The sequence below is a fragment of the Coptis chinensis genome, chromosome 3 (assembly GCF_015680905.1).
Source record: "Coptis chinensis isolate HL-2020 chromosome 3, ASM1568090v1, whole genome shotgun sequence".
NCBI classification, from domain to species: Eukaryota; Viridiplantae; Streptophyta; class Magnoliopsida; order Ranunculales; family Ranunculaceae; genus Coptis; species Coptis chinensis.
Window position 1 is genome coordinate 109,491,019 of NC_141458.1, and position 72,089 is coordinate 109,563,107.

A 72,089-nucleotide genomic window follows, 5' to 3' on the forward strand; every position below is an offset into this window, starting at 1 on the left:
GTTTTAGCGAATGGTCTTTTAAAGTCGATTCGAGACTTCCTAGATTACTATGTTTATTTTTATTTTTTTATTTTTTTTTTTTATTTTATTTTTAGAAGGAAAAACGATAAGCAATAAAGACATAATTCACACCATAGAGAAACATGACTCAAAAATCCGAGAAAAACATGCAAGAGTGGAAAACGAACTATGTGAACCGTGGACTTAGGATCCGGTACTTACACCACACACTCCATAGGGAGGGCCGGTTACCTTAATGGTGCACTCACCAATATATTAAAGTGAAAGGAAGTGCACCAAACCACGAAAATTGAGTCGTTTATAGTCGGATACTTTCGAGACTTTATCTAAAACATATGTATGAACATGAAGTTGATCATATATCAACAACCTAAATAGTTGTGGATCATTCCATAAATAAATATCACAGAAAACATATCCAAACACAATGAAACACCAATTTTCCCTATGACTCACCCTAGTGAAATGAAAGCGAAGTCGGATTACCCTTTATGTAACCTATCATGCACCTTATTTTTCATTTTGAATGAGTGGGTATTCTAGTAAATAAGTGTGGAAAAGTGAATGGTTGTGGAGAATATGGTAGATATGGATAAGTTCTAGAAAGAGCGGCTTGTACCTGATGAGGATGTGGTTTTAGCACCTAACTTCATTCATTGTGTGTGTAGGGACTTGTCTCAATTCTCGAAAATTAAGGTGTCAAATAGTTTGTCCTTACGAAGTATCATTTTCTAGGAGGATTTAAAAATTATGAAACCTGGGAGAAACAAAAGGATCGAGTGCAAACTTCGAGATTCCTTTGAAAGGGTGGAAGGAGGGATTCGAGGTGGATGTTGTGCAAGTTAGTTCTTGATAGGGTGAATTGTCACCTACTCGAAAAACTCATCGAATTCCTCATCTAGATTGGTCATATCCACATTACTATGGTAGTCCTCTACATCTTTGAGAAAATCCTCTATCCGCTTCCTCATCAATAATATGTGTATCGACTAGTGTAGGAATGAAAATGTTGGAGTCGACTTTCCAAAGGAAAGGATTTTGGGCATATGACTATCGGGGAGCGTGTTGTTGAAATAATCTCGAACAAAGCTCTCGATCATGCTAACCTCTCCATCCATAGGCGAATCGGATGGCTTGTGTCCTTGTTTTAAAACATTGACTTCAACAACAAGATGGCCAAAAGACATGGACATTGAACCATCCACGGCAATTAATGAAGCGTTGGCGGTTGCCGGAAAAAGGCGCCCTAAAATGATCGGAATGAGTCGTTAGCGACTTACATATCGAGGACTACAAAATCAGCCGGATAGTAGAAATCCACGAACTTTTACCCGGCCGTTTTTTTCGACTACACCCTTAGGATACTTAATAGACCGATCGGCTAATTGCAACGTCATTTTAGTGGGTTGCATCTTGTCTAGAACCTATTTGTCTATACAAATAAAATGGGAGTAAGTTAACACTAGCCCCGTGTCTAATAACGGTGATCGTCGTATAGGAATCTCTAAGGTGCATTGTCTGATGGGGCGACCGGGGGTCCTTGTACTTAACAATTCCATTATTTTCATATAAGGTTGGGAATTGTTACGTTAAAAAAGGTCTTTTGGTATATTTGTCTTCGCCTAGTAGTACCACAATTCCTTAAGAAACTTAGCATGATGTGGTAGCTTTTTAATAGCTTCGAGGAAGGGAAGGTTTATAGTTAGATTCTTGAAAACGTCCACTAATCTCCTGCGTAATTTGTATCCCTAGTTAACATGGCTAATTTTTGTGGAAGCGGTGGTTTTACATCTATATTTAGCTATGGTATCACCGGATGTTTAACCGTGGCTTTTACGTTTCTTAGGTTGTGTTGTGGCGGTACCTCTACGGTGGTAGGCTCTTTGAGTTTCTATTTGGGTATCTAGTAAAATAGTAGGTGTAGGGGACTCTTGGTGGGGGTAACTATAGGCATAGTTACCTTGTTATCAACCACTTCTGCCGAGCGGAGTGGTGATGGCATTTATCTCCCCTACATTTTCAAATTCATTACTAGTATTATCCGTTACCTCAAAAGTTGTGTTTGTTGTTTTAGGATTAGGTATTGCGTGACTTGGCAACACACCTTTGGTTTGGGCTTTATCTTGAGCCAATTTGTTGGGTTAAATTATTAGCAGTTGTAGAAGGCTGTTGGTTAGATTGAGCCATAGTTTGGAAAAGTTTTGGCTCACTTGTATGAAAGTGTCAAAGGCGATCGGTTGTGTGGGTGTAGTAGTCCGCGGGTGGTGTGTATTGGAACTATTTCCGTGAATTATTTATAGGTGGATTCGATAATTATTATTGGCCAGGAGCGATACCTCTATTAGCATTATAATTATTATAATTACCTTGACCTTGTGCTTGACCTTGTCGAGGTTGCACTTGGTTGTTATAATTATTAAAATTACCACGACCACATCCTTGTCGTAGTGGAGCTTGGTTAAAAGGCCGCTATCGTTGGCCTAACATATTGATTATTGTACCCTTGAGGTGTGACTTGTTGGTTATTTCTCCAACCGAAGTTGGGATTTTGTCTCCAAGGGCGTTAGGTTCACTATTAATGGAAGAAGCCTGTTCATAGGCTATAGGACGATGGGAGTCGGGATGCTTTCGGGACTCAATGAAAACTACATGGGTTTGAATTTACATTCATGGCGGGGATAGGCTTTTGTTGTCAGAAATGGCCTCTACCTTTTTAGTGAGTGATTCGATTAGAGTTTTAAGCTCGAATCGTGTTTAATTTCAAACATACCCGTGACCTTAACTGTATTAGAAGAACTAGCGGAGAGGAGATATCATCACTACCCCCCATTATTATTTAAGCTTAGTTTGGTCTTCTAAAATTTATAAAGCCTCAGAGGCTCCTTTGCTTAAGAAACTACCCCATTCATTATGTCAAGGACTTCTTTATGGTGGTGTTGAAGTCCTTTGAAAAAAGCCGCGAACTAACGTGTCTTTTTTTAAGTTATGGTGTGGACACTCTATAAAGCGGATCGGTGAAAGCGATTCCAAGCCTCGAAAATGATTCATGAGGATTTTGCGAAAGAAATGAATCTTGGAAAGCATCTCATCCGTCTTTAGGGGTGGGTAAAAATGTTCCATAAACAATTTGAACAAGTTTAGCCCACGAGTCCACAAATTAAGGAGCAGGCGGAGTTAACCAAAGGCGCCTTATCGACTAAGGTGAAAGGGAATACCACTTAATTTAATTTGTTCCATTACCAACCGTAGGATGGTGGAATGTTGTTAAGACTTGTTCAATCCTACTGCGTGTCTGCCGATAAGGTTTTCATGGTCTAAACCATGAAAAGCGGGTAACAAATTAAAAATATTTGGAGGGATTCTGAATCCCATTTGGAGTCTGCTAGAGCGATGCAAGATTTGGGGCTATCGCTCGAGGCTTTGTAGAAGTCCGAGAGAGAAGTCTCTCTTTCTTCCCCATTATATCGGGTGGTGTGTGTAAAATAGTAGCTAGAGGTGTAGTGTGTGGTATACTAGATAGATTTGTTTGTTGGTGTTGTTGTGTATTTCGTTAGGTGTTTTGTTCTACGGACCTTAATCTCATGCAAGACTAAGTCGAGCTTAACTAAACATGCAACACTCCAAACAATTACGATATACTAGTATAAAACCTCTAACGAGGGAGATCGAGGTTTGGAAGGAAGGAATACGATTGCGTCCTTGCTTAGCTTATAAATAAGCGTCTTGTTTACGCTTGTTCGGTGTATATAGCGAGGTTAGAACAATTGAAAAATATGAAAGATCAAAGTTGAATCAAAGCTGTCCGAAATCCGAAAAATTTAACCGGAGGCTTCGCCAGATAGAAGGCCTTCGGCTCAGAAGTATTTTCAATTCTGACGGTTTTTAGTGAATTCGCTCGGTAGTCGATAACATAGGGTCGATAACATAGAGGAATTCGGCTCGAGGAAGGAGCCAGCCTTCGATTAATAAATTTTGCTCGAATTTTTCAACTCTAAAATGGACACCATAGTATGATTCAAACAAGGGTGGGTGGGTGAAATGGGACTTTAAAAGCGATTACTAACACTATGAAAACAATACGAAAGTGAAACTAAGATGGCGGTATGCATTTGATAAGAGTGAAATGAATAGTTTACCTCACGAAAATGAGCGATGAATTCAAAACGTAAAGTAAACTAAACTATCTTTTTGTTAGATCGTTTATCAAAGTTTTCTTCTACTCTCAATCCTATGATATATAGTGGAGTAGGTGATTAGTTCCACTCTTAGTCCTTCCAGATGCTTGTTTTCTAGTCTCAATACTCTACTTAAAGTCAATGAGAGCTTTCACGAAGGGGCAACTAAACTATGGTGCAACTACCCACAAGAAGATCAACTAGTCGATTATCGACAACTATGGGAATGCTACGTTGATTCGATGTTAAGGAGTTAGAGGGGATTGATTCCACCTTAACTTCAACTTAATCCACTAGCGGCAGTCGTCAAATAATCGAATTGAATTGCTACTCAGCTTGAGAACAATCGGTTCTTCCTAATCCCTAATTACACATGGCATTTCTACCAATTAATAACTAGCATGTGAACAATTAAACCCATTCTCATGGTGAACTAATTATTTACGGCGTGGAATAGAAATTACGGCGACTCTACGATAAACGGAATCAAGCTTTCATCAAGGCTTCTCAACCCCCTAAATGGAGGTTTAGCCTTGAATCATTCCGCAATCATTTCCATTTAAATTAAAACTACACATAATAATAAGCATTAAAATTTACTAATTTAAACAATAATGAAATCTAAATTAATGACTAAAATGAAATAAGAACAAGAATTGAAATTAGATCTAGAAATGGAAATGACAAAATCGAAATTGATAAAAAATACTACTTTATTGATCTAATCAAATGAAGAACAAGATCCAAAGGTTTAATCTAATAAAGGATTTGAAACTAATTAAATAAAACAATTAAATCTAGATCTAGAAGCTATTTTAATGGCTACTTTCTATTCTAAGCTATCTACCTAACCTAACTGCCATTGGACCGCCATTAACACCGAGTCAAGCTTTTGTTTTATACATCCGGATCAAAATCGTGCATGGGCTTGGAGCCATGTTTTGGGCGGAAGAATCGACCCCAAAACCCAGTCTTCGATCAAAAAGGCCTCTTCAGCTGCAGTTGGCTTCCACAGACTTTTCGTCCCACTTTTGCTCCTCTGATTGGGTCAAGGCTTGGACCATTGCAAAAGCTCTTTCCGAAATTCGGTTTTTTGACATAAGGTAGGCCTCAATCCAAGGTCCGAGTCCAAAGATATGGCATTCGGAAGTTCTGGCGACTTTTGCTCCTTTATCTCGCTAAAGTGGCACATTTCTGCACATAATGGACTTTGAAGCTGAAATGCGTAAAACACATAATCGGTATTAACTCTTACTTATTGTTCACATAATTGGTCTAACAGTATGATTATTAAGGGGTTAAAACTACGGTTTGGGCTCTTATCAATACATACATAAAAAAAAAAAAGATTTCTCAAAAAGTTATATCATCCCCGGCTAAAGAAGTAACCACTCGAAGGCTTCATAGCAAAGAACCAACCCAAACCTGGATTCTTATCCAAGGCCTTCGTGTCTATCTCACTAGAAATTGTCGGACCGACTTGGGTTTGAGTTCATCATGTCGCAGAGGGCCCCAAGCTTCCCATTCTTTGTTAAGCGCGCCTTCACCAATGTCGGATCATCAATTGCATCACGATCCTCCAAATACGCGATAGTGTTCTCATTGGTGGAGAACCTTCTAGCAATCTCTATAACTCCAAAGACTCCTCTTAGGAAGACCGGATAATGCACATATGAACCTTTCAAGGTATCTCCTTTGTCGGCCCGAAATGAGAGAAACCGGTGTCGAAAAAGTAATTTGTTTTTCGCTTTATTCATTTACCGGGAACTTAAACATTACTAGGGATGGCATATAAATCAATCGGGAACGGAGAAACTTTACGAACAAATGGAAGCATCGTGACCTGCACTTTTCACACTAATACCAAAGATTGTATTTTGTTAAACTACCCAACTTGGTCTCGTAAAGTAGACTCCAATCCAAATGCAAAGTTAGGTGCGCTGGGTGACTGAAAAAATCTACAACCGGGACCGGTTCAAATTAGCATTTGTAGTCAAAGTTGAATGCATGTTCATGGAAGTATTGCACCTCCAAATGCAAATGATAAGAAGAAACGCTTATTCCAGGTTATAGCGACATTCTCGAAATACAATAAAAGAGTCTTGCATTTAACATGACGGATATTCTACCTTCTTCTTTGTCATATTGTGGAAACTTAACCAGAAAAATAGCCTTGGTAGATGGCACAATCTCATGGAAAGTGACGGTTCTAAAATGATCAAAGGTGACTCATTTGTATGTTGTTCCACTTGTGATGATTGCTCTTGCCAAACAAACGAGAAATTGCGATTGGCGTTCTTCGACCCCGAGGTTGCCGGTTCGATTGGATTTGTTGTGTTTAGGATTTCTTTGGTTCTATGGTTGAGGAAGAAGATGAGAAGCGAGTGTGATCTTATACACCCTGGTCGTTGTTTTGTTTAGTTAGTTGGGCTTGGGCGATTTCTTTTAGTTTGTGTTTACTCCTCGAGGTACTTTTAGGCAATAGAACAAATATGGATGATTTCTCGAATCCGGCCGATCTGGAGTGGGGGACTTTTGTGATGATTCAAAATTTGGGGGTAAACACAAAAGTATGTCATAAAATGGGGGGTTTTTACGAATAAACCCTATATAATATTCAAGATGACCTTCCCAATACTAATATATCACCAAAACAAAATAAAATGCAATTCTAATCAACTAGCCGCTAACGGTAAAAAAAGATCCGAATATTAAATCTTTGATCAAATATATTTTCACAAGAAAAAAAAAAATGTTAGCAAGTATTCGGATGAGCCAAATAAGTGATCGATTTTTCATAAGCAACTCAAAGAACTCAAGCATTATTAATCTTATCTACTTTTTCGAGTACTTCGTTCTTACAAAAAATGTAAACTCCATGAGCCAAGCGAACAAACTCAATCACTATCACTCAATACCACTCCCATCTCATCCTCTTGTCTCCCCGAAAAGTCCGATTTGAGATATTCCGGTATATAGTATAAACTTAACGAAAATGGGCTTATTTCAATCGAAATTTGGAATGAATGTAAAGGCGACTTATGGCAATCGAACTAGTGATGGAATATCCACCGTGTCGGTTCCTTATGAGAAGAGAAAGTCGCATAAATTAAAATTTTAGAAGAAAAACACCATGATAGGGCTATTTTAGAAGAAGAAAAACACAATGATAGGGCTGTACAAAATTACAAATAGATAGCACCCGCTACATAAAGTAACTTAGTGACATCTTCTTCCTTGATCCACCTTCTCCATATAACTCTTTTTTTTTTTTTTTTTACCATCTCATTGAAAATGACTCGAATCAGGAAAAGCTCCATAGACAACCATCCCCTTAAAAGAAAGCCCCTTCTCATAAGTTTCCACGTTTGAACAAATTATAAGTCACCATTTTCTTCATAATTCTTTATTTCCTTTTGACCAAGTACTTGAGTATCTGTATATGATATTTGTTATATTCGCATGCCCCCAAGTTGATGCTGGCTGGTCAACTAACAAATGTAACTATTGGATCCGAATATCATCTTACCCCCAAGTACTGCTAGTCCTCAGGGATACTTAGCTCTTTCCTTGCTTAGGTTGCCCCCAAGTATTAATTAGGACAACCATTCATGCCCTTTTCATTTTTCGAACTGGTCCAGGACGTACTTTCGCATTTTTCATGTTTTGGAGGGGCCCAAACGCCGCATCCATGACTTGCATCATTTTCATGTTTCGGAGGGGCCCAAACGCCGCATCTAGGACTTGCATCATTTTCATGTTTCGGAGGGCCCAAATGCCACGTCCAGGACTTGCAACCTTTTCATGTTCCGGACGGGCCCAAATGCTGCGTCCAAGACTTGCGCCCCTTTTCATGTTTCGGACTGGCCCAAATGCCGCGTCCAGGACTTGCGACCTTCTCATGTTTGAGGGCCCAAACGCCAAGGCCCAGACTTGCGCCCCTTTTCATGTTTCGGATTGGCCCAAATGCCGCATCCAGGACTTGCGACCTTCTCATGTTTCGGAGGGCCCAAACGCCGCGTCCCGGTCTTGCAACCTTTTCATGTTTCATATTTCCATCACTGATATTTTGATATGCGCACAATAAAATTTCTTTTACCAAATTTATAACAAGCAAAGAAAGCTATAACCTTTTAACAAGAAAATAAGATCGAGGCCATACTTAATCACATAAAATTTATTAGTAGTCTAACATTTCATAACTTATCCACATTCATATACCTGTAGTTGTTTCCAGACCAATTCAAATCATATTTATAGCTAGCTTATTGTCATCACTTTGAATGTATGGTTCAACTGTTGCTTGTAAATGAAACTCATTTTAGTAGGGAACCTTTCTTTGTAATGAAGTGGTTACACGTCCTTCCCAAACAACAAAATTAGTACCAATGCAATCTTAATCCCTCTAAATAATCATAGTGCACAACCTATATAATCCGGCTATGGGTCGGTTTTGTAATCCGGTTATGATTTGGGTCCGTGGGTGTACTAGATTCTAAAAAGTAAAAACAGAAATTGGAGCAACTCAAATGTTGAATGGGCTCACTGAGTCCACTCATCATCTTCCCCAAATGAAAGTTAACACTGTATCACATTATTATAAATGAGATAGTGTGTGGTGATCACAAAACCCTTAATCAGTGAATAAAACTTCAAAATTACCCAACAACAAAATAAACACTGTCACCATCGAATCACCAGAAAATAATGGGTTTAAGAAACCCTTGATTTCGCCATTACAAATCAACTACAATGAGCAACTAATGAAAGAGTTATGGAGAAAGAGAACTACGAGCCATTAACTTACAGTGGCAACGTGACCTCTCTTCATTGTAGTCCGATAGAATATATGGTTCCAAGAGAAATCCAAGGTAGTAACGGGGAGTAACGAAACTCGCGACCGAAACACCTTGTCAATCCCAATCTCATAGATCTGATTTATGCCTCTTATATAACCATTAGTTCATCTTTGAACACTAATCTTTTCTAATAATAGACCAGCAGCTCCATCTTCAGTAGCCGCCACGTAATGGATGCCATTTTGGACGTGCCTCTGTCAAAGCAGCTTGTTGCTGGAAAGTTAATTGTTTGTTGGCCATAAACTTCGGATTTGGAGAGCAGTTGTTTGTTTATATTTTGTGTGGAAAAATGGTGGTAGGACAACGGATCTGTTTCACTTGTTTGCGTTTCACCAAGTAAGTGCTTCTTCCACTGATGGGTTAGAGAACAAAACGATGCGGTAGTGAACAATATATATATATATATATATATATATATATATATATATATATATATATATATATATTTATTTATTTATTTATTTATTTATTTATTTATTTTTATTTTTTTCCTACAGGCGGCGCTATTGTTACGACCTAAAAAGTCCATCTCTCCTTTTTTTCTCCCCCTCTTTCTTCACTCCTCTTCTTCTTTTTATCCTACTGACTTATGGGCCTAAATAAGGCTATAACATAAACTGTATAGAGTGTAAAGTTTACATTACAAATATTAAAAAACTCTTTTCAATGGGAGTGGTATACCGTAGATAATAGAGTATTAGTTGATAAATGAGGTAGAGAATTCTCCATCTCGCTATCAGTTGATAAATAGCTCAGACAGCACTTTAACCAACGTCTGAACAAAAAAAAATTCGGACGTCACTTAAAGTGACGTCCCAATTTAAATTAAAGAGAAGTGACGTCCGAGTTTAAAATATAATTTTTTTTACACTTCTCCATTAGAGACTATAGAGTGTGGATATTTATAGGTTATACAATAATATACACTTAGAAGTGTAAAATCCTAATGGCACTTACGTGGAGCCTAAGTGGAGGTATAATTTTATACCCCCATTGGAGATGCTTTTATCCGTGCCTGAATTTGAACCAAGTCCAGTCCCAAACTGCCAACTGTTAAAAGTATAGACATTTGGTTTTGCCCGTTAATGCCTACATGTGAAATTAAAACCAGCTAATATTATGATGGCGTATTTGCATTCAAGATCGAGTCATATTTTGACTAGTCAAAGTCTTCATGTAAACAGTGGACACGCTTTATAAATTTTATTCATCCTACTATCCTAGTAGAGCAATTTAGCAATCAAACAAACTCCTATAAATAGCTTCAGTGCTTCACTACTGTAACTTTTAGTACAAACTCAACAAGTATATCGAAACATGGAAAGAACACATCTAACTATCATTCTATTGTCAGCATTCTTAGTTTCTTCTCTCCTACCACATTCTCTGAATGCTGCAACGGGACGGTGCAATCCAAGTGACTATGAAGTCCTCTTGAAAATCAAACAGGCCCTAGGCAATCCTTACCACCTTGCTTCATGGGTCCCAATACCGATTGTTGTGATTGGTATGCTCTCCAATGCAACGACACGAGTACACGACTAACCGGGTTGTGGAACTCACTATCTTTTCGGGCCAAATTTCGGGCCAAATCCCATCCGAGGTAGGTGATTTGCCGTACCTCGACAATCTTACTTTCCGAAAACTATCAAATATTACCGGCCCAATCCCTCAATCCATTACAAAACTGAAGAGGCTTAGATTTCTTCGACTAAGTTGGCTCAATCTCACAGGTCCAGTACCAGATTTCATTAGCGAACTCTCCAATCTCATCTTCTTCGAATTAAATTTCAACAAATTTACCGGCCCCATTCCATCCAGTTTTTCGAGCTTTACCAAACTTGGTGCTCTCCGTTTAGACCGCAATCAATTATCCGGATCCATACCCGAGTCATTTGGGCATTTCAAGGGATCCGTACCCGATTTATACCTATCTGACAACCAACTCACAGGCCAAATTCCTAATTCGTTTGCGAACATGGCTTTCTCAACAATCGACTTGTCAAGAAACAAGCTAACTGGTGATGCTTCAATGTTGTTTATACCAAATGGTTCCAGTGTGATTATCGACATATCTAGGAATATGTTGGCATTCGATTTCTCGAAAGTGAAGAAGTTGTCCATGCAGTACTTGGACATGAATCATAATATGATCTATGGAAGCATTCCAAAGGCGATAGTTGGTGATGTGAATTTGCAGTTTTTCAATGCCAGCTACAATAGACTTTGTGGTGGTGATTCCAACTGGAGGAAATATGAACAGATTTGATTACTCTTCATACATCCATAACAAATGCTTGTGTGGACCACCTTTGGCCGCATGCAAGTGAGCATCACGGTATTGTGCACGTGTGGTTCACTGGTCAGTTGATTGCTACCTGTGATGTCTAAAATCTCTAAATATAGTGTTGTAAGTTGTAAGAATGGGGTGTTTACTCGAACACTTCATTGGGTTGCTTGTTATGCCATTCATAATTGGTCGTGTACTATTTGTATTGTAATAAAAGTTTTGAAAGAGTAAAGATCAAGAAAATATCCACACAACTATAAAATTGTGATGTAAAATCTCCACGGAAATATAAGATGAATGTGGTGTGGGACATAGTGTCTTTTATTTATTTCTTCTAAAATCTCTACTTTGTTCTATATTAGATTGAGCCTAATAATTTAGGAGATTGAAGTCCATCACATATAACTGTATAAGTTCCCTGCATAGTGCATAATGATAAGTGCTAGAAAAATGGGTTTCAATTGAAACTCTATACTGTTGTGAACACATAGGACTTCGAATTGCGCAAATTCATTGAGAAATTAATGATAAATTTGTCTCCCAAGTTATTCTACTTGAGATGAAATGGTTGAGAAATGGGTAGGAAAAACACTTAGTCCCACATGTGGGAAGAAGACCAAAGTATTGTTGAGTTTATAAGGCCTAATTGAGGCTATTTGGGTTAGCCCAAAGGGTACTATTAATTTTCTGTGGAGATGGAACCCAAACAAGTTCAACAAGAAACGCGCACACGGGCTGGGCTGGGCTGGGCTAGGCTAGGTGGTGTGTAGTTTATATTTTTTTTGGATAACCAATTTCTTAACAAGGCCCAATCCATTTGGGCCCAAAAAGCTTAACCGTTTTACTTAAAACAGTAAAAAGAGAAAAACCTTTTCGAAATAGTGCAATGGTTCAAAATGTTGCATTATGCCAAAAAGGTACGACCTTTGGAAAGAGGCAACGGTTCGAAACATTATTTTATACCGAAAAAGTACGGTGCGTCTTTTCGAAAAGTCACTATGTTGTTTCGAACTGTCACTGTGTTGTTTCGAAAAGACATTTGTCTTTGGTTCAAATAGTCAATCGTGTAATGGTTTTAAAAGGCACCACTCTCATATAAATATCAAACGTTTTTGCATAAAGAGACATCGATTGAAAACCTCTTTTCTCCTCTCTGTTCTTAGTCAAAACACAATATTGCTTTCGCTGATTCTGTATAATTGAAGTGTTGTTTTCCAAATAAAGAAAAATTTGTTCTATCTTGAGAGACAGTTTCCCATCCAACCTTATAGCACCGTGAGGAGGAAAATCTGTCTTAATTAAGAACATAGGGCTCGGATTGAAGTTTTCATACATGGTACATAAGAGATAAATATTTGTACTATTGTGATAATTGATAAAGTGTAAGTATAATTGGGTTGTGGTTCCAAACAATAAACTAAGATATAAAACATTTACAACAAGAATCCTGCCATATAGATAAATAAAAAGAATGTTTACAGCAAATAAAGCACTTCCCTGATTAAGAAATAAATGTGCATATATATATATATTCATGATCATGACGATCCTGACAAATAAGAGTGGACAAATAACCCATATAATATATCCAATCTTAACATCAAAGAAATCAAAACGGGATGTGTAAAATTTTGCCATCTAAGCACCCCAAAAAAAGAGAGTGAGCATTGGCGTAAGCTTTATATGGTGGAGGTCTTATTACATATTTTTCAAATAGGCAATTTTATGTTGAGATATTCCTTTTTCCATTTCCATCAATTTTTTACTATACATGCCCTCCGGTTGTGCAATTAAACACAGCACACATATTAATAACACCCTTAACTAAGGGGTTATATGGGTGATCATGGACACACTCATAAAAACACTCTCATACCCCAATTTTAAAATACATAAATAAAATTGTTTTAGACACATTTAGGTTCTTAAATTACCCCTTTTTAAACTTGATTGAGTGATTTGGACACACCTATAAAGTTGTTGCAAATGAGATTTTTTTACTATCTCAATTATTTATAAAGACCCGGTTTGGTGAAGCTAGAGCTATTCATGTCAAACATCGAAAATGTATTTTACTTATGTTATATGGATTGATTTTTTTTAGTTCATGTTAGAAATGTATCCTCCTACCTAAGAGATTTTGTTCTCTGTAGAAAATAGAGCGAGGAAGAAGAAAATTGCCGAAAAAAAGGCTCTGTGTTTTTTTTTTGCCCCTAATGAAAATACCTCAAATTTATTTGGGAGATATATTATATAATTGAGGAGGTTGTTGGAATATGACAAAAACTTTAGTTAGTTATGAGGTATGGGAGTGTTTTTATGGATGTGTCCAAAATCCCTATGTATGAAATTATTTTTGGAACCAATAAACAAATAGTATTAAATTTACATATGTGGTACATTCTTAACATATTTCAAGTTCAAAATGTTGTTCATTTACCCATGTGCAAATTGTGAATAAACCCCATGCATAGAACACACTTAGAAAACCGGCTTATCAAGTGAGGGTGCCCAAGTACTTCATTACTAATTCATGCTCAAATATCTAAATAATGTAAAACTATTAGAGCATCTTTAGGTGAGATATTGTCCTAGCATCAAACACCAAATTTCTAATAATTTGGTGTTTTTTCATCTTCAAGAGAGACACATGTTGATGAAAACACAAAAAAAACACCAAACCAAACACCAAATTAGCCAAAATTTGGTTCTAGCTTTGGTGTTGTATCAAATCTCTCTCGCAGTTTTTTTAACACCGCATGGGCTTGCGCTAGAGTGTGGGCTCCAATCAAGTGATTTTGCAAAAACCGCGTGAGAGATTTGGAAAGAAAAAAAGGAAAAAGTTGATGTGCGACACATCACGTGGTTTCTGGAAAACCGCGTGGGCTTGGGCTTTTAAGATGGGCTTCCGTGACGCGGTTTTGAGAAAGCCACATGGGCTATATGGCGCGGTTTATCCAAAACTGCGTCGTTTGATGTCGAATATTTGATATTTCTCCTGAAGTTGGTTTGTGTTTTTTTGGTTTGGTGTTTGGTTTGGTTAAAAATTTTAGTGTTTTCTTGGTTTCTCTCCTAAAGATGCTCTTATTTATAACATAAATTACTCAACTCAAGTGCGTTTTTGGTAGAATCTACCTATCTTACATGAACCTCACGAATTGGAAGTGGCACGCACTGACAAGAACACTTATATTCTGAACTGAAATTCGTAAATACCTCAGTCAGTAGCTCATTTCTCATGTAAAAATGTGATGATATGAGGCCCTTGGCATACATTTATTAACTTTTAACAAAATGCAATCAAATGTGATGATAGTAATAATGTGGACAATCAAAATTCACCACCCATTTCTCATGTAAAAATAGAAAATAGGCATACCGTTAGGGAGTTGGAAACAATTTGCTCTATCTTCAATTCATCTCAAATTGCAGTAGCTCATGCCTTCTATTTGTTCATTATGTTGTGACAAGTCAAGCATAAAGACTACAAGTCTTATAACCAAAATTTACGTAAACGTAACCGAATGGTCAATGCAGTGGAGGCAACTTACATTGCAGCTCAAAGTTTCAGACCAGAAACTCATACCTTAGTTGTATTCAATTAAAATCAACCGTTCACAACTTCAATATGCTTTTATAAAAGTCCTTCAGTATAGCAAAGAAGATGATATTGAAAAATTGAGTGGTCTGAACTAGCTAGAAAAAAAAAACATTAATCAAGTGCATTCAAGATCGAAGCAAAACTAGTCGGTTCAAAATGTGAGAAGTTGGAAAAACGCAAGCGAAATGGTGTGGTAGTGCACACCATAAGCACCTAACCTTTCCATCACAAAAAAAAATAATAATAATAAGAGCAGATGCAACTTTAATAGTAGGTTCCAACTTGTATTGAATGAAAACATAAAGATATACTTCATAGTTCCAAGTGCAAAAGTAAAAACAAAAACAAAAGCATCAACTGTGTATAAAAAGAAAGATAAAGTGAAGTGTTAAACTGTTCGAGTCTAGGTTGCCAAACTGTGAGATGTGACCTAATAAACTTCTATGCCTGTCACAAATTTGTTCTCTATACTACAACGTACAAACAACTATAGTGACAGAAACAGCTATAGTGACATATACGAGTTTACTTAACAAGAAAAATCAACCATATGAGAAGTGAGTCAAGTGACAGAAGGTGTAGTTTTATTATTGATTTAGCAAACATTTACAATCAAAAAGTGACTTCCATAAAGGGATGCACGGTTAACTCAAATCTTGGCTTCTGGTGAGGACCACATTTAATGTAACGTGTTCATGCACGCGCTTAAAAAATGTTTTCAACCTTTCAATAAGTTTTTGTCCACTTAAGCACCTAAGCTTAAAGGCACTTTGATTATTACTCTATCAAAATTCAAAAGTATGGACATATGATGTTTGCTTCTTCTCTTTTCTTTTGTTTCACCACAGGTTATTGGTTCTTAGTTACGCACCCCAAATGATAATTTTAGCTCTGTAAATAATTATGAAATTACATTCCGTTTTCTCTTGATACAATATGAATGAAGAAAATAGGAATGTTAAAACATACAATTTTTCTTGATACAAATAGGATTGCTAAAAGCTACACTTGAAGCAATAAGTGTAATTCAGCTAGTCCTTGGTGCATGCATAATACCACACGACTCTCATTATTAACACTTCGTTAAGGAAATGCATGCACTTATATATTACTATATATCAACTAGCCATTTGGCCCGGCCTATGGCCGGACTTGCTACTTAGATAGCTAATGACTCAAAAACCTAAAGTCCACTTGAATAAATAATATATGTATATTGATAGCTAATAATTCATTGTTTATAATATATATATATACTTTGTTTGATGGGTTTATGTTTTCCTAATTTTTTTAAAGTATTATTGTCCTAAATACATCTCTATAAATACTCCAAGATGATTTGGCATGATCTGCCATGAAGATAGTTCGACTAATATATTTATTTGTTTGTTAATGTAGAAAAGTAACAACAAAAATTGTTTATTCAAGTATTAATGGTTGTATGAATACCTCCATGCCATGATGCTCATATCTTTGCCATTTAATAATCCAAGAAAATAATGACATCGATAAGAACATTAGTCATTTGATACATGTTTATGATATTACCATACCATAGGCATGCACCACCAATTCTGATAAGGTATAGGCTTTCTATAGTCTAAACTCGAAACTGTAATTATTTATCTTTTGCAGCCGTACTGCAACTGCAGCTCACTTAATTGTTGGTGAAGATATTGGTTTGCATAGAAGATTCTGGTTTGTTTGCTTGGATGTTCTGAGACATCTCTTAAACTCACCCTGACCTTGATTTTAGATACGATATTATATTTGCTACTCTCTTCAGATGATTGGGTTAATACTTAATATTGGTTCAGCCACTCTAGCTACTTTTTTTTTAATCTTTGGGTCTCATTTCCTTTGGCAGTTCAGCACTTCAGCTTGTAGCAAAAATGGTATCCAATTTCACGTATTAAGAAACTTGTTCATATGCCATGCAGGTCTGTCTGCCTCTTTGTTGTCTAGAGTCCAGAATTACCAACTTGTGAACTGAGGCTAATGGTTGAGAGATAGAGAGCATATTATGTCAAGTACATAATTTTTACATGATCTTTCAAAGTATAAGTATCAGTTTCCTACATCTACAGAATATCTTAAAATCAAATGAGAATATAAAACAGTATATTTTGATTTGGAAAGTTATATACCAATGCGATTTTGATATTCCATTAGCTGTGGATGTCTTCTTCTATGCTTTTAGCACTTATTCTCTATGGTTGTTGTGTGTACTTGCAGACATCATAATTCTTCTATGACGCTTAAGATTAGACCCTTCAATATATTCTCATAAGGTTAGACCCTTTAATATTTTATTTTGTTAGAATATTTATCAAGTGTGTATAATAAAAATTAAAACTTAGTACTATTATTGTTTTTCAGTGCAAGAATACATCGTCTATTTAACCGAGCAATTCTGGAGGTATATCTTTTTTCGTCATCCTTAAGGTAAACCTGAACAACTCTTCCTCTCTTTAGCTAAAGCTTTAACTCCTCTTATAACTGCTGCTTATCTCTGAAGAATAGGAATCATCCACCATGTCTGTGGAATGGTGTATTTGCAGCTGATAATGATTTAGAAATTGTCTTCTTGGAAAGCACTTACTTGATTGTATCAACAACCTTTGGGGCGTATAGGGAGTGCATTTGCGTGAGTTAGGAACAATCACGGTTTTGGAGCGGTGATACATTGAGAGTTCTTGGTACTTACCCAGTGGATTACCTTGTGACGGCGAGAGTGATTGCTTGTTGTGTTGCTTTGCCGATTTTGACACTGATTTGTTTCACGTTTGGGTTGGCTTCTAGTGCCCTTCTTACTGATGGGGTTTATGGTGTTAGTATAAATATTATTCTGGAAGCCTTAGAATATAATCAGTGCAATGATCAAGTCGCAGGTGTTTGGGGGAATTATTTCTATTGTCAGTTGTGCTTGGGGTGTTATAACTCTTGGAGGTGCTAAGGGCGTTGGGGAGTCTACTACTTCGGCAGTTTGTTTACCGTAAGATATGTGACACTGAAGAGGATCTTGAGCGACAGAAAAAACAGTTTGCTTACAGCTTTTGTTGAGAGATTTTGTTTGGTATGAACTGATGAAGAGAAGATTTATAAACACTCAGATATTTAATTGTATAAGATTTGTAACTACATCCGATGTACCGGAGACATCGTGGGCAATCGCATCATGATACAGATATAATAACTACATCTCGGCCAAAATTTTCTTTAATAACATAACATAATAACAAACACAAAAATATATTGATACTAATTGAATTGATACCAAATAAAGACAAAATTTGATCGTAATAACATATTTTTATTCAAATTGAAAAGTAATATAATAGTGAATAAACTAAAATATCAGTGATGAACCATGAACGAATGTTCTGTATAGAAGACATGAAACTTACATGGAGAACTTCACGAAAATGTGACTTCTCCATGGCCCTTTCCTCCATTGCTATCTCCTACTGATCTCATAGTAATGGAGAGAAGGGACAGCTAGTTTTCTGTCCTAGTGAAAAACTTACATCCTACACCTTAACTGAACATGTTCATGCTAGTGAGGCCGGGTTCACTTATCACAATCTCCATGCTGAACATCGTTAAAAACTTCTTTCAATTCTATGCGCGTCAATTCATTAGCGTACATATCCATAAATCCGGCCTAGTATGCCTACAAAAACAAATAGAAAGTTAACTGGTCGGATTCAAGAATACATGAGATTGAAGTGGGACGTAATTACGTATAACGAATTTGACATGATCTAACTCACCATTTCACAATATACCTCTGATGTGGGCATGTGACATCTAATTATTAAAAGATTGGACTCCACATCTAATGCGGTTTGAAGTTTCACTTGCTGACTTTTCTATTGAGTTGTGTCGATGATGTACCACTGGAGAACATTTATTTATTTATTTATTTTGCTATAGAAGTGCACACCATCTAGCATGTTGAAACAGTTGAAGCATGTTTGTTTAGATTTATCTTGAGTCTTATTTAGTTTCATTTAACGACTCAGGTCCGTCCAAAGTCTTCAGTAGCAGAATTGTTAGTTCATGAACAATTCTTGAATTTACAATGGTGTCTTCTCGTTATGTGTTTATCTCAAATGTCTCCCATTATCCTTAAACTGTTGTTTTACCTTTTCTCTCTCCAGGGAGCATTTGAGCTTGGCTGCACAGTTTGCCCAATTGCAATCAAGTACAACAAATTTTTTGTGGATGCTTTCTGGAACAGCAGGCAGTAAGCACCTACTTTAAGGGCACCAATTCATCTCAAAATAATATGTTGTTTGTATGGTTCCACTCCTATTTATTGCAAAATAATAGCAGTGGTGTGGATGTAATACTGATATCTCATAGTACAGAAAGGACAGGCAGTCCAGAAAGTCGGTTTCTCCATGGCCCTTTCCTCTTCACGAAAATATGACTTCTTTCCCACTAACTCGGCCACTTTCTTTGCAGGTCCAGAATCTCGTACCACTCAAACCGGTACAAAAAAGAACTCGATTATCTTTCTTCACAGTTTTATTAGATCTAGTTGTCATAAATCTTTTTTTGGACACTTGTATCTTCGACTGGGCTAGACGCGATACTGTCCAGGTGAAAGCAAAGAAGCTGACAGAGCAGGCAAGAGAATAGCAATATATAAACAACTTACATCGTTAGTTGCAGCTTAAAATATAAACCACCACAAATTTAAAGTTCATTACCTCAATTCCAGCAGCAGCAGAGCATGCTCTCTCTGATAAACACAAATATATTCTCCCCCAAAGCATGGAACCCATCACACCAATGAGCGCTAGGGCTGTGTTTTCTCAACGTGAGAAACTTCAACAGCACAGCCTCAGTTCGCGTGATCTTGGATCAACTATCAACAAATCCTCACGGAGATTATCAAAAAATCCATATAAATAGAGAAAGAAAGGGTTTGTGCCTGAGCTGAAAATCATATAGGAGTTGTGCTACATTAAGAATTAGCACATCGAAAAACCTATGGTCCCCAGACCTGGTGATGAATTGTGAACAAAGAAACCATTAAAGCATCGTTTGTGAAAGCGGCGTAGGAACATATTCAAGCCTGTCCCTCCTCCCACTGCAGCATGGATGGCTACAACACCTTTATCTGCATCTGCTCAGCAATCAAAGCCTCTGCAAGGTAGGTAGTGTAAGACTAAGTACTGCTGCTGCCTTTGAACTGCTTTCCAGTTGCTGGATCAAACTTGGATACACTTGCAAATGAAAAACCAATGGGTTGGTTTAAAAAATTGACTCTTTAGATGGAAGCTTACTAAACTCGGCTATAAATAGTTTACCATGGAAAGTAGTACACCCCAACTTTACCAACCTCTTGTCACCACTCCTCCCTGACGAACTCTCATCATCCGAAAGACCCAATGCATGTTCCAACAATAAATTTGCATAAACAACATCATAGCTACCCCGAATTCCTTCAATATGATATTCTGCCATCTCATCATCAATATCCGAATCACTATCAGATGTTGTGTTCTCCGAGCTATCACCATCTGATGTTCCATCAAATTCGCTTGGCTCGAAAAACTCGGATCCTCTATGAACTGAATTCCCATCAAAGTTCATTTCATCACCATCTTCGTCATCAGAAATATCTTCTGTATACAATTTCATATTTCTTATAGACAAAAACCCTGAGTTCTTCTTTGGTGGGGAGTTTTGCAGAATGAAATCTTCCTTCTCTATCTCTTAATTGGTTGAGTTGGCTGCTCCAAGCTAAACAGAGTATGCCCTCACATAACTTCTATATAGGACAATACAAAGACGCAAAGCAAAATTCAGCACCAACTTTTCTGAGATTGAACATCACCCAGCAGTCAAGTCAGTTCAAAAAGTGAAGAATGATCCAAGAACTCAAACCTACCAAAGAAATAAAGCTTACTCTTTGACTGACTTGATAAAGCAAAAAAACATCTTCCATTAACTTCATCTACTATATATACATCTGTTTGCAAAGCTGTTTTTGGACAACTTCTTTCATGATGCCTATAGCTTTGTAGTTTCCTAGTGGCACTTTCAATGTCGATACATGGAATATAATTGTGCTTGCTTCTTACTCTACACATTTTCCAACTATAATGAGCTTGTGTATCAAACACAGGTCCCAACTTTTTCTTCCCCACCATGGTTTTCAACCCAGCATTCTCATCTTCCATGTACTCTGCAGCACTCTCTTCATTTATGGGATCTACATCCAAATCTTCTTATATATCTCCATTAGTAACCCCATCATGATCATCCACTACTTCTGTATCTTCTTTTAACTCATCTTCTCCTTCGTTTTCCCTTTCCAAATCCTCGTCTACTACTTCTTCCTGCCCCAGTTGAGTAGCATCGGAAGCTAATACCTGGGGTTGTTTTAAATTAACTCCCTCTCCTTTTGGATTCCTCACTTTTTTTCTTGTCATTCTTGTGGTTGTTAACATGTACAGCCCCTTCGCCCTTTGTCTTATCCTTCTCTCTCAAATGAGGTTCTACCTTCTTTTCTTTAGGCAATTGTTTCACAACTGTCTTGCCCTTCTCTCTTTTCTCATTTGCCGCAACAGGCTCCGTAATGTCACTAAAGCTACTTCTTTGAGAATTCAAAGACGACCAAGATGGAAAAAATGTCGACAACATGAAAATGAAACAAAGACCCAAAATAGTAACTGCTAACATTTTGACACAAAGCCCATACAGACGTTTCACTTGACGACTAAACCGCGCTATTCTACTCGTTATCGCCATTTCTAATTAACTACAATAAATATAGGTGGTAAAAAGCTGATCAAACTAACCTTACAAAAGATCTATACCCAGATTTGAAAAAGACCATCATAAGCCAAATGGGACAAAACCCATCAAGAATGAGGTACATGATTCAAGATTATTTTTCAATAAATAACAATACTTTGAAGACCCATCGTAATTTCCATCTAAACCAAATGCAGAAAAGTGGTGTAAGCTGCTACAATAACTTTCTTTTAATTAGTTACTTTTTGAGAAAATATTACTTCGAAAGAATACAACCCACCTGCTCAGTTGAAAGCAGGTGTTAAACATGGTTACCCAAGCAAAAAAAAGACTTTCTTCTCGAGACCAACTTATATGCCCGATAAAAAGCCTCAAGAGAAAATTCATTTTTGTGTGGTAAGCCAAAGTCCACTGGAATAAGACCTCGGATTGGGACTGTAAAGAAAAAAGGTAAGCACAACAAAATTGAGAAGAAGAAAGAAGAGAAGATGTTTAGACTTTTTGGAAGAGGCCGATTGATTTAGGTCTGATTAAATGGACTCTGAAGTTGCAATTAGACAAAAAGAAAATGGAAAATCAAGCAGTAAAAAATAAACCGAAACAATTAAATAAACATGATAAGAAACCCCCTGCTTGCGTCATAGCAAAGCGTTTGTTGATGAACGAAAATAGGGAGAAAAGGAAGTTTTTACTGCTCTCTTTCCACAATTAAGTCTCCCAACACTATTTAGTTTAATTTTGACATCACTTATCATTCTTAGTGAAGAGATGAATTTTTTTTTGAGAGTTGGGAGTGTTTTGTAGAATTGAAAAAAGAGTATGGAAAGAGGTTTTTATTTATTTTGGATTACGAACAATTGAAATTAACAAAAAAGGGCGTAGAATTCCTTTTTTTATGAAAAATATGATGTGTCATTCTCATAGAAAAAAATGGGGCTGACGTGGGTCACTGGGAGCATTTTCCACTACTCAGTATTAATGGTCTTTGATATTTATAAAGACCCGGTTTGGTGAAGCTAGAGTTATTCATGTCAAACATTGAAAATGTATTTTACTTATGTTATATGGATTGATTTTATTTATTTTTTTTTAGTTCATGTTAGAAATGTATCCTCCTACCTAAGAGATTTTTTTCTCTGTAGAAAATAGAGCGAGGAAGAAAAAGATTGCCGAAAAAAAAGGCTATGTGTTGTTGTTGTTGTTGTTATTTATTTATTTATTTTGCCCCTAATGAAATTACCTCAAATTTATTTGGGAGATATTATTAGATTGATGAGATTGTTGGAGTATGACAAAAACTTTAGTTAATTATGAGATATGGGAGTTTTTTTATGGGTGTGTCAAAGATCACCCTATGTATGAAATTATTTTTGGAACCAATAAACAAATAGTATTAAATTTACATATGTGGTATATTCGTAACATATTTCAAGTTCAAAATGTTGTTCATTTACCCATGTGCAAAATTGATAATAAACGCATGCATAGGACACACTTAGAAAACCGGCTTATCAAGTGAGGGTGCCCAAGTACTTCCTTACTAATTCATGCTCAAATATTCAAATAATGTAGAACTATTATTTCTAACATAAATTACTCAACTCAAGCGCGTTTTTGGTAGAATATAGCTATCTTACACGAACCTCACGAATTGGAAGTGGCACGCACTGACAAGAACACTTAAATTCTAAACTGAAATTCGTAAATACCTCAGTCGGTAGCTCTTGAGCATTTTCCTCTTATTAAAATTAGCTCATCTTATCCGTGCCTGAATTTGAACCAAGTACAGTCCCAAACTGCCCACTGTTAAAACTGCCCACTGTTATCAAAAACTGCCCACTGTTAAAAATATAGACATTTGGTTTTGCCCGTTAAAGACTGCATGTGATATTAAAAGTTTAAAACCAGTTAATATTATAATTGCGTATATGCATTCAAGGTCGAGTCACATTTTGACTAGTCAAACTCTTCATGTAAACAGTTGTGACACGCTTTATAAATTTTATTCATCCTAGTAGAACAAATTAGCAATCAAACAAACTCCTATAAATAGCTTCAGTGGTTCGCTACTGTAACTTTTAGTACAAACTCAACAAGTATATCCAGGCATGGAAAGAACACATCTCACTATCATTCTATTGTCAGCATTCTTTTTTTCTTCTCTCCTACCACATTCTCTCAACGCTGCAACACGACGGTGCAATCCAAGTGACTACGAAGTTCTCTTGAAAATCAGTAAGGCCCTAGGCAATCCTTTTCCTTCGTGGGTACCCAATACCGATTGCTGTGATTGGTATGGTCTCCAATGCAACGACACTACTAACCGGGTTGTGGAACTCACTATCTTTTCGGGCCAAATTTCGGGCCAAATCCCATCGGAGGTAGGCGATTTGCCGTACCTCGACAATCTTACTTTCCGAAAACTATCAAATATTACCGGCCCAATCCCTCAATCCATTACAAAACTGAAGAGGCTTAGATTTCTTCGACTAAGTTGGCTCAATCTCACAGGTCCAGTACCAGATTTCATTAGCGAACTCTCCAATCTCATCTACCTCGAATTAAATTTCAACAAATTTACCGGCCCCATTCCATCCAGTTTTTCGAGCTTTGCCAAACTTGGTGCTCTCCGTTTAGACCGCAATCAATTATCCAGATCCATACCCGAGTCATTTGGGCATTTCAAGGGATCCGTACCCGATTTATACCTATCTGACAACCAACTCACAGGCCAAATTCCTAATTCGTTTGCGAACATGGCTTTCTCAACAATCGACTTGTCAAGAAACAAGCTAACTGGTGATGCTTCAATGTTGTTTATACTTTATACCAAATGGTTCCAGTGTGATTATCGACATATCTAGGAATATGTTGGCATTCGATTTCTCGAAAGTGAAGAAGTTGTCCATGCAGTACTTGGACATGAATCATAATATGATCTATGAAAGCATTCCAAAGGCGATAGTTGATGATGCGAATTTGCAGTTTTTCAATGCCAGCTACAATAGACTTTGTGGTGTGATTCCAACTGGAGGAAATATGAACAGATTTGATTACTCTTCATACATCCATAACAAATGCTTGTGTGAAGGGGCGGACCAGGAGTTTCGTCGAGGGTATTCAAGCTAATTCGGAAATTCAACAATAAATTTTTTCTTTATTGTTATATAAAATAAATAAATAAATAAAAATTAACGAGTATAAACATATGATTTCAAAAAGCAAAATGATACCCGCGAGAAATTGAATTGAGAATTCGAGATGGTTTGATAAATGAATCCGAGAAAATGTACAAATAATAGAGAAGGTGATTGAGAAATCGAGAACATTTGAAAAGTTTACGGACTTGGCCTACGTTACAGATAGGAGTGGCAGTTTTGTATACGACCTGCTAACCCGACACGAATCCGACACGAAATTAGTAGGTTTGGATTGGGAAAAAAGGCTTTTGGGTCATTTAAGGGTTGACCCGCCGAACCCGTCAAATAAATGGGTTGGATTAGGGTCACATATGTTAACCCAAATAACCGGTTAGTAGACTGAATTAGTTCTCGGGTCTAATAGGTCGGGTCATCAATCCGTGACCTGTATAACCTACTTTAAGATAAGTTTCATTATTTTTTAAAATCTCATTATCCTAACAGCCTAAAATAAAATAAACGACTAAAAGGAGAAATATTAGCCATCATATTGATTTATTTGATAAAGTTATATAGGCGGGTTGGGTTTGGGTTTGACAAACTTGACACGATTAGTAATTGGGTCGGGTTTGGGTTTGCTCTCCTAACACGTGACTCGAATATGACACGACACGAACTCGACCCAATACGACCCATTACCACCCCTAATTACAGAGTCCATAATCTAAAATGTTAAAAATCATTAACTAATGAGCCAAGTTTTTTTTTGGCTAAATACGAATGGGTTAAATTAAATATTAAACATTTAAGCCTACTATTTTTATTTTTATTTTTTAGGAAAAATTTGAGGGCATTCACTTGAATACCCTGCCTATACACTGGTCCGCCCATGCTTGTGTGGACCACCTTGGGCCGCATGCGATTGAGCATCACAGTATTGTGCACGTGTGGTTCACTGGTCATTTGGTTGCTACCTGTGATAAGAAAGAGGTCGAACCCCTCATTGGTTTACTTGTTATGTCATTCATAATTGTTCATGTGTACTATTTATTTGTTTTGTAATAAAAGCTGTGAAAGAGTACAGATCCAGAAAATATCCACACAACTATAAAATTGTTATGTAAAATATCCACGCAAGTACGCAACTATACGATTGGGAATTTGTGATGCAGAACATTTAGGGTATAGGGTTCAAAAAAAAAAAGTGAGGCAGGACATAAAGTGTGTATTTATTTTTATGGTTTAATTGTTATTGGTAAGACATTGATGCGGAATAAAAAGAGATTTAGACTTAAGAAGCAAAAATACGGAAATCATTGATAGAAGAAAAGAATGAATTAAATGAGATTTAAGAAATTAATTAGACGAATAAAAAAAATTAAAGAAAATGAATAATTATTTGAGAAGAAAAATATTAGGTTTAAGATAATTGATATTTGTTTTGATTGAATAATTGAATACCTTAAAGTCTCCTTATATAGACTAGCAAAAAAACACGTGCTCTGCGCATGAATGAAATATAAAACTCATTTAAGAGTATGTGAACACAATTCAAAAGAGATAACCAAAATGTAACTAAGATGTTGAGGTGCTCTACGGAGGATTGCTACTGGAATCACAGAAATGTCGAGTCTTTCATATGCCAGAGTCTAGAATCTGTGTCAAGTTTTAGTTTTCAATTGGGTACCAAGGTCTTTTGTAGGGGAGGCCCACGATCTTGCTGCCTGCTCAAGGGTGGCACAGATATAGGTAATCTTCCTAGATGTATTGCAGAGTTTGATGTGGAACTCATAGTTATTTACTGGAAAACATATCCATTATTGCAAAAAAATTCACAATTCTTGGATGAATATATGTAAGCATACTTACTGTTGAGATTAGCATGACATACTAAAACAACATGGAATTGATAGGATATACCATAATAATAGGTATGTCTTCTAATAGTTCTTTAGGTGGTTTCTGGTTGCGTATACCAATATAAACTTGTTGGACTTATAATGTGCAACCAAATGAAAAATCACATGCTACTTCATCCCTAATACATCCAATATCAATGATGGATGCAGCCACATGCTATTTCATCCCTGATACATTACATCCTACCAATGATGAATGCAGCCACATGTTATTTCATCCCTGATGCATGCTATTTTATCGATGTATAATTTAACGTACCTACTGAATCAATTAACAAAATGCACCACTTCTACATTTCTTACCATGGAGGCACCACACCTACAAGTTGAACACCAAAATCATGCAATGTAGCTCATTCTATACACTTGTCTTATTTACATAAAACATTGTATATACGTAAAGCCTCATTATATGTTCAGCGATAAAGAATCTGATAGGGCCGAATCTGATAAGCCAACAGAATGGAACTCATTTAACTTCCAATAAAGGTGAAACAACCACAAAGAAAATATTGTTTCAAGTATAAAGGTAAAGTTGTCTTGCGCATAAATGCCTCAAAAACAAAAGCTCTATAGACCTTGCCGTAAATCAACCCGTTGGCTTACCACCAATGAGACCATGTCCATTACATTTTGACGAAACTCTTACGTAAGGTGTCGAGTTGACTATGGTATCTTGAATAAGCTGAGTTTCCAAAGATATAGAATTCTTGAACTAAGTTTTCCTAAACCACCACCAAAACAAATGAAACAAAGATTATCCATTGAAGGATTTAAGTTAAGGGGATCGACATAAATACTTATTTCTCTCATATAATATATTTGTTTTACATAAGGTGATTGATTGATAAGAACCCGCATACAAAGGAATCATATTCTTCCCAGGCCAAGATCTGCTCATAAGTATCTATCACCATGGCCTTGGATCATTGTAGCAAGCTCCTTATAAGATTCCCATTGATGGCCTTCAATCTTTAAGAGATAAAGTTCACATATGAGATTCTGATGTAAAAGACTACACAAAAGGGTTTGAAAGCAAACAAATCACCTTAATTCATGCATTTGTTTTTCCACTTTCTGCATGCTAGGGTTAGGGGGTGGTCTTACTCTTACAACAGACTTGCTTGGCTTGCAACTACATATTCCTACTACACAACCCCGTATGCCAACCTACAAGTCCTGCAAGCCAAACAGATCAATATACACACCAATTAAAAAGGTGCAAATCCTATTACCCCTAGCAAAATATATCTCGTTAAGTTCTGCAAACATTATGACAATGAAATCAAATAAGATCCATGAATTGAAACATTAACCACTCTGACAACCTCCAATCACAGCAACAACAACTGCAAGTACAAACTCAACTAATGAGTCAGTGTATAGTGTAGGTTATAAATATAATTAAACCCCCATCAGGGTCAGAGTTTAAAGTAGTGGCCCACAATCACAGAAAGAGTATCTTCATAGGCCGCCATTCCATAGATAGGTTTTGAGTATGGACATATGGATTAGAAAACACATACTTGGCAATTAATCTAGTATCTGCTTCTACTATGTTGGAGCCCATCTAATCAAACCCATGGTCTTTTTAGTTAAATACATTTAAAAATAAAATGTCTTCTAACAAAACACTGAATTATAAGTCTAGACAAACAGTTTTTTGGATGCATTGGCATAGATGCCCTTTTCTCATGAAGTCCAATAAGTTTATATACTGGTGAAAACAGCAACTCCAACTTGGCACCAAAAGCAGTACTGTAGGCTCAATTTAGTTCCTTGTCCTTGCTTGTGGAAAGGTTGCGTGAGGCCGGTATGACCACAACCTTATTACAATTTAAAAACAATTAACTTTATTGTTTGCTCAAAATTTTAGACTAAAATCCTTTTAAATGAGATGGGAAGGGTAGTTACCACGGTCTGTTTGTAGTAGGAGTTCAGGTATCCTTCCAGTCACCCAATCAACTATTATTTGTTAACATCTATAATATATTACAAAAGAGTATTGAATTAGTAGGAGTTGGATTGTTCTTTCAGTTATGCCTTCAACAATTACCCTAATATGCCTATGGCCAACAACCCTGCATCTCTGCTACTTTACATTAATAGCACTTTATCGTAAACCTAAGCTGACCTTAGTTGTTTTATCTTAAAAAACAAAGAATGAATTATCATTAGAATCAGAGTACGTACCAACCGAAAAATAGAAAAGCAAGAGAGCAGATGGAAACCTCAACTAAATAGTATAACCAATTTGAGAAGTAATCATCATTGAAGGATATGATTGTGTACGATATAAATTACTAATATATAGCACATTTATGTAATGAATGGCATGCAAAATACTCGTACCTGAGCATCGGACGCAATGAATATGATCCAACCTTTGCCTGATGAATTTCAAGGTTCCTACGGTTTCTCGATCATTAGAGTGAACCCACACACTTAGTACTTTACCGGTAGAAACTTGCAGCAACTAAAACAATGGAGAGCTTTAACCTTGTGCATCAACGGATTATAGCTTTCAAATATATAACAAAAACCCATAATTGAATCCCAAGAATTTAGAGAAGTAGAGTAAAAAAGAAGACAGAAGTGAATAGTTTATGAATAAACGTTAAATAAAAATTTCGAACAATTTGAATTGAACTTAATGAAATAAAGAAGCCAGATCTATACAACATGTATTATATGGCTATATCTAAACCAATATTCATTTTCAAAGGGGATAAGGTGAAATGTAAGCAGAATGGGGTAAAATCATCAGGCAACAAAGCATTTGTGACATTCATATATATACCTGAAGTAGTTGGTTTTTTGCTAATCCCTATTGTAGCAATACAATATCTAAGTCATCTACAAGGCATCTCGGTCCTTGTTTTAGAACCACGAGATGACCAAATTCATATATTAAGCTGAGTAGCTGACACAAAAAAAAAATGCCAGGTCCCAATATGACAATGTCTCATTTGTGGTAAATTAAGGGACTGCAAAATTAGGGAAGTTTATGACGCAAAACGAAATGTGCTTGTTTATTGAGGCCTGAAACTCACAATTGATATTCATGAAACCGAAGGGACGCAAGGCTAAAATGAGAATTCCCAGATTGCAAGTAGATTGAGCCGTTTCATCGACGAAGCAGTAAACTTACTTGGCATATATGTCCGTAGAGATTTTAACCGGCTTCAATAGACACATAGAGTCTAAACCATGACTCTGGGAGCCTTATCCCTCACATCAAAAGTCCACCACATGGCCAGAGCGAGTAAGAGTGTAGCCAGGCAACCCCGCCACCCACGAGTAGTTGAACTTCTTTGTTGGATGCATATCTCTGCAGAATGATGGAATAAATAAGACATATGGTGAGACAACCAAAATAACTCGGGGAAAGTACCGTTTGGTTAACGCTACATCCCACTATATTGTAAGAATGCATCCCATGATGTTTTTACACCTCCTTTCTTTTTGCCAATTTCAAATTTTTGTTCTGCCACTTTAGCCACATTCCCTCATTCCCTATTAACAGTACACCAAGCTGAAAGCTAAGGCCAACAACGTCGACTGACATTAGAAACATGAAACAAAAAAGTAAAAAATTAACTAATAATGTAATAAATAAGACAATAGAACTGATCGACCGGCAGTGGAATTGATGCCTTTTGCAACTTTCCAAGGAATCCAAAGTTGTTTTTATCCTCCTTCAAAAAAATTAATTTAGTGTCTCAATGACCAGAGTAAGCAAAATTCAGCTTAAACTAAAAGATGGAAAAACTTGCAGCACGCACATACTGTACCAGTTCAGATACAACCACCACCATTAAACCACACCATCAACAATCAAATAGGGAACACCTTTTTGTGAGAGAGAATGGAGAGTAGTGGCGATCGAATTCGTTAAAACAATTTGAAAGTGATGACTGGATACATTTCTGAATTGTTTTTTGAGATTGAGAAAATAATGAAACAAATTCAACGAATTATGAAGAATAAATAGAAGGCAAGAAGTTGATGATTACTTTATTATCATCTTCATTTGAAAAGCATCTCCCACTATTCTCAGCCAATGAATCTGGAATCTCAGAATCTTACGATCAAAGGCAAAACTAATTAAAGGTACTAAAATGACAACAATCAGAATGTGATCAATGGTCAAGAGTTGATTAAAACCACAAACCACAAAACAATTTAAATCACTGAAACATCAAAACCACAAACCAATTCAAAACAAAAATCATTCAAAATCGATTTAACAAAATTTAAAGTAGAAAATCGAATAAATATCAAAAAAGCAAACAATTGCATATTAGATATGAGAAAATGCGAAGGTACTTACTTGTACATCAAACTGGAATCAAATTGAAGTCAAGAAGGATTGGAATTCGAGGAACACTAACATAGTACTAACTTCAGGAATAAGACCTCAACTATCTAATTCATGCACCTGATCAGCTTATTGATGAACTCTTCATGATTTCCAGCATCTCCACCCTCGACATAATGGTTTCTCTTCTTCTTCATGCCACATGATGGAGCACTTAACTGGAATGGCCACAGGAAGTTGTTTGCTTCCCTGAAATGGGGACCAACAGTCAGTATCTCATGAATCAGATCTTCCACGTGGATTATCCCATGTTTTCCAAGTCCCTGTCAAAACATCAAGATCAGAAAGCCAAACAGAGAAGCACTGAACATATTGACAAACCAAAAATATATTACCTGTTCAACAATAACATTGTCTGTCAAAGCAATTTGCTGCTTGTTCAACTTTCCATACTCCCTCTTGTAAATCAATTCCCTCACGCTCTTTAGATTAGGGTAACTGTAATACAGAAAAAATTTGAATGAGCACCAGACACTTAAAGATTTTTGTCTTGTTCATTCTAATTGAATTGTGTACAATTGAAATACAAGCTCTCACTAACCTCTCTGGTGCATATAGGAACAAAACTTACCCAAAAGTCACATAAGGCTCAACCCTGCACATCATGTTAACGGTTGCTTTGTTCACCTTGAGAAAGACTCCATTGAATAGCTGCAAAAGGAATTACATATTAAAATCCATGCATACGATATGCCATATAAAAATTTGTGACTTTTTGTACCTGTCTCAGACGTAGGAGTTGCAATATACTTTTGGTCTTTGGGTCCATTGCATTGATACTGTGGAGACATCACATGCGACCGTAATAAGAAACTTAAAAGACATTGAATGGACATAATAGGAAACTGAAAGACTGTAAATTCCCTCCACCTTAGAATGCACATGCCAATAACAGGCTGGGCTTAAAGGGTCTAGTTCAAAACTTGAACTGAGCCAGGAGAAACACGTAGCTGAGACTCGATGTTGAATCTTGCGTCACTCTGAGGACAACAGTTTTTTGTTTCAAATACCATCAATTTAGAATGTTATAATAACATGTTGCTACAAGTTTACATAGATAACTAAGAGGTAAAATATCATACGGTTTCTGCAACCTTCAGGGACCAAACGCTCAAGAAGAATTGAGACCAAATCATACCTGAAAATTTTCAATCCAATCAATAACTGAAATCAGACAAATAGAAAGGAGTTCATTTCTAGGAAAGTATCTGACCCCTTTGTGCAGATCTCGTTAATGTCAAGAGATGTAGTCTTAGCAGCCAAACGAACTAAATTTTGTCTCTTTATAGAAAATATGTCTTTCTGTTGGCGTTCAGGTCCTGTGGTATTAATATTAGAACAAAGTGACTCAATTGGCTATATCAATTGGGAGAGATAGATGTAGAAGCCCTATATATTAGTCGAGAAGGAGAAGTGGGGTTTTGCAGAAAATGCAGACCGAATAGTTTTCCTCCGAGAATTGGGATTGTTTTGAAGATTTGGAATTTTTTTTGGTTGTAGTAGTTTCATTATAAGCAAAAAAAATTATGAGAAACAGAAGAGATAGGAGAGAAGGGAGAAGAGACGGGAGAGAAGGGAAATGAATCCGTTGGTATTCTCTGATTAAATGAACATCCTACCTACATTAATATCCATTCTTCCAAGATGCTCACAGTGAGCCACATCAACAAATTTTTTAAAAAAACCCATATTTTCATAATATTTATTTTCCTTCTCACGAAAAATACCCCTAAAATTGGTCTATTTTGTAATTTATAGAAATCTATTAGGTCTTTTCACATACGGTGAGAAAAAAAAACCAAAAATACGCCTCATTTGAATTGTATGCTGGGGGTAAGGAAGTAATTAACAATCCAAAAAAGAAACCCAAGTTATCGTCAAACACCCAAACTCTCTCAAATCTCCAAATCAGGAAAAAATCTCTTGATTCTTCTTGAAACAAATGGCGTTCTTGCTAGGAATGTAGAGTTCTCACAGCTGGTCATTGACTACGAAAGAAAAGTCCGTGAGAGTTCTGATTCTTTACATGCTGCCGAAGAGCTTTCAAGAAAGTTAACTATGGAGGTTACTAGAGCTATTTGATATAATAAGCTCTTTTTAGTCTTTGACATGGATATTGTTTGAAAGGTAAAATGAAAAAGGCAGTACGGGTTTTTGATTCAATGGTGGAAAGAGGTATGGAACCTAATGTTGTAAGTTATTATACCACTTTGATTAATGGTTACTGCAAACTTAAGAGATTAGATGAGGCCATGCAGCTTTTTAAAGATATGACTTGCAAGGGTATAAAACCTGACGACTTTACATATAACACTGTTATTAAAGGGTTATTCGAGGTTGGCGGAGCTGTTGCTGCACAACAAATTTTCGGTGATATGCAAGCTCATGGGCAAAGTCCGAATGTTATCACATATAATGTGTTAAAAGATGGGTTATGTGCTAATGATTGTTTGTCGCAAGATATGAAACTTTTCCAGATGATGGAAAAGAATGGAGTAAAAGCCAGTGTTGTGATTTACACCACTGTCATCAAACATTTGTGCACATCAGGGAAACTAGATGAAGCAAAGGAGCTCTTCTGTAGCTTTTCTTCCAAAAATTTGCAGCCTAACACTATAACCTATACCACATTGATCAATGGTTTTTGCAAGAAAGGGAGGCTAAGTGAGGCTGTGAATTTGTTCGTCGAGATGGATGAAAAGGATATTGTTCCGGATGATTTCACATTTAATGTCATGATTAAAGAGTTGCTTCAGGAAAATGAAATTCCGTAGGCTGTGCAATTTCTTAAAAAAATGCGCGAGAGGGGTTTTTCGGTGAATGCTGAAACTATGTCTATTTTAATGGGGTTTATTGCAAAAGGTGAACCAAAGTATGAATGCCGGGAGATGCTTTGCAAGTTCTTGCTAGAAGACAAAACCAAAGGTAAAAACTGTTACGCCACCATTTTTCTATTTCATTTCACATTATTTGTAAGGATTGATTTGGTAAAAAGACCCTGCGCAGGGGGAAAAAGTATGCGTGGAGAAAATTTTCTCCCTCTCCTTCCCAACCATCTCTCTTCTCAGATAGCTTCCTAGACATGCTACATCCCAATCTTTTTGCTTAACCTTTTGATCTGCTCTCCTCATCCTCTTGCTTCTGGACCAATTTTTTACTGGTTTACGCAACGCTATTGTTTTGTCCATATTTTTGTCTGCTAGGGGTGTTCTGGGGTAGGGGTTCTGGTGTTGATTTTTATCCAAAGGGGAACAATGTAGATTATTTATCAATGTACTTAGATGTAGCACATGCGCCTGATTTGCCTTGTGGCTGGAGTACAAATGCCCAGTTCAGTTTGTCAGTGGTTAATCAAGTGTACAGTAAATACACTGTGCAATACGGTTTGAATTTTTCCCCCTCTGCATCTCTTTCTTCCTGAAAACTATGTACGGGTATATTTACCCTTCTATAGACTACTTTTGAAGAACCTTCTATACACTTTCTACAGTTAATTCTCACTACATTGATTCCGTTTATAGATATCTCGATCTGTTGAAGCATGAAAAAGAGTTTGTGAATGCTGAGAAAAGAGCGGTCTGATGAAGTTTGTAGTTTGCCACAGAGGGTCCATCAGCTTCAGGTGATGTTTCAACACCCCCCCCCCCCATCCCCAAAAAAAATAAATGTAAAACGAAAAGGTTATCCTCTATATTACTGTCTTGATCTATTTAATTTTGTTTAAATCGTCTAGGAGGCGAGAGTCAAGGAAATGAGGAAGCAAGAGGAGTACTTGAAGCAAGTTAAGGTTGGTTTGCTTATTTTATCATTTTATGTGTTTCTAGCAAAGAAATTGTATCGTCGGGGGTTGTGTTTATTTTCTAGGGTTTTAGCAGAATGTACGTGGTATATGTCTTAAGTCTTAACAATGCTACTTTTGCTCTTGTTCTCTTAGGGTGTAGTGGTGTGAGAATTTGAGTTTTCACTATGTTGATCAAATTCACTCTAAGATTATGCATTATGGTTTTGAAACTGATCCAATAGTATGTAACCCTTTGATTGATTTGTATTCAAAGAGTGGAGGCATAAATTTGTCGCAGGAGCAGTCAATTTTTAGGGTATGTTAGAAGACTTCGAGGGCATGGTCCACTTGCCCAGCGTGGCAATAAGTGTTGATGAGTATAGCCTAGGTTGTACGCTGTGGAGGTCATTTTTGTAGCTTGGGTTTCTAACATAGAGCAAGTTTGGAGGCAGTGCTATACAAATTCTCTTTCTGCTCCTGGTCCTGCCTTACAGAAGAACGTAGTGGAGGTGGTGGATGAGCCGCAGAGAGATTGGAGGAGATGGTTGTGTGAGAGTCATGATGATGGAAGGTTGAATCGTTTTCGAGTTATCCCTCACCTATAGTTAAATGTAAATTGCACAATCACAGGGACGAGGGACTCTGCCTCTTATCATCAAGTACTCTCGATCAAACTTGCAAGTATCATTAAAGCAGCGGCTAGGTAAAATTAAAAATGGCCGGGGAACCTCTAGCATAGAAGCCCTACTAAACTTTGTAAAATGAGTGGGTCTAGAAAGAACGAGAGCTATAAGCTCTACAATTATTTCCTCCATATTTCTGTGGGGTGGGATTTTGTGATTCATTTTTTTTTTTTTTTTGATAAGTAAATTTTATTAATGTAGGGCAAGACCAGAAAGGGCACTACAATTAGAGTATAGTGAAGGTTTTGTGATTCATACACCTGAAAACAGATTACACAGCATCTAATCCTGGTAGATAAGATTTGCAATGGTCCATATATGGCATTATGGCAATGCACTGGGGAAAAGAACAAGCATAAGTTCAAAATAGATACTGACAATGGTGCTGCAAGTCTCAAGATGTTCTTCGAGATATAATCAAATACATAACTTCCTCTCAAGATGTTCTTTTCCTTTTGCATTTATCGGGGATCTTTGTTCTATACAATATATCCAATTAATACTTGGTATGTGTGTTACTTTATCTTTTGTGGATAAATATGCTCTTTGATCTGATAAAAAATCATTTTCATTGTTCAAGACATTCAATAGTCGTATTTAAATTTCAGGAGTATAGATCTCACCTTATGGGATGATCGGTTATTAAATGGTGTCTGTTCCTTCTTTTAATATTGTTATCATACAATGAAATATATTGTTTGCTTTGGAGCTTTTGAGAACCAAATTAAATATCACAAGTCAAATTAACATGTCTTAAATTAACAGGTTCGACCATTATTCTTTATAGTTGATTACTATATTTAGTACTTTCTGAATTAGTCTCATATGAGATGGTCTTTAGGGGGTTTTACAACTAATTTGGATGGGTTTTCATCTTCCTTCATAAGCATTTGAAGTGGATTTTCTGATTAGATTTTCCTTAGATTATCTCTCATTGATTTGAACCATAATATAGTATGGATTTTTTGGCAGATTTCAATCCGAAACTACATCTACATTTAACCACAATTACACGTCAAGTTCACTAAGCTGAGAAACATTAATACATTTATTTTGAACTGAGCTTTTTATTCACAAAGTTGAGGTTCATTGGTATGAAGATGATAAAGTCAAGTAGAAGTCCATGAAAAGTGTATTGATCGCTGAGCTGTGCTTATCTTGAATGTTGAAAGGCTAAGTGTTGGCTTTAAGGAGTTAAATGTTGAGATGATAAAGTCAAGTAGACGTCCATAAAAAGTGTATTGATTGCTCAGGCGTGCCTATCTTATATCTTGAACGTTGAAAAGTTAAGTGTTAAGGAGTTAAATGTTGATATGTCATAGTATAAATTACACACCAAAATCATAAACAAATGTGAAAATCTATCAAAACTTTGTAACGTTATGGGAGCAGCATGTTTTGATTGGATATTGCTTCATCTAAAATTCCGTCGGCTCTATAATAAGTCCCAAAAAAATCCCTTAAAGACTAATTTTAATTTATACTTTCAATTTTTCCCCCTTATAGCAATTGCTTCCAATTTACAATGTTATATTATGTAGCATTTAGTGCTATTGAATTTTTAGCAGGCACACTACATGCATGGTGCCTACCATAAGGTATAATAACAAGATTATTTTCCCATGAGCCAACATGAGCTCATGGGTTTTTTTTAACAATCAAAAGGAAAACTGACCCGCCAAGGATGTACCGGTCATGACAACTCCAAAGAATCTGAAGGCAAGCAATGAAACAATATCAATATACCATGTCCAAGAAGCAGTACTATGTACTAGGAATGAAGAAGACTAGGTGCACTTATCGTTAATGATGGTGTGTTACTATTTATTACCACCAATTACTAATTTAACAAGAAATGGGTAGTAAGCCCAGCCAACGGCGGGCTGATTTGCTAGTCTTATTAAACAACCCAATTATTACTAATAATTAATGCGTACAATTGAGAGGCGTGGATTTGGTTTTCTAATATACTCCCACATGAAAAGACTGATGGGCCTATTTAAAGGTGTTAAGCAATTGTTTTATTTAAGGACAATATTGGTACTGAAAATTTATAAACACATAAAAAGACAAAGTAGTCCTCATTAATAAATAGGTAGGCATATGATTTTATTATTCATCAAGGGTATTATGCGTCAGAAAAAGTCCCGGATGAATTTAAGAGGCCACGATCATTATAGGCTATACTAGTAGTAGAGATAAGCCAAACTTGATAACAAAAAAACCTATACTTTTAAATCTAATTAAATTCAATAAAAGAAACTACTAAATCAATTTAATTGGGGTAGATATAAATTATAATATGATTTATGTATTTTTTGTAGGTAAAGATAATTTTATGATTTATGGAATCATTCTAAAGGAAATATTTGATGTGGGTGTAAGTGTGTAACGACTCTGCTATCACATACTCAAACAATATTGTCCCCATTTACATCACCCAAAGGCCAGGGGCGGCCCTGAGTTTTGAGGGGGACCCTAGGCGAGTTCCTAAAGTGTGGCCCTTATAGATGAAGGATAACAAAATTTATAAATAAGCCATATTTTTTGCAAACACTTAATAGGCAAAATGTACAACATACTATACATTTTTTTGCAATTTATTTATTTTTTGCACTGCAGTATATTATAGAATGAATTTTCTTTCAGACCATGGGCCAAATTCCAGTCAAAAAATGCTGACATGTCATTTTTGTTTGCTAATGTGGCGTCACGTCTATTTGATATGCCACAACAGCTAAAAATAACCCATGAGGCATGTGACCCCATTTTTACTCTCCTTCCCCATTTTCCCCAAATTTCATAAATATCTCAAACTTTTGGCATAGCATTCAAAGCCGAAACAATTAAATTCTTTGCTGAAGAAGAAAAATCATCACTTGAAAACAACAAGTTCCAAACACTTTCTCTTTCAGAAGAAGAAATTATCACTAACAACTAACAAGTTGTAGTACTTAAACCCAATTCCACTCACCAAAACAAACAAATCCCAATTACCCAAACCTAATTTCCTCCTTTTTTATTACAATTTCATCTGTCGAATCTTCTTATCTTCAATTACAAACTTCCCATTCTCCATTCATTCCTCAAAATATCAAATCTGCTAATCGCGCCGCAGTTTCTCATCTTCAGAAGCTTTTATAAATCAAGAAATTGTATAAAGAACTTTTAAATAATAATTCCAACCCCATTTCGACACCCACCAATTTGTTGACCAAGTCTCATTCCAAAAAGTTGGTGTTTTTTTTATCACCCAAGAAATTGTTGAATTTGTTTTTGGTTTTGTAGAGAAGAAGTTGTCATTTTTGGTTTTGAGTGCTGGATTTGAATTTTGGTATTTAATTTTTAGTTTTTAGAAAAAAGAAATAAATAAAAACCAACATCACGTGCTTCTCACATGTATTATTTGTGCCACCTAATGAAATGAATGGACACGTTGTGTATTCTGGTGGCCACATCTGCATTGACTGACCAGAATTGAGTCATAGTCTTAAAGTGCAATAAACCTAATTGTATAATGTACTGCAGTGCAAAAAAAAATAATATAATACTTAATATGTAAAAAAAAATATAGTACGTTGTACATTTTGCATATTAAGTGTTTTTGCAAACAAATAGGCTTAAAGTATTAAACAATTAATATTTATTAAGTAAACAAAATAATAGTCTTTGATTTGCTACTTGAGAGTTACTGTCACACCCCGAATTTCGACAGAATTCGGAAAAACAATAATTGTTCCCGACTCTTCGATTTTCGAGGTATGATGCACTCTCAACTTCCAAAAACCCATAAACAGTTTAAATATGCGGATAATTAAAAACCAATAAAAATTTTAAATTAAACAAAAGTCCATTTCATTACAAAAATTCACAAATAAGATTAGGTTACAAATCTCTTTTCAATAACTCTTTATTTAAAATTACAAATGAAAATACAAATAACATTGTCTCAACTGAAAATCTATATCACCTTAAGGGAAAACAAAATCTATCTTGAAATACGACGGTAACGCAAACCACAAGCAACAACCAACCTTCTTCAACACTAAACCTGTCAAGACTTATCAACTATGTTCATTTAATGAACACACCCGATAATCAAACATGCAAATCGGGTTGATTATAAAAATGCTTGGTGGTGTGAGTAGCTCTAAAATACAACATATACTTATACATATACATGCACATGCAAATCCATAAGGCGCTTAGTTCCTCCACCGAGGCCTTTAACTTCCAACAACTAATACAACATTCTTAACTACAATAAGTAAAGGCGGTAGTTCCTCCATTGAGGCGCCTTAACTTCCCACTAACCACACAACAAACCATACGCATAATAAAAAAGCATTTAGTTCCTCCACGAGGCGCCTTAGGTTCTAACTAAACTAATAACCAGCCATGCATATTCTATACTTACCGCATTTTATGTTCAATTACAGAGTGAGTCGTCTCTGCACAAATAATTAGTTTGACCCACCCTTCTGCAAAACCATATACAATCATCTATCTAAAGATATATCATTAACCAACATATTACCATAATTATATTAATTAAAGCTTTCTTTGCGTGTCCCTAAAATCACGTCGTAACTATGTCTTACCTAGTTTCCCTGGCTACCACAATCGCTTCCTAACGCCGAACATGTACATCCACATGCCTCCCTTTACATAATGAACAACTCCGTGTGTAACTACCCTGAGCGGGATGCCGCACACCAGGTAACCCTCACATGAAAGCCATTATGTAAGTACTGCCACTATTCTGCATAAAATATCGTGCGTCTCGTTCTAATTTTGCGAACGGAATAATCAAGCCACTATTAAATCGCCCGGAAGGCCATTCGATTCACCTGAAACGCCAGAAGGGCCAATCAAGTTACTTACGCTCGAAGGGCCATTCAGATTCACTGAAATGCCAGAAGGGCCAATCACATTACTTACGCCAGAAGGGCCATTCATATTCACTGAAATGCCCGAAGGGCCAATCATATCACATACGCCCATCACAAAGGCAAATCACATGAGTTGTGGTAGCTAGGTTCTAGGATTTTCGTTACGTAATTTATTTAGGTGTCATACCTTTATATCTCAGAATAATTCTTATTCTATCTCATGCCAGTATACTTAATTGTACTTAAGCTCAACGTTTCTCATTATAATACAATCCACATTATCACGTGCCAATACTATTCATTAGACGATATCCAAATATCTCTATATCAAATCTCGAAACTTATTATTTCAAGTGCCAATTATATATTGCACTACACCATATGGAATATCTCAAGCCTTCATAAATACTACAATTCATTTAAGTAGCAACTCATAATAGTAATCAATCCTGTAACGTATTCGTTCAATATATTTATGTGAACTCAATTCACCATCAAAGGCACGCATTATTTCCATTTGTGCACAATATAAATAGTATATAAATAATCAAAATATAAGTCCATTCTACCAAATATCAAAATGAAACGACTTTAAAAGAAAGCACAACTCAAGTCCAAATATCACGCATAATTATTCGAGTCCAAATCACAAGTCTTATAAGAATTCCCGTCTTGTTACGTGCCAATATTTATATGCTTTACACACTACTCACGTCAAATCTTAATTAGATAATGGCAAACAAAGTTATACAATTTTCAACAATATTTTATTACTACCTTTGTCCATATTCTTAAATATGTGAAAATCTGGAAAAAGTCAACATTCCACAGTCAACGGTCAATGGTCAACAGTCAAAGTCAAAGTCAACACGTTATTGTCAAAGTCAAACTGTCGTTTCCATGTTCAACAGGTTCAGGATCATAGCCATGGTTCATGACTAAGGGCAAAGGTGCATAGTTCATGGGCTCATGGCTAAGGTCATGGTTAAGGTCATGGGTTCGGACCCACTAGCCAAGCCCAAACCCAAACCTTATAACCCAAAAGTCTAAATGTTGAAAGACCCATTTGGATCTCTATTTTAAGTTATATGGACCGGCCCAAAACCAAATTAGAAACTGGCTCAAAACACAAATGGGTTCGCCCTAGAGAATTAAACTGAAACCGGCCCAACACTTAAACTAAAACTGGTTCACAACTTAAACTAAACTGGTCCGAAACAAAAGATTAATCCGGTCTAACAACTAACTAGTGTTTAGGCCCAAAAACTTATATCAAAATTGGCCCAACCAAAACAAAATAACATCGGGCCCAAAATAAAATTAGATTTCGGCCCAACACAGAAAATTAGCTTTCGGCCCAAGGGAAAACCAACTAAGCCCAAGCCCAAGAGAGACCACCAGGTCGTCTTCTCCAGCAGCCTCCAAATCGGCCACTGTCAAGCCTCCACACCCCCTTACACAAACCCACCGAAATTGGCGAGGATGAAAAACCCCACAATATTAATTAACAAAGAAACTCTAAATTTCCAGTTTCGAAATCACTCCCCAAATTATGGATCAGACCGCCATTAATGGTTTCTCCGAGCTTTGACAGCCCTTTCCCGCACCCATTTACAGCCCTCACACCCTACACTAGCTACTACAACCAATCATCAATTCACCAACACAAACAACCGAAAAATAGTTCAAAAGATTTTACTGAGGATGTTTGGGCGAGCCGCCATTAACAGTTCCTTCAAGCTTCGACATCTTTCAAACCCACGTCAATACCACATACCTAACACTTCCCCACAACCACCCAACATCATTCAATCCTAACCTCATTAGTAAGGGTTCAAAACCACCCCAACAGAGTTCAACCAAAAATATAGGACGATTTCTTGCTATTGGGCTTTATCTGCCATTAACGCCCATAAAGCTTCGACAGTCAATACGACATAGTTTCAGATTTAATCGTTTATCAATACGACAGGAGGAAAAGATTATCGACAGTAAGCATAACCAAAAAATATACTGAGCCCAAAGCCAAAACTCTGACAGTACCGTAGGTTCGGTGAAAATTTAAAAATATAACCACTCACTTGTATTAAAAGTTCCACGAATTCATCATAGTTCGAATCGTCGTGTTCCAACCCTCTAGCAAATCCAGCTCCTATCTCTGCCTCCATTTTTATTTTATTTTATTATCTAAGAACCCTATTCTCCAGAATAATATGAATATATATCTGGGTTTGAAACCTAAGCCCAATATAGACTCGGGCCCAGAAATCAGGCCTACATATTCCAAATCCAATCCAGCGAATTTTAAATAAATAATTAAATTAATTAATTAATAAATAATTACATATTTTAAATCGAAATTCTAGCTTATTACGGTTCGAAAACAATATGAGAGAGAGGAGGGAGAGAGCCCATTTGGAGAATTGGAGAGAAGAACAACCGTACAGTTTAGACGTTTAGTAGTTTAATCAAGTCTGCTACTTAGAATAGGATTGAGTGCGATGATTTTACTGTTGTGGTTTTTGGGCTTTATTTGCCTTTTATTTGTTGAAGGCTTGCCAAATTTTGAGTCCAAAGTTGGGCCAAAAAAAGAACAGGCGTACTTATTATTTGTTAAAGACTTCATATTGGGCCAAATTTAGAGCCAAATTTTGGACCGAAAAAAACAGTAGATCCCAACTGATCGTCGACTTGGGGGCCCTTATTTTGGGACAAGTTTTGGGGCCTCAGCCAGTTGCCTGTGTGGACTGTCCTCAGGGCCGGCCCTGTCAAAGCCCAGGTTCAAAGCCTGCCCACTACCCAACTATGGGTGTGGGGTTTTAACTCAAAAGGCATCGACATTAGTAAGTGATAGTCGATCCAATATAACCAGGATCCTAGATGACTTCCTAACCGATGTGGGACTAAACTCAATCTAAGGTATCACAATCCCACCACCTTATGAGAGAGTCGTCATCAGCTCTGATACCATCAATATAACCAAGATTCTAGACGACTTCCTAACCAATGTGGGACTAAACCTAATCCAAGGTGTCACAATCTTACCACCTTATGAGAGAGTCGTCTAAACTCAATCTAAGGTATCACAATCCCACCACCTTATGAAAAGAGTCATCATCGGCTCTGATACCATCAATATAACCAAGATTCTAGACGACTTCCTAATCGATGTAGGACTAAACCCAATCCAAGGTGTCACAATCCCACCACCTTATGAGAGAATCGTCATAGACTCTAATACTATTGTAACGACCTTACTTCCACATACTCAAATAATACCGATACTGTTCCCAATTACGTCACTCAAAGATTCAGGTCCAAAGCCTATCCAACCATGGGAGTGAAGTTTTAACTCAAAAGACATCAACATTAGTAAGTGGTAGTCTATCCAATATAACCAGGATTCTAAACGACTTCCTAACTGATGTGGGACTAAACCCAATCCAAAGTGTCACAGTGAGATTCTTCAACACCAACTATGACAGACTTTACGGTCAGATTCCAGCAAACACATATGATTGTACATACTTTCTTTATCCAAACAAATGCTTGTGCAGTTGTGCGGGCCACCTTTGAGCCAACGCAACTTATGCAAGTGAGCAGTATGGTATTCGGTGGTATTCGGGCTCGTTTGGTTTGTGATCTCTATCAGAGGTAATATTTGTTATTGGTATATTGTACCAATTCAAACAGCGTTTTTGGAGGCAGAAGTCAAGAGCAAAATGGGATAACGATTATGATAGAAGTACCAAATTCTTTCATGCCCAAGCCAACCTCAACAGAAGTAAGTCAATGATCACTGAAATGAAAAATAATGAAGGGATTACTATGACCTCCCAACAAGAGATTGGAGAATTCTTGGTCAAACATTATTCGGAGAAATTCAAAAAGGTTGAGCAGGACATCGACTGGGACCTTATTCACACAATGCCTCAACTCATCTCTGAAGCAGATAATGTATCTCTTTCAACACTACCAACGACCCAAGAAGTCAAAGCGGAAATTTTTCATCTTAAAGCAGATAGCTCTCCAGGGCCAGACGGATTCACTGGGTTCTTCTTTCACCAATGTTGGGACATAATGGAACATGATCTAGTAAGGGCGATAAGTTATTTCTTTATGAGGTCTAGATTACCTTTTGGATTTAATGCTAACTTCATAGTTTTAATTCCAAAGGAAAAAAATGCAAATCAGGTGAATAAATATAGACCTATATGCCTTTCTAATTTTGTTTACAAGGTGATCACTAAGATTCTTGCTACAAGACTAAGTCCACTGGCAGAACGGATTATCAGCAAGGAGCAGTATGGATTCATTCCGAACAGGAATTCACATCAAGCCATTGGTTTAGCCTCAGAACTTATCAATGAACTTCAAACTCCCAGACACGGAGGCAACATTGCCATAAAGATTGATATCTCTCAAGCCTTTGACACAATGGATTGGGAATTCTTATGGGCAGTACTCCAGCAGTTGGGATTCTGCGAGACATGGATACAGTGGCTTAAAGGTGCTTTTGAAACTAATTCTTTATCTATCATGCTCAATGGAGGCCCCCAAGGTCATTTTACAGCACAAAGAGGTCTTAAGCAGGGCGACCCCCTATCCCCCATGTTATTTGCATTGGCAGAGGACTGTTTAAGTAGAAATATCAGCCGGATGGTTCAGGAGAAGAAAATACTACCAATGGTGGTGAATGCAAAATATTGTAGCCCTTCACATCTTATGTTTGCAGATGATGTTTTCCTTTTCAGTAATGCTCACTTGAAGTGCATTAAGTAGTTGGTCAGGATTCTAACCAGGTATCAAGACTCCTCTAGGCAGCTCATCAACAAGGACAAATGCAAGCTCTTTCTCAGTCCTATGAACAATAGAAGAAAGCACCTGATTCAAGAGACTTTGAACATCAATGAAGGTACCCTACCAGAAAAATACCTTGGGGTACCTCTCATCAGGGGGAAAGTAACTAAGGCAGCTCTAACTCCTTTGGTGGATAAAATCAGGAAAAGAGCCTCAGGGTGGGCTGGGAAGCTGCTATCATTCCAGGGAAGGGTGGTGCTGGCAAGATAGGTTCTCAACAGTATCCCTGTCCACAACATGGCTATTTACAAATGGCCAATCTCAGTGATAAAGGAATGTGAAACAATTATCCGGAACTTTATATGGAGTGGCAATCCAAATGGAAAGGAAGGCAATCACGGTCTCTTGGGAGAAATCATGCAAACCAAATGGAAGAAGGGAGGATTAGGGATCGAGGCGACTCAAAGATATTAACCTATCTATGCTTATGAAACAAGCCTGGTGCTTGCTCACAGAGGGCGGGGACTGGTCAATGTTTATGAGAGGAAAATATATTAATAGAGCTGGTGGGTGGTCCAACTACAAAACCTCAACGGTCTGGAAAGGAATCAAATGGGCATTCACCGAAATGTCCCCTATGCATGGTTTGGTGGTTGGTAATGGTGAATCTATTAATCTTTGGAGGGAGAACTGGTTACTGCAGAAGCCAATTTGTGAGTATGTTCAGCAGGGAAAAAAGGAAATCATGAAATTTCAATCAAGACTCTGTGAATATATCGAAGATGATAGATGGCAGTTCTCTTCTGAAATGACTCAAGTTCTACAGCAGCTTGGAATTGAAATTTTTTCAATACCACAGCCGGATAGCTCTAAAGAAGATGCTAGAATCTGGATAGCCTCTACTACAGGGCAATTCACAGTGTCATTGGCACATGAAGCAATCAGGAAAAAAGCCGCCAAACCACTATGGAGTAGTTTCATTTGGAATAGTAAGGTCCTTCCCAGAACACAAGGAATCGCATGGAAGCTTGCACATGGGGCAGCTAGAACTGATGATCAGCTCCGGAGAAGGAAAATTCAGATTGCCTCATGATGTTGCATTTGTCAAAATCAAGCGGAAACTCTGGCTCATATACTCTTCCAATGCTCTTTCGCTAAGAGAGTATGGAAATATGCAAGGGACATATTCAAAATTCAGAATGAGCTAGAGTCCTTTAATGATGTGCAACAACAGAGTAAGCACTATAGTTCACTGATATTGGACATGTGGAAAGCATGCTCTTTGACAGCCATGGTAAGCCTCTGGAAGAATAGGAACAAGGTGATGTATGACGCCAAAGAGTCAATCTTCAAGCAAGTGACATTTTTTATCAGGAGAGCAACAATGCGAGGCCATTATAAATCATCAGGGCACATGGAGAATTCAGTCCACGATCTCAAGGTACTGCAATGTTTTAATCTACAACACAAACTCCGCAAATCCCCCAAAATCTTGGAATGTTATTAGCTCTTACCCCCTCCGGGAATTATTAAGATTAACACAGATGGATGCTCGAGGGGAAACCCAGGGAGGTCGGGATGGGGTTTGGTCCTCAGAAACTATAAGGGGGAATTTCTGGGGGCAGCAGCAGGTGGAATGGGCATAGCGACCAATTACTTGGCTGAAACCATGGCAGTTGTGCAAGCCATTACAAAAGCTTTGGAACTGGGATGGAGATATATATGGGTGGAATGTGATTCCTCATCGGTGGTTAAAGCTTTTCAGAATAATACAGTGCATTGGAGATTCAAGTATCAGTGGCAAAGGATGAAGGAAGATGCTGCATGGATCAATGTCACGCCAATATGGAGAGAGACTAACTTGGGAGCTGATTGTTGTGCGCGACATGGAGCTGCTCTTATTCAAGGCGAAAGTATGTGGTGGGACTCCAGACCTCCTTTTATGAAGAATTTAGAGAACCACTACACTACTTATTTCCGATTTGTCAACTAGAGTATCTTGTACAAGGAAAGATACACATTTGTTGGTGTTACCTTTCCTTAGATACTCTTTTCCAAATGTTCTTTATTTTCATGTAACTCTTATTCTTTTGTTATAAATCAATTATCTTTCAGCAAAAAAAAAAATAAAAAAAATAGCGTGTTTTTTTTAACTTATAACCAAATGACCGACTATCAGAGAAAATTAGAATTGATTCTCAGAGTTTATGTATGAATTGAACCTAATAATTTAGGGAATTGAATTCCATACTTTTGTCCATCACATAGAATTGTATGAGGTTACTAAATAGTGCATAATCAGCTCAAGTCATAAAACGTTTACAGCAACAATCCTGGCGACCTGGCCCATAGATAAATAAAAAGAATGTTTACAGCAAAGCACTTCCCTGATTAAGAAATAAACTAGTTTTTGAGTCCGTTCAATGAACGGGGACCGTTTTCATATAATTAATTTAATTTATTTTTAATATTTTATAAATTTAATTTTTGAATTATTATGTACTAAAAAGTTTTAACTATAGAATATTATAATGACCGTTTTCATATAATTAATTTTAATATTTTATAAATTTAATTTTTGAATTATTATGTACTAAAAAATTATAACTATAGAATATTATAATAATTAAAATTTTGATAAAAACACAAATTTCTATAAATATTCAATCTACTACCTTGATAGTTAACCATTTGATAGTCTAAACTCCACTTGACTAATAGACTACTGACAGTCAATTTTAATATAATTTAAGTAAATAAATTTTGAAAAGATAAAAAGAGAAAAAGAAAGCGAAGTTGAACAGGTTCTGTTTTTTGAATTAAAATGCAAATTTGGGAAAAATAGAGAGTGGCATATAATTTTTTCGTAAAGTGATTGATTTCCACGTGTTGAAAAATTCACAACATTGTGTTGGATAAATTCATCGGGAACATTTCTCAGACTCTGTAGTTATCTCTTTGAAGGTGATAAATTCAAAACAGTCTAATGAGTTCTTCATGGTATAACTGTTTACTCTACATGCCAACTGAGAACCAAAAAAATTAAATTTTCAGAAAGTAAAATAACAAAATTTCAAATAAATTTTGCATCTTTGTCTAAATAGGGCTTTACATCCGCATATTAGTGGAAAAGAAAACATGAGGTGATGGTGAGAAATGGTGGTAGCGACGTTGATATAAATAGAGGTGATGGTGGACAACTTTCTTGGAGTTGAGGGGTAATTGGCAAGGGATATGTTTCTCAACCTGAGTTCGTGAAGTACTCAAGTACCAATGCTATATCAGTTACAACAACATAATATCCAAAACTCCTTTTAACTAACTTAAAAGAAATGAACCACATCTTCCAAAATACGATAGTGATTTTCAATGGCATATGATCGAAGGTGTCACTTCCTGCTCAATTGCATTCTTTGCATTAACTTCCTTTTTCAAATCATCTTAAAAGAAATAAGTATTAATTTCTATATCCAAAAAAGAAAATCCAACTTACACAAACACGTGAAGCAATTTAGCAATTCAATGATATTAAAGTGGTGATTAAGGGAACACATTGAATGGGAGTGTGATCTTACCATATCATTCAAGAACTTCGTATGACGATCATAAGCGTTGATTCCTCGAATATGAGCTTGGTATTGTCTACAAACATCAAAACTTAAATTAATTGTGACCTTGCAAGCCCTACCACAAAATTTCCACATTTATTATCAAATGATTAGTAATATACCCTAAGATCACCACTACTTGAAAAAGTTCTAGGCCACTGCCATCCGTATTGACTAAATGTTAAGCCATGATCAACATTACTAATTCGAATGGTGCATTGATGCACCCCTGCCACCACCATCCCCTCCTAATTCATTTTTCTCAATTCTCACTTAAGTTTATGGGCCTATGGCTACAATTTAATAAATTTTTTTTGCCTTCTACAACCAAATTTCCGCCATTTAGAGGAGAATCGAGTCTCAAAGATCTGAAGCCATCACTTGTCTCCCCTTAATTTTACTAGATTTTTTAATGAACTTTGACAACAAAATGTTGTTTAGGCAGTAGGAAACCATCACTTGTTTCCCTTTAAATATTAGTAAACCATTCACCTGATTACAAAAGAGAAGATACTTACAGGAAAGTGCACAACAAATATTGGTAGAAAGCAACTTAAACATACATTTTAACATACATTATATAATAAGACTATCAAGTATTTGCCAAAAGAGAAATGAGATGGAAATTATGCTAGTTCTAAGCACTGATCACACTGTTCATACATTTTAAGATGCCAATGTAGATCTTTAGTACAAAATACACTCATTAAAATGTTATTGATTGTCCCCAAATTAATAAGACACTGACATTGAAGCTTATGCAGACAAAAATAATCCCAAAACTCGGATAACTAACGAAGAATTTTGGTTATGTAAAGGATAAACAAATTTTTCCCTTTTACATTTTGTAAAAACAAACTAACGTCAACTTTAGAGTGCCTATGGAACTCCCACATGTAGCAATTTTATTGGTGGTGCGCACAAAACATGATAGTAAAATATAAAGTGAATCCACCAAGATAAACATCGAAAAAGAAAAGTTTATATCATATGCAGTTCATATGCATGTTGCATTGATAGGTTAAATCACAACATTAGGAACTATATGAAGCTCTGTAGGCTCACTAACAATTACATCTAATAAACCTATGACATTAATAACTTCTCTACGAACTCTATTGTAAGTCGTCATAGTTATTCAATTCCATGAAATCCATCATCTTTTCATTAAAGAACTTGACAGTAAATACACCATCATATAAGTTAGTGTGGCTAAGTTAGTGCATGAAACTTCTCTAAATATTTCATCCGAACACTCGTATGTTCCTTTGAGAAAGACAAACAAACAAATACAAGTGAATTAGAAAGACAATAGAACGGTTTACTTGAAATAGTACTCGTAAAAGGATTGTTTATGAACCAAAATTTGTAACACTACGATTGCTAGGTGTCCTTTCGGACCTTTTATACATTCTTCTATCTTTTAGCCTTTATCCAACATATTACCAAAATGGCTTTCATGAATGCTAAAGACCTGGTGAACAATCGAGTAGTTTTACTCTTCGATGTCACGTCAAATTCGATAAAAGCAGCATCAAAACTCATTGGTCTAACAAAATTATCAAAACCCTGTGATCTACATGTAATTCAGATTCGTTTGATCATTTTCTACTAATCATGTTGGTAAGAGTTTACAACGTATATACCTAGACAATCCTTACCCGAAAAGGACAGCCAAATCTATTAATGGTGAGCTTTGTATGCTTTGTTTTTTACCCTTAAATTGGACCATACTGGTGAAGCTAATCAAATCCTAATTATCAAAATCTTCATATCTCTTTGTTTAAAATAACATAAGCCTCTTAATTTTAACCCTTGCCAACTTATCAATGTTGAAAACACTATGTAAGATGTTGCATTCAATACGACAATGTAACTCTAGGCTACCAATTGAGAGTGATGTTCTACTGAGATAAAATGCAAAAATAGCATCTTAGTTACGTAAAGTAGGGAATACCAAAGTATGTATTCTCAATCATCAGTGCTCAAGACACCGTACCATCAATTAATTGGTCATTACACCAATACTACTTGGGAAAAAAAGTAAATGAACAGACTCATCTCATGCATACAATATATATGTAGAAAAGTATGCCACCAAAACGAAAAGTTAAAGAAAAAAAACTTTAAAATTATTAGTCGTATGAATAACGAAATAACTTACTTCCAACACGAATGCCACTGTCTTCTAATTGGAAACTCTTTGGTTCTACCCACACACGCTAGTATTATGGTGGTTTTGGCGCGTGGAAGTCTATGCTAAGGGTTGTATCGAATAAGTAATATTTTATAATTAGGCAAACATAACCATCACAATAACAACCACATAAACTTTATGTTTCAGTCAAAAGAAAACTTGGAAAATCGAAGGTCACAATTCTGCAAACTTGAATAGTGTAGTGAGTTAAATTTGGTGTGTAAGGGTAAAAAGTATGATCAATGAATTTTTATTTATAGTTAAAATATTACAAACAGGTTTGCAACTTTGCCTAATGTTATTTGAATATGGTTTAACATTGTTTGAACAAAGTGTTAGTGTATTTTGTATGCATCAATAGTGTATCCAGCCAATAAAAAGCCCAAAGTCTTCTAATTAGGTATGTATTTTACAAAAGCCCAAACTTTGGCCCATAATCGTGTTTGGTCAGAGTATTATTTATTAATAACTTTTTGTTCATGTATAAATTTGCACTGGAGTTTTTAGTGATAACGAACAGTGTATCCAGTCAAAAAAATGTGCAAAGAACGTCAAAAGCCTAAAGTCTTTTAATTATGTATGTATTTTATTAAAGGCCAAACTTTGGCCGATAGTCGTGTCTTTGGTCAGAGTATTATGTATTAAGAATTTTGTGTTCATGTACAAATTTACACAGTAGTTTATAGTAAGAACGAATAGCGTATCCGGCCTAAAAAATGTATGAACAATTTGAAAATACCAAAGTGTGCAAATTATGGGGCCTATAGTCCATTAATTTATTGTTCTTTTTAAATTGTTTGGGCCTCATTGTTTATTTAAAAAAAAAAAAACCCAAGTAAAGCCCATTAGATAACCCATTAGTCGTTTGATGCAAATTTTGTTAGGAGTCTCTCTTCCGGTTTCGTCTATCTTATATTCTTCTCTTGACCAAAGAAGGTTTTGTTAGTCACTATCTCGATCTCTTTCAGGTACTGTTCTTGAATGGAGCTAGGGTTTTCTTGAATTTTTTTTTTGGTAAAGGTCATTTTTTTTATTGTATTGTTTTATTTTTCAAAAAACTATCTGTAAGTTGTTACTACATGCCAATACTTGTATATTTGAAGGTATCGTGTGTGTGTGTGTGTCAGAATATTTATGTATGAACATCATAAAACATTTTCACGAATCCTAAACTAAATGTATGTGTTTATGTTGATACATGATATATTGATTGTACTATTTTTTTTTCCAGGTTTTCTTGCAATTTTAGTAAAATGGAAATGTAAGTTGAGTTATTTTTGTTTTATGTTTAAATGTTTATTTTTGTTATGATTACTAATTTCTCTATTTTTTTTTTTAATGTTTTGTAGAGATTGTTCTTGTAAATTTCGTAATTTTTTTTGTTCTCCAAAAGACAAATGGAACGCAAAATCGTATGCTCGCTATAATTATGAGTGCATTACTATTTTTGGTTTTTTTGAATATCTCATTAAAAAAATCAAGCAGAAGAGGTGTTGTATACACTGTGGTGAATCTAATATTTACGCGAATAGTGAAACTCATCAGTCGGTCCTAAGGATGAAGAACATATTAGATGAGTAAGTTTTATTTATTTATTTTATTTGTAATTTATTTGCTTATAATGTTATTAATTTGATGTTTTTTTATTCTTATTATTATTTTTTTTCTGTTTTGTGAAGTGTTGGTGTTCGTTCGTATGCTATAAAGATGTTTTGGGTAAATAATGAAGCGGATAATTTATGCGCGTATTATAGGGAAAACTTTGAAAGATTAAGTTTCTTGAACTGCATGGAATATTTGGTTGAAGTTCTTATGAAGTATATTGATTTGGATGAATCTGATGAAGAGGTTGTTCCCTTTATATCACCTACTTGCCATTTTTTAGTTTTTCTCCTAATTTGTGTTTTGACTGAATTTAATATTTTATGTTTGATTTGACAGTTTTAGTAGTTAACCTGCGTTAGGAGTAAAATGTCAAAGTAAGGATTGGGAAGACAAAATTTATCCGCCGCTGCGAAATACGTGAAAATGGATAGGAAAGTCGAAGGTTGAAGGCTAGCTGTGGATATTTTTAAGAAAGACCAACTGATGTTTTGTTAGTTTTAGAAAGTTGGCGTTAGTTTTTAGGTGTTAGGATGGCTGTTTTTATCGTTTTGAATTGTTTCAGTTAGATAAATTATTTTCTAGTATATGTATAATAAAGACTGTGTCATTTGGCAGTAGATTTCTGAGTAAATTATGCATTTCATGAAGTATGTGTTGGGCATACAGGATTGAAATGGTGGGCTGAATATAAAGATGTTAATTCCCATATAAGTAGAATTTGTACGTGTTAGATTGGGAATATTGAAGGTATTGAAGGCTCTGAATAAATTCTGATGGTGATGATATGGGCCATTCATTAAGCAATTGAGGAATTAGAATTAAGATGGAGGGCCAAGAGCAAGAATAATATCTGACATCTGCTATAATTCTGAGTCCTTGAGCTCCCTGACATATCTGGTTGAGCGGAGGCATTTGAATTGGCTACAAAGTTTTGTTATGGGATAAACTTTGAAATCAGTATGGATAACATTGCCATGCTGCGCTGCATGGCAGAATATCTTAAGATGACGGAAGACTATGCAGTCGGGAACCTAGTGAGCATAGCAGAAGCCTACTTGAATGAAGTAGCGATGAATAGCCTTTCAGGGGCAGTCTCCATGTTGCATCTATCAGAAAGTCTCCTTCCCATGGCGGGGTAGGTAAAATTGATGTAGTTGTTGAATAGACGCCATAGTGTACATAGCCTGCAAGGATAGTGAATTCTTTTTGCCTAGCAGGACTGACATTAACAATGAGATTGTGATTTCTCATTTGGGTTCTAATGCTAAAACAATTGAAGATTTGTGTGTTGAGGACTTGACGGCGGTCTCCGTGTTTCATCGATCAAAAAGTTTCCTTCCCATGGCGGGGAAGGTGAAACTGATTTGGTCGTTGCATAGACGCCATAGCGTACATAGCCTGCAAGGATAGTTAATTCTGTTTGCCTAGCAGGACTAACAATTAGAATGAGATTGTGATTTCTCCCTTGGGTTCTAATGCTAAAACAATTGAAGATTGGTGGGCTGAGGACTTGACACTTCTCAGAATTGACATCTTTCTATGTGTTATCATGGCAATGATAGTAAGAGGTTTAATGCTTTACGCCGCGAAATCTCTTCAAGTTTGGTGAGAAATTACCCGAAAACCAACACATTTTTGTTTCTACATGCTAATGTATCTAATATAAATAACTTGCTCGATCCAACACGGGATGTCTATCCAACAAATTTTCCCATTGTGGTTTGCAGCTCACTGCTGTGAACAACACTTTTATTCATCCTCCAATGCAAAGCCAAACCAACGTTCAAATACTGAGGCAACAGGTCACCATATTCCACTCCAACATTATATTATACAATAAAAATGAATAAAGAATGATAGTGATGGTGCGAGTGTATCCGCGATATGGAGATCCTTGATTGGACATCATCATCGTCATCACCAAATTAATCTTGATCATAAACTTGGAGCAATAGTTCCCTACATGGTACAATAGTCCCAAGTTTGATACTGCCAAGAATGCTCTTGAAAGCTTTGGTGAAGATCAAACCTCATCCGGTGGAGGGGTCAATGCAGGCTTCAAAGATTGTTGCTCCAAGGTTAGAAATACTTTGAGTGATATTGGTGGAGTGGAAGTCAAATCCACCTGTCTTTGCAAATGGTAAACTGATAAGCACCCAAAACTGTAATATTAAACCCCGTGAGACATAGCATTTTGGTCGATTATGTGTTTAATAATCATGTAATAATTATATTTTCGTGATTTTTGCGGGTTTCCACATTTAAAATGAATATAATGATAAAACATGCATCGGCACGGAATACCGGAATATTTGAAATTTCCCACTCAACCCCAAATGAAGCCCAAATGAAACCCGACTAGAGCCGAAGTTTCCAAAAGAACAAAACCGGTCGCGAGCGGGTCCACATATAAAAAGCGAAAAGAAACTTTGAAGCTCAAATCGATAAATCTGGGTCCGACGCGTTGGCTAGTGAATCTGCCAGAGGCGACGAGGCGACAAACTCTACGCAAAAGACGAAAGTTGTAAAAAACGCCAAAATCGTGGGCCATACTCGACATACTAAGTGGACCCACTCTGCGGGCCCAAAAGGCATGACGAAGTCGATTATAGGCGGTGGCAAGTGATGGTCTTAATTTGGTGCCACCTCAAATAGGAAAGACACGCACTACCAATTCAATGTTTGAATTGAATTGGGCTAAAAGACGAAAACCAAAACATATAAAGACAAAACCTTATAAAGAAAAAGACAAAGCTAAATTAAAAACAGTAAAACCAAAACTTTGTATTTCAAAGTTTTGAATCTCTCAATTAGCATAAGGCCAAAACTCAATTAATCCGTCTCCGGTCTCCCCTATATATATATGGGGGCCCTTCATTATTTTTTTCTTCAACATTTTCATGCTTTAGCTATACATTAGTTTTACTTTAACGTCTCAGTAGTTTCATTCCAAAGACTTAAACTCTGTCATTTTCATTCCAAAGCAGCCTTAAATACGTAAGTCATTTTACCCTTAATAACATCATTTCTTTTCTAGTGTAATTCCCCGTCCGCATTTATTTACATAATGTATCACAGGAAGTTTTATTATTCCTTCAATGACCATGAGCTAATCCCCTCGGGGGAGGGTTATCTTTGCTCATGTGAGAATCGGATTGACTCTTTAATATTCTAGAATCACTACTTAGGAATTAGGCATAGATTAGACATCCGGTCCCAAAATGATATTTGTACAAATTTGGAGTCTTGATGCTCGAGCAGTCTCGTCTTGCGACCCAAAATGTCTCGCGACTCTAGTGTCGTCGACATACTCTCCAATTTGTCTAGCTGATGTGGAATCGAGTCGAGAGCTGAAATGATATTCCGAGATGAAATATTAGTTCAACTCCTTATGCTAGTCGCGATCTTGGCTCGAGAGATGTGGGCATGTGCTAGGGATCAATACTCGACGTCGTCTCCGAACACGAGACGAATTAGAGATGTAGTGACGTGGTAATATAAACTGTTGAAAAATGATTCTTGCATGAGTATGATTAACTCTCTCCCTGTTCTCTATCTTTGGTTATCTACATCAAAATCACCGTAGTAATTTACATTATTTGCATTACCGTTAATTTAATTAAAACCAACTAAAAAACCTAAAATCCTACTCACCAAAAGTTGTAATTCCAGTTGTGAACCTTTTCCGAGCCCTAAGGTTTGGACGATCCCTTACTCGACCTATCCTACCAAACCCACGTGAGTAAGGTAACTTGACTAAAATGTACGACTATACGGACTTTGGACTTGGGACTTTGGTCTTTGGACTTCGGACTTCGGACTGTGGACCTCGGACATAATTAATCAAGAAAACCAATAAACGTACAATAAAACGCATTTTGACCAAATGGCGCCGCTGCACGCCGAAGGACTCTGGACTTAACGTAATAACTGGAACACATCACGTAAAACCCCCTCCCCTACCTCTTCAATTTTTTTTAATTTCCATTTCTTTTGCAATACTAACGTATTACGTACCTGTTTGCCCCAACTTTTTCTACTAACAGATATCTATGAACCAGATTTTGTTTATTTTTATTAGCACAGTTTAAGTATTCCGTAGGAACTTGAAGTACTGAACTGACAAAAGAGTCTCGGACGAGACTAAATTAGTAACGCGCGAGACTAACCTGGAGTATCAACACTCCGATTTTCAGGTACAGGCCACTTTCCTCTTCAGTACTCTTTTGGACTCTCTTGTCCAGTTTTTCCAATAAGTTCATGAGCTCGGGAGTTAGTTCGATCGTGTACGAGGAATCGCGGGACGCCAGGTTTCAAATTCTTAAACTCCTCAAACTTTGTCAAGGATATTATTTGGTTGTTAATTACTATAACCTGTTTTACCTTGCATGTTTGTGTGTTGGCATAAGAACTCTTTGTATATAAATGTGATTCGTCATTACATATTCACGTTAACACGATCAATATGATTCGAATATATTTGGATGTATATGTAATTTCAAACCACCTGCTTAGAATATTTTTGTATGTGTATGTTACATCAATTCACGTACGCGGTATTCATTTGTATGAGTTCGTTTTCGACATTCCCCTAGCTCACATATAACTCACATATAGTTGCACGTATAAGTAATATAGATTTGCATGTGTAGACTTTCTGCGTAAACTAGTATATGTTAATTAGTTTCTATTTTGGCATCTATCGTTTTTTATTGCATATTTCGTAATCACGTCTCCATAATACATTAATTATGTAAATTAAAAAAAATAAATAAAAAACCAAAAAAATAAAAAATATAAAAAAATAAAAAATAAAAAATAAAAAATCATAGTAATTAAAAATTTCATCTAAATCATCTTAATAACAACCCGCATAATACACCGTCATAAATCATCATCCTATTCCATCAGTGCCTAGGAAACTTGAAAAAAATTGAGGTTGCCTAATTAAGGAACGTGTTAGCACGAACAACCTCCCTCAATTCTCTCAGGTGACTTGACTGCTGGAATATTCACACGTTCTCCTAGCTTACCTGCTCAAGTTAGCAACAGCTCAGGAAGACGTGCTTCACCTCCCTCTTTCCTTAATTCTAAAACCTCCAGTCATAATTCGTTCCTTATGAGCCTTAAATTAAAATTTATATTTGTATGAGACTACGGTTTGGTAAACATATCGGCGTCGAAAATAAAATAAACAACTGCTTATGCTATCTCCTAGACATAGTTCCTCCTCCGTAAACCAACCTCGTCAAACATCTCCGTTGCCGTCATCTCCCTTAATTATGGCCTAGGAAAATCCCACAGTCGAGAAACCCCTTTCGGATTTCTATACTGCCTTACAAGAAGGACCTGCTTCTTGTATTAAACTCGATGCTATTGTAGGTGATTTTCGAATTCAGCCAAACATTTTTGGTTTGTTACCTGTTTACCATGGTCTAGACCATGAAAAACCGTATAATCACCTTCGTCCGGATGCAACAAGTAGTCACCACTTTCCGCCATCCGTATTTACCAACGAACAAGTCTTGCTTAGGTTGTTTCCCTTCACCATAGGCGATAAAGCTTCGGTTTGGCTCACGGTTCACGCGCGCAGTCCATTGACACATGGGCCAAACTTCGTACAAGCATTCATGATAAAGTTCTATACTCAGAAGAAAACTACATAAATGCTTCAAAAGATTCAATTCTTTCGCCAGCACCCCCAGGAATCCTTTTCAGAAGCATGGAGTAGATTTATTGATCTGCTTCTCGAATGTCCCCATCATCAACTTGGCACCGCTGTATTAGTCCGTTCATTCTTTAATGGTCTCTCTGACCATCAAAAGGAAACATTAGATATCATGATCGAACGGCGGTTGTTTCATGGACAAAGGCGCTACTGAAACATACACTTTTCTTGAGAAACAGGCTTCACGAAGCACCCATTGGGGAAACACTGATTCTTCTAGATCTTCTAAAGACAATCCTACCAAGGTTACGTCTATGTTCGAGGTCAAACCCGATCCGGAATTAAAAACTCTGATCGAATCCCTAAACAAAAAGGTCTATGCTCTTTTGGTACAAATAAATGATAAAAAACCCAACCAGGTCATGGCTGCCAACGCTTCCCCATGTCCTCTTTGCTTAAGTCCGGAGCATGCCGATTCTTATTGTCCTTTAGTATACGAGTGCCCTCCCCAACCTTCTGAAGAGGCTTGTGCTTTCAATATCCGAATTTAGCTTGGGCACCCCTTGCCCAACAACAAGCTCCTCCGGGTGTCAACAACGTTCCTGTACGACCACCCGTGAACTACAATTCCTATCGTCAAGGAAATCCTCCGTAATTCCAACAAGGGCAAAGTAATTTTCCCAACAATGCAAATATAGGGTACCAAAACAACCGCAACCTTGTTCCCACTAATCAAGGATATGGCTACCAAAATAACCCGTAAATAATAACCGTGAACTAGTTCTTGCTGCTCCGCTGGTACAATCCATAGCCGATAAAACAGCTGAAACTTTTCTGACATACATGAATCAACAGAATCAAATCCTAGCTTCTATCCAACATTCTCTTGAGCTGTTAGCTCAGGATAAAAGTCAAAAGAAGTGTTCCCCGCCAAGCGCCAAACCCTAAGCCTACAAACACTGCCTTTAAACTTAACAATGCACCAGGATCTAGTAATCCAAGCCAGGGTGAGGTAAATGCCATTACCACTCTTCGTTCTGGCAGAACCATCGACAATAAAATACGTATGCCAGACGAAGAATCGACGGAAACCACGGCTGCCGTCCTTCCAACTCCTACCTCGCAACCTATAATGGACGAAGTTGTGCCTTCCAATTCTACACCCACGTCCCTAGGGAAAGACGCCACTAATCCTTATGTGCGATTCTGCCCAAAAGCTCCGTTCCCTGCCCGTTTGGTAAAGAACAAACGTGACGAACATTTCGATGAGATCCGTGAAACCTTCAAAAATTTGACCATAAACTTACCTTTCCTAGATGCGCTTAAGCATTTACCCAAGCATGCCAAGTTTTTGAAGGACATGTGCACCACCAAACGACGTACAAATGTTCATCAACAAGCGTTCCTCACTGAGTAGTTTCCCTCGATTACCACTACCAATGGTGTGGTAAAGTACAAGGACCCAGGTCGACCAATTGTACCATGCACGTTGGGCGACAAGTATACCACTACCGCACTTTTAGACCTAGGTGCCAGTGTTAACCTATTTCTCTACTACTTATTTAAGCAGTTAGGTCTTCATGAATTAAAACCTACCAATATGACTATGCAACTCGCAGATCGCTCCATCAAGTACCCAAAAGGCATAATAGAGAACGTCATAGTCAAGGTCCAAGATTTTTACTACCCAGTTGATTTTGTCATTCTAGATACTGAAGTGGCCTGTGACTCCATTCCTATCATCTTGGGTCATCCTTTTCTTGCAACTGCTAACGCTCTCATAAATTGTCGGGACGGTTCAATGACATTGTCTTTTCGGGAACCTTTCTGTCGAACTCAATGTATTCAAATTAATGAAACAATTTCCCGATCCTATAATGGAGGGCGAGATTAGTTTGGTTGATAGTCTGGAACATGATTATTTCACAAACTCTTTTCCCCAAGACGAGATACACCAATTTCTTTCTTTTGATAATCCTGAGTTTGATGATGACTCGTACATAAGGGATGTCCACACATTATTAGAGTCGGTACCACTATTTGATCCTACTGCTGCGTTGCAAACTGATTCAGAAGAACCGGATTCGCTCTTTTCCATTGAAGAGATGATCCCTCACGAATCCTTGATCCCCTATCCTCCAACTCCGGATTTAAAATCTCTACCCTCTGATTTGAAGTACGTGCATCTCGATCTCGATGGTAGTCACCCTATAATAATTTCTGCTCACTTGATTACCGACGAAGAGGCACGTATGATTCATGTCATTCGTGAACACCGCTCGCCATTATCGGATGGTCCTTAGATGATATCAAGGGAATAGACCTAGCATATGCGCACGCATCGCGATACATATCGATGATGGCACAAAAACATCGCGATAACCACAACGCCGCCTTAATCCCGCCATGAAGGAAGTGGTGAGAGAGGAAGTTTTATGTTTACTTGATGCGGGTATCATATACCCTATCTTTGATAGTGATTGGGTTAGTCCTGTCCACGTTGTTCCCAAAAAGTCCGGCATTCAAGTTGTACAAAATGAAAATGGTGAGTGCATCTCCACTCGTATTCCATTAAAATGGAGAATTTGCATGGACTATCGCAAACTTAATGCCAGAACACATAAAGATCACTTCCCTCTCCCATTCATTGACCAGATGCTAGAACGTTTAGCCGGTCATGCTTACTACTATTTTCTTGATGGCTATTCCGGATACTTCCAAATTGTCATCGATCCTGCCGATCAAGAAAAGATAACTTTCACGTGTCCCTTTGGAACCTTTGCATACAGACGAATGCCTTTTGGTCTTTGTAATACCCCAGACACTTTCCAACGTTGCATGCTTCACATTTTCAGTGATATGGTGGAACGTTATATGGAAGTCTTCATAGACGATTTTTCCATCTATGGAAATTCCTTTGACGACTACCTATCCAACCTTTCTAAAGTATTAACGCGTTACGAAGAGAAAAATCTAGTACTCAATTGGGAGAAATGTCATTTCATGGTTACCAAAGGACTTGTTCTAGGTTATATTGTTTCGAAAGACGGGATAGAGGTTGATAAAGCTAAAGTTGTTAAAATTTCTTCGCTATCTTTCCCACGTACAGTTCATGATATCCGTGCCTTTTTAGGCCACGCTGGATTTTACAGGAGATTTATTCAGGATTTTTCTAAAGTTGCTCGACCTTTAACCAATCTCCTACTTAAGGATGCAGTATTCGACTTCAATTTCAATTGCAAACAAGCTTTTGATACTCTAAAAACGGCTCTAACTACCGCTCCTATCATTCAACCCCCTGATTGGTCTCAACCATTCGAACTAATGTGTGACGCTAACGACTTTGCTATTGGCGCCGTACTAGGCCAAATACGTGATGACAAACCCGTTGTTATTTACTACGCTAGTAAAACTCTTAACGACGCTTAACGTAATTACACAACAACTGAGAAAGAATTTCTAGCTGTTGTCTATGCTTTGGATAAGTTTCACCCTGACCTAGTTGGAACATCCACCATCGTATATACTGACCATGCCGCACTTCGGTACTTACTCGTGAAAAAGGACGCAAAACAACGATTGTTCCGTTGGATCCTTCTCTTGCAAGAATTCACCCTGGAAATCAAAGACAAGAAAGGAACCAAAAATGTCGTGGCCGACCATTTATCAAGGATGGTTGGTGACATTGATAGTGACTCTGAAGCCATCTGCAATTCCTTCCCAGACGAATATTTGTACTCTATCTTCTCCTCTCCATGGTACGCGGATATCGTTAACTACCTAGTTACTGAGGAAGTGCCTTCCTCTTGGTCACGTCTTGATCGTAAAAAGTTCTTATCCACTGTAAAATATTATTTATGGGATGATCCCTACCTCTTTAAGTATTGTTCCGACCAACTCATTCATCGCTGCATTCCCGACTGGGAGCACACCGACGTATTATCCTTTTTCCATGAACAATCTTGCGGAGGTCATTTCAGTGGAAAGAAAACTGCGGCCAAAGTATTACAATGTGGTTTTACTGGCCTACCCTTTTTATGCGATGCACCGCGAACATTGCATAGCTTGCATTAGGTTAATCGCACCTAGGTCGAATTACCAAACGCAATATGAAACCCCTAAATCCTATCTTAATTGTGGAAATTTTTTGATGTTTGGGGCATTGATTTTATGGGACCTTTCCCTATTTCTCAAGGTTTTCTATACATTTTAGTCATTTGTAGACTATGTGTCCAAATGGATTGAGGCACTTTCGCGATGTCGCTCAAATGACCATAAGACTGTCGTGAAATTTGTTAAAGAAAACATTTTCTCGTTTTGGTGTCCCCGGCTATCATCATCGATGATGGGGGTACACATTTTTGTAATAAAATTTTTGGGTTTTTAATGAAGAAATATGGAGTTACTCACAAGGTTGCTACTCCATATCACCCACAAACGAGTGGCCAAGTGGAAGTCTCCAACAGAGAGATAAAGTCTATTCTGGAGAAAACTGTCAACCCATCACGTAAGGATTGGTCTCTCCGCTTATCAGATGCCTTGTGGGCATACCGAACAGCATTTAAGACACCTATAGGGATGTCTCCTTACTGTATTGTTTTTGGAAAACCTTGTCATCTGCCAGTTGAACTTGAGCATCGTGCCCTTTGGGCCATCAAAAGCCTTAATTACAATATCATCGAGGCAGGTGAGAAGCGAAAACTGCAATTAAATGAGCTTGAGGAGATTCAGAGTGATGCTTATGATCTCTCGAAATCCTACAAAGCTAACATGAAAAGAGTGCACGACAAGCACATTTTGGCGTGGGATTTTAAAATTGGCCAAAAGTTTTTCTTTGTCTCCATATTACACATTTTTCCTGGTAAATTGAAAACACGATGGTCTGGTCCTTTCATTGTGTCAGATGTGAAACATTATGGGGCAATCTCTTTGCTTAATCCACAAGATAACAGCGAATTTCAAGTCAATGGACAATGCCTAAAACATTACCACGAATTACGCTCACCAGATGTTGAACAGACTCTTCTTCAGGATCCGGTCTACACAGACTAGATGTTTCGTTTGGCGCACTCAATCTTGTTTCTATAGAGGGTATGCCATTTTGGTAGCTGGGCCATCTTCTATCTTATGATCTCCATAGTTCTTTGAAGTGTGTGGTTGCAAGCGCCGGAACCTTAGTCCACGAAAACTCTATTTCAGAACTGAGTATAAATGTCTTTTGCAACACGAGCAAACGTGCTTTTCGGTAAACGATGGGTACCTAAAATTTCACCTCCTTCCTTCTCTTCCCTTTTCTACTCTCTACCTCGCGAACTTCAGCTAATCATTTGGTGTAAGTCTCACTCATCACGAATAGGGAATGGTCGTAGTAGTACTTTTGCTTGTAAACGAAGGATGGGCTGGTGTATGCATTGTCAAACACCCTTCTGTCTAGGTCTTGACTTCCTATCCGATACTAGCTAGTTTAAGGTATACTTTTGTCTGACACCAGCTGCGCAGGATAATCTTCGTTGCCGCGCCTTTTCTCGCACAGGTTGGGATTCGTCTTGAGAATCTGACGTTAAAAGACCCAATTCGTCTTAAGAATCTGACGTTAAAAGACTCGACTCGTCTTGAGGATCTGACGTTAAAAGACTCACCTTGTAGATATGTTTATATTGTTGCCTTTTCCCTTTGCATCAAGTTTTGCACATGAGATTTATGTCCAACCTAAGATGACGCATACTTGGAACACAAACGGGCAATGGATTCCACCAGACCAACCCTAGAATTGCTTACTTTGAGTTCCTTTGGGGCGGTTTGAGGATAGCCGTATGTAATAAGGGCAATTTTATTAGACCGTAGCGCGCACGGTCTAGGATGGTACCGTCTTGCCCCTAACCCCATAATACATAGAGGCAAAGCCACAGTCTGGCTGGATTGGGTTCGCTCCAGAGCCGACATGACAGTTGTCTATGATTTAAGATGGTGACTCTTCTGGACATCCAGTGTTTTTCACGTATATCTCCCTTGTATATAAATAAAACCCTTGTTTATAAATAAAACACTCTCCTTCTTTTCATAAACTCTTGTGACCTTCAAGAATGACTCATACAATTGGATAACATTTTTCGTGCCAATAATTTCGATATCTCATTCATCCAATTCGGAGTCCAAACGAGTCGTGGGTAAGCGTTTAGATTTTTTTAGGCTTAAATCGGGCTTTTGGCTTGATTTGGGATTGGGAAAATTTTTGGGCCAACCAAAATATCGAAATATCGGGCCCTTTAAACCCGGATAACCCGACCACACGCGTCACCATCACTCATTTCTTCTTCCCTAAATTCTGGATCTTGCCCCCTCTCGTTTAAGTCTCGCACGAGATAGGCCCACGCTAAATCCAGGTCTCGCGCGAGACTCTTACAACTCCAACTACAATTCCCTTCCGTCAGCACGTCCCATTTCTCCCCCTCATCATTAATCAATATCCAGCCTCTCCCTAAAACCCCGGTGATGGCCAAGAATAAAGCGTATTTGTGTGGAGAAAATTTTTGGAAATTTATTTGAAAACGGGATGTTTGCTCCATTCTTTGATAATGAAATTCACTCTAGAGGATGGGAGTACTTGTTATATGCTAATGGAGGTCTTTATTCTAAGGATTTGGGGATGAAATTCTATGACAATGGGAGCTTTAATGGCGACCATTTTTGGGTTACCGTCGAGGGTGTGCGCCACGAAGTCACACCTGTTTTGCTTTCCGGGATCACGGGCATTCCTCTGGTCGACAATGATCGACCCGCGTCTTGACTTCGCCTGCGGTACCCACGGACTTTTACCTAATGCTCGACACGCTAATCGAGGGAGAGCACAATATAGACGGAAAATGCGTGTATCAGCGTTTGGTGCGACGGAACCAGTTGGTTGTGACTCAATGGTTGGGACTGAACGACATTGGCACCTCGAAGCCCTCAGACATCAACAAGACCTTCCTCCATCTTCTCTGGATCCTCTAGGAGCGAAAGGGTAACTTTTGCATCGTTACCTTTCTTTTTGATATTATTACACATGCCACTCTTAGATCAACCCCTCTTGCTGTTCTGGTAACACAAGTTATGATTACCATGGGTTTTCTGTCCGCCACCCCGTTACTCCCTATACCACAATATGAGAATATGCTTGTCTTCAAGAAATGCATACTGGACCCTTGGGAACCCACAACACCAAGGGCTGCTAAGCACGCTAGCGTAGGCTCATCTCACCCACCCTACTTTGATGAGACTGCCATGAGTAAGATCACCCACCCCATAGAGGCCTTTACGTCTTTGTGAACGATGGGTTGAGAGACATGTACACTTTCGCCCGGTGTCGATGAGACGTACCTTGGCGAAGTTAAGGACGATATGACCACTTTCGCCACGAGTCGATGACATACAAAGCATGGGCTTAATTCCAACAGAAATGAGAGCTTCCATGACTGCATTTCAGACCATATGCTTACTCGCCGGAACCGGTTCAGTAATAATGTTCATGGCGAAAGATCGATTTCGAGCTCGGTGATGGATAGTCGGGTGATATCCAGGAGCGTTAGCCTCCATGGGAGCTCGTCTTTGCCGCGACGTCCGGGACTCTCGGTTCATCTTCTGCAGCCCCCGAGGATTCTTCTGCAGCCCCTGAGGATCATCAGTAGCTAGTTTATTTTTCAAGTCTTGTATAATATTTATGTCAGATATTTGATTTACGTGTTTTCATTTCCAGCTTAATAGTAGGTTATTTCCTAAAAATTTCTGCCTGGATATATTAGTTATGTCTAATATTATATTATATAGGTAGGAATATATATAATAATATTAGTAATAATAATTTATATAGATATATATAAATATATATACATATATATTTTAGATGTCACACTTAACAACAAACTTTACCGTAAACTAACGTTTTATTAAACGGTCAGAAAACGGTCATGAAAACGCACAAAAAACGGTCATGAAAACGCACAAAAAAATGGTCATGAAAACGCACAAAAAACGGTTAGAAAACGGCAAAGTTCTTTCTATAAATAAGCTCAACACTTCCTCCACATTCACTCATTTCATATTCTTCCCTCTACACTTCTTATTTTCAAAAATCGTTTTTAGTCCGCTCCAAATTTCAAGCTTCATGGATGCACTAGAAAAGTTTGAGCAACGGCAAATTGAATATGCTAATCAAGTCTTCATGCTTGTTTGTTTCATTATAGTAATGTTGTTAATGTGGCATATAGTTCTATCTAATATTTAGGTTTGTATTTCATTTCCCGTATCATTATGTTGTGTTTCCATACCGTTGTACGCTCTTACATCTTATTGTGATAGTATATCTACATTTTCCTCCTTGTCACATGCCCCATTCTTCTCACCCACACTACATCCACTTTTGTGCATATCTTAGAAGATACACGTGGTCTAACTATCCTGTGACACCTCGATCCGTATCTTTTACATTTTCAGATTGGTGCCTATTTATAACAAGGATAGACACCTCAAAAATCTAACTTCCCTTTTTCCACCACTCCATCTTTAATGGCCCTCACTTGAAGTTTCGTGCCCGAGCAAAATTTTATGGAAAATTTCCAAAATGGTCTTTTTCATCCCTTTTTTGACATAGAAATATCACGTCGAGGATGGCACCCTCTTTTACATCATAAGCAAGCTTTTTATTCCAGAGAATTGGTCTTGTTGTTCTATAAAAGTGGTTATTTCCAAAACGGGCAATTCCTTGTCCGTGCTAACGGATCTGGCGTGAATTGACTATGGAAATCATCTCTGAGAGGTACTTCAAATTCCTATTACAAACCAAGGAGTACACCTTCGAGATTCACCTTTTCGACAATATCGGGCATCCGATGTTTGCAACTATCCTTCACGGCGAATACAACCGGAAAAACCGTATTGTTTATCAGCAATCTTTGCAAAAGAACCAATTATCTGTGATCCAATGGGTAACTCATAATGTGCTCGGCATGTCTAAGACTTCCGAAATAACCAAACCCCTCCTCCATCTACTTTGGGTCTTACAGAGTAACTGCAATGATTTTTGCATTATTAAATTTCTCTAGAACGCGATCGCACGTGCCAGGAAAAAGGCAGCTCCTTTACCAACCATTGTGACACTTATCATGATACGTTGGGGTTTTTCTAGTACTTCTCCTCATACACCTCTTCGAATAGCTAACATTTTTACCATTCACTCAGTATGTAGGAACGGATTCTGGAACCCAGACGTTGCAAAGAACCATGTCGGTGCAGAAACCGACGAAGATTGTTCCGTTGACAACATTTTCACTGAAAATGCATTATGCAATGTATTTAATCCCATGGAAGGGCTTCGTTTAATGCAACAAGGACTGATGACATTATTCAAACGTCAGAACATTATCATCACCAGTCTTCTTGAATTTCAGGACCTGCGGACAATAAACGAAGAGGAACAAGCACAATTCTTGCACAGCCACAACCAGTTTTTGGCAAATCACACTCTCATGATGGAGAACCACGCCAAGATTTACCAGACAGAAAGTGAAATGTTGCAACGGGCTGTTGCACGGATTGACGACATAGAAAATCTTATAAATGGATCCCTCCCACAAAAGAATCCTCGCCGTTACTTGGGCCCATGAAACCATTTAAATTTTGCAATTTTATATTATTTGTCATTTTCTTTTTAGTTTTTAATTTTCCTATGGTAATTTGTTTTTACTTAATTATTCTCATCATACTCTAATATTTGTTTATCCTTGTTTAAACAGGTCACATTTTTTTTTCACACATCTTCTACAATGGAAGCTCCAAAGATGATTCCAGAACAATCTTTCCATTCGTTCTTTGAATTCTCCTGCGATATGGACATCTTTTTCGTGAGACTACATCACTCGAGTTGGTTGGAACTCTCTTATTCTACACCCGGGCGGACATACATACTCCTCGGGTTTGGCAACTTATTTTTATGATCACATGGAAGATCTACCACCGTCTAGGGTTTCCCTTTGAATGGCTTTTTACACTCCGTATTGGTAACACCCACTCTTTTTACGAGCCAACTGTTGCTATGGCCCTAGACCTTCCTCCTCTTCAGCCAGACCTCCCCATTCAATACATGATAGAGAATGACTTTAATGACTATTCTAGGGACGATTTTGCTACCCGGTATGGCGATGGCATTGCCCACGTCAGTGAACGTGCTAAAGCTGGCCAATGGCCAGACTTCACTATTCCACTAGCCAGTATGACCATGAATGTTGGAACTGCCATGTTATTTATTCTTCTAAACATCATGGGGGATTGACATTTTTCCACTGCATCAAAGTCACCGTGTAAGACATTTCATGCATTGGCCCAGCAACATACCGCCTTTGACATTACAGACCTAGTAATTGAGAATCTTAAGAAGGCTCGGTCTTTTCGGCAGCACTATATCACCCTGCCAGTTTCAGCATGCAGGATAGTGAGGACGTACTTCCCACAGTTTGCGGCCACCTTTCAGGACTGGGTAAAGGTCGACTCTATGTGTCCAACAAACAAGATAATTCGTTCTTTGCGATTTCGGACATGGCGACGCCCTGCAAGGTATCTAAAGAAAGTTTGTTCTTTCCCTAATGATGATAAAATGATAGCTCACCTAGACAATGCAAAAAAGAGGAAGTGGAGCGAAGTCTGGAAAGCTATGATAGATTGGCGGGATGCAAAGGAATGACATTTCTACAGGGACGAGGCAAGGATGGACTATCCCCCAGTTCAAGGTTGGGGCAATGTGAGTTGATGCATGTACACATTTGTTTTACGTTTTGATGTGAAATAAATAAATAACCTAACAGTGTGCTTCTACTTTTATGATGTATAATATATAGTGTGTTACAATAAATTTCTGTGGAAGATGTCAGCTATATTTTTGCTCAAAGCCTCTCAGGTATACCCTTTCTTTCTCTTAACACTTTGAGGACACAGTGTCTGACTGTTTGGGGGTGGTGAGAACCTTTTGCAAAAATTAGGAATGCATAGTTGTATATAGTTTACTTGATGTCTAAATAAACGTATTTAGTGACAAATTCTCGTTTCCCTTTCTATGATGAATTTTTTTTAGAAATCTCACCCTAGCATCATAATTAGGACTTGTTCTTAGAAACTTAATTTAATACGTATGCAATAGCTTTTACATTTTTTCATGAGCATTCATGCACTGACTATCATTAAATATACACAGCAGTAAGTTTCTGGAACCCACGGTTAAACAACTTAGTTTCCATATCCTATAAGAATCTAACCAAAAGCCTCAAAATGTGTGATATATGAGTAATGACATAGAGGAGTAGTTCTTCCGAATAAGAGAAGTTCACATGTCTACTTAATTGATCACTACCCAAATCCTAGGCGAGAATTTAGGCCTTCTTTGGATCGATATAGCCAAAAATTCACACCTGTAAATTTTTTTACCACTAATCGTTCCACTGAACCTTTCATTAATCCTTTCTACTTCACCAAAAAAAAAAAAATCATTACCCATCTATTAACCACAAATAAATAAGCCTACCTAGATGATGAGTATGAGAAATAGGATGAAGTGCAGAAGAGGGATAGTGTGATAATAAGTAGTAGTTGTGACTTCTCGACCTCGGCTCCTCTGACAGTCATTGAGTATGTGAGGAAACGTGTGCCCACTGCACACTGGAGATAGCAAAGCTTGAGTGGAAAAAAAAGAGAGAAATTGTGTTTCGACATATACCTATGAGAACCTACTTAAGAACGCTATCCAAAGGATCCGAAACGCCCCTCGCTTTCAGTACATTTCATTATTAGATCACTGCATGCATGCTCATAATAGATGTTTCGATTATTGTATGTATATTAACTTGAATTTGAAAAGAGTAAAATCTTTGTTTCCCAAGCTAGTGAGATGTCTAGATACCCGAGATTAATTAAGGAAACAAGCCTTTGTTATCGAAGTCGTTGTAGTATAAATGAAGTTTGTGAGTATCTTCTCTGAAAAACTCTCACGAGGCTATAACTTCGTCCACTAGGGAATTCCTAGTGGTTCAAGGCCTTGTTGCATACGGTCAATGCAACCGCGACTTTTAAATGAGATTTAGCTTAGGACAACACATTTTTGACCACTTATCATTTTAATGTCTCCTCTTTGCTTGAGGACAAGCAAAATGCTGTTTGGGGTGGTGGGATAAGCACCCAAAACTGTAATATTAAACCCCGAGACATAGCATTTTGGTCGATTATGTGTTTAATAATCATGTAATAATTATATTTTCGTACTTTTTTGCGGTTTCCGCATTTTAAAATGAATATAATGATAAAACATGCATCGAAATCACGGAATACTAGAATATTTGAAGTTTCCACTCAACCCCAATGAAGCCCAAATGAACCCCGACTAGAGCCGAAGTTTCCAAAAGAACAAAACCAGTGCAGAACGGGTCCACATATAAAGAAGCAGCAAATTTCCGAAGCTCAAATCTGATAAATCTGGGTGCTGACGTTGGCTAGTGAACTGCCAGAGCGACCAGGGCGACAAACTCTACGCAAAGACAAAAAGTTGTAAAAACACCAAAATCGGCGCCGCCACTAGACATACTAAGTGGACCCACTCTGCGGGCCCAAAAGGCATGACGAGTCAGCATAGGCAGGTGGCAAGTGATGGTCTTAATTTGGTGCCACCTCGCAATAGGAAAGACACGTACCAATTCAATGTTTGAATTGAATTGGGCTAAAAGACGAAACCAAAACATATAAAGACAAAACCTTATAAAGAAAAAGACAAAGCTAAATTAAAACAGGTAAAACCAAAACTTTGTATTTCAAAGTTTTGAATCTCTCAATTAGCATAAGGCCAAAACTCAATTAATCCGTCTCCAGTCTCCCGCCTATATATATGAGGGGGTAGCCTTCATTATTTTTCCTTCAGCATTTTCATGCTTTAGCTATACATTAGTTTTACTTTAACGTCTGTAGTTTCATTCCAGCACTTAAACTCTGTCATTTTCATTCCAGCAGCTTAAATACTGTAAGTCATTTTACCATTAATAACAGTCATTTCTTTTCTAGTGTAATTCCTATCCTGCATTTATTTACTTAATGTATACAGGAAGTTTTAATATTCCTTCAATGACCATGAGCTAATCCCCTCAGGGGGAGGGTTATCTTTGCTTCGTGTGAGAATACGGATTGACTCTTTAATATTCTAGAATCACTACTTAGAATTAGGCATAGATTAGACATCCGGTCCCAAAATGACTGAGATCGCATAAATTTGGATCTTGATGTTCTCGAGAGTCTCGTCGCGACCTAAAATGTCTCGTGCGAATCTATGGTGTCGGGCACTCTCCAATTTGTCCAAATGATGTGGAATCGAGCCGAGCTAAAATGATATTCCAGAGATGAAATATTAGTTCAACTCCTTATGCTAGTGCGATGCGGCTCAGAGATGTGGGCATGCGCTAGGGATCAATACTCGACGTCGTCTCCGAACACGAGACGAATTAGAGATGTAGTGACGTGGTAATATAAACTGTTGAAAAATGATTCTTGCATGAGTATGATTAACTCTCTCCCTGTTCTCTATCTTTGGTTATCTATATCAAAATCACCGTAGTAATTTACATTATTTGCATTATCGTTAATTTAATTAAAACCAACTAAAAAACCTAAAATCCTATTCACCAAAAGTTG

At 37.3% G+C, this 72,089-nt stretch overlaps 1 protein-coding gene, 3 long non-coding RNA genes and 2 pseudogenes across 22 annotated transcripts; 4 read left to right on the top strand and 2 right to left on the bottom strand.

Annotated features, from left to right (window-relative positions):
• The first annotated feature begins 10,361 nt into the window (after positions 1–10,361).
• Positions 10,362–11,599, top strand: LOC147512861 (polygalacturonase inhibitor-like; annotated as a pseudogene).
• Positions 11,600–16,548: 4,949 nt separating this feature from the next.
• Positions 16,549–18,087, top strand: LOC147512862 (uncharacterized). The gene is made up of 3 exons (XR_015217281.1): positions 16,549–17,237; positions 17,326–17,391; positions 17,542–18,087. It is a non-coding gene; the product is annotated as an uncharacterized LOC147512862 (long non-coding RNA).
• A 172-nt stretch (positions 18,088–18,259) lies between these two features.
• Positions 18,260–22,518, bottom strand: LOC147512863 (uncharacterized). The gene is made up of 3 exons (XR_015215125.1): positions 19,665–22,518; positions 19,095–19,569; positions 18,260–18,619 (listed from the first exon to the last, which is right to left on the bottom strand). It is a non-coding gene; the product is annotated as an uncharacterized LOC147512863 (long non-coding RNA).
• A 1,253-nt stretch (positions 22,519–23,771) lies between these two features.
• LOC147512864 (polygalacturonase inhibitor-like) lies at positions 23,772–24,919 on the top strand (annotated as a pseudogene).
• Positions 24,920–27,105: 2,186 nt separating this feature from the next.
• On the bottom strand, positions 27,106–32,772 carry LOC147512865 (large ribosomal subunit protein uL30x-like). 18 transcript variants are annotated; one of them, XM_086595883.1, is made up of 14 exons: positions 32,374–32,772; positions 32,243–32,298; positions 32,031–32,140; positions 31,882–31,939; positions 31,732–31,811; positions 31,496–31,598; positions 31,221–31,423; positions 30,418–30,477; positions 30,234–30,321; positions 29,931–30,110; positions 29,132–29,300; positions 27,828–27,958; positions 27,643–27,751; positions 27,106–27,504 (listed from the first exon to the last, which is right to left on the bottom strand). In XM_086595883.1, the coding sequence occupies exons 3-10, from the start codon at positions 32,042–32,044 to the stop codon at positions 30,012–30,014; spliced, it is 705 nt and encodes a 234-aa protein (XP_086452009.1). In that variant the 5' UTR covers positions 32,045–32,140; positions 32,243–32,298; positions 32,374–32,772; the 3' UTR covers positions 27,106–27,504; positions 27,643–27,751; positions 27,828–27,958; positions 29,132–29,300; positions 29,931–30,011. The 18 variants fall into 18 exon arrangements, with proteins under 18 accessions (XP_086452009.1, XP_086452007.1, XP_086452004.1 ...); XM_086595881.1 differs by adding an exon at positions 28,694–28,761 and having other exon boundaries at positions 29,132–29,188; positions 30,234–30,477; XM_086595878.1 differs by adding an exon at positions 28,694–28,761 and having other exon boundaries at positions 30,234–30,477.
• Positions 32,773–33,713: 941 nt separating this feature from the next.
• Positions 33,714–35,985, top strand: LOC147512866 (uncharacterized). 2 transcript variants are annotated; one of them, XR_015217284.1, is made up of 4 exons: positions 33,714–34,085; positions 34,682–34,782; positions 34,894–34,947; positions 35,826–35,985. It is a non-coding gene; the product is annotated as an uncharacterized LOC147512866 (long non-coding RNA). The 2 variants fall into 2 exon arrangements; XR_015217283.1 differs by lacking the exon at positions 35,826–35,985 and having other exon boundaries at positions 34,894–35,083.
• The last annotated feature ends 36,104 nt before the right edge of the window (positions 35,986–72,089 follow it).

Bases quoted from the DNA above. Each gene is read 5' to 3' on its own strand.
- LOC147512865 (XM_086595880.1), bottom strand. The intron at 31,812-31,881 runs GTACAAAAAGTC...TTCCTTTTGCAG, and splicing joins AACTCCTACGTCTGAGACAG to CTATTCAATGGAGTCTTTCT. The intron at 30,111-30,233 runs GTGTAAAAACAT...ATCATTCTGCAG, and splicing joins AATTGGCAAAAAGAAAGGAG to AGATATGCATCCAACAAAGA.